At 31.3% G+C, this 60,948-nt stretch overlaps 1 protein-coding gene and 1 long non-coding RNA gene across 2 annotated transcripts; one reads left to right on the forward strand and one right to left on the reverse strand.

Annotated features, from left to right (window-relative positions):
* The first annotated feature begins 36,237 nt into the window (after window positions 1-36,237).
* Window positions 36,238-37,167, forward strand: LOC107925401 (uncharacterized). The gene is made up of 2 exons (XR_001691964.2): window positions 36,238-36,579; window positions 36,851-37,167. It is a non-coding gene; the product is annotated as an uncharacterized lncRNA (long non-coding RNA).
* Window positions 37,168-47,125: 9,958 nt separating this feature from the next.
* Window positions 47,126-50,854, reverse strand: LOC107925357 (protein ROOT HAIR SPECIFIC 17). The gene is made up of 10 exons (XM_016856017.2): window positions 50,576-50,854; window positions 50,358-50,414; window positions 50,176-50,266; window positions 49,947-50,023; window positions 49,515-49,603; window positions 49,236-49,419; window positions 48,640-48,821; window positions 48,393-48,495; window positions 47,971-48,302; window positions 47,126-47,900 (listed from the first exon to the last, which is right to left on the reverse strand). Exons 1-10 carry the CDS (start codon window positions 50,837-50,839, stop codon window positions 47,492-47,494), a joined length of 1,788 nt encoding a protein of 595 aa, XP_016711506.2. The 5' UTR covers window positions 50,840-50,854; the 3' UTR covers window positions 47,126-47,491.
* Between the last annotated feature and the right edge of the window lie 10,094 nt (window positions 50,855-60,948).

Below are 60,948 nucleotides of genomic sequence, written 5' to 3' on the forward strand. Positions count from 1 at the left end.
TTCTGATTATCCTTAGTTTGATTCAATTCCTAATCAATTGAAGGACTAAAATTTTGAAACTTTGAAACCTTTTCTTTCTTTTTGTTTGGGCTGAAGAAGAAGAAGAAGATAGACAAATGTTTTATTTTCTTTTTCTTTTAACTTATATACTTATAATTAAATTAATTAATCAAAATTAATTAATTTAAAATTTAATTAACTTACCTTAATCAAGATTAATAAAATTGGTGAATTCCAATTGTCATTATAAAATTGGTGAATTCCAATTGTCATTCACCACCATTTCGCCATTTAACAATAGTCTAGTTGTTCATTTGGTCATTCGACTATTTAAAAATCTATAGCGATAATTTTTTACAATTTAGTCTTTATACATTAATTAACTACTAATTTGAAAAAATTAATCGACTAAACTTTGATAAACTTTAATATTAACATCTTAAATATTAAATAATAATATTGATGAACTCGAACATCAAAAATGTGGTTTCAAAACTGCTATTTTCGATACCACTGAAAAATAGGCTATTATATAGAATGTGTATGTACGTCTCCAAAATTCGATCTTCCACCGGATTATATAAACATAAAAAAATATCAATTTAATAATGTTAACAAGTTAGTAATGAACTTAATTAGAATTAAAAATATTTTTTCTTATCATTTGCAATTGGATGCCAAAAATGTGGTTCTCATTAAAACGAATAAGAGAAATTGTCATTATAAAAATTAATTAAAACAAATAAATTACGAAACAAATAATTAAAACAACAAGAATTTGAGAAAGAATTTGAGAGAAATTTAATGAAAAATTTAGAACTAAAAACTTGAGAGAATTGAGAGAAAGGGATTTGAATTTAAAAAGGAGAAAATGGCTTGGGTTTCTATAGCAAATAAACTAGCCATTCGAAATTTTACTATTGCCTAAAAAAGCATCCTGCCTAGTCAAAATAAAGCGTGTCCTTTTGAACTCATTTTCAGCTGAACCGGCAGGAAAGCATATCCTACAAGACGTGTTTTTAACCACATAACCAAAAAACGCATCCAGCAGGACGTGTTTTCTTTCTCTCTCTCTCTAAAATCAACTTATTTCCTTAAATATCTCAGAAATCAATCCAAAACCCTAATTTTCTTTAAAACTGATATACTTATCAAATTTAATCTAAAATAAAATTAATTATGATTTATTTTAATATAATATAATATAACAAATTCGATTAATTTGATAAATCCAAAATCATATTTATAACAAAACCATTAAACTCTAACTCTTGCATTTAAAAAAATTAGCATGTAAATTTATTAAATAAATAAAAATATACAATTGAGTTGTTGGCCTTCTCAACCTACACTTACAATCTTAAACAAAAAATTAAAACCATTTAATAATGACAAATTGCATTGGTTGAAAACTAAGCCGAAAATTAAATCTAAATTTACATAAATAAAAAAACCTAAAACTTATAATGGAACCAACTATATTTCTTATTCTCTATAAAGGCCTATTTTCAAACTCACCGTTCATTTGAAACTCTTAAATAGAATTCATTCATTGAGCTTCTCTTATCTTTCTCGATATGATATGTGTTAAAACAAAAATAAATTATAAAATGTTATAACATAAAAAACAAAGAATAAAAAATAAAGAGAATAGGAGAGCAAAAAGATAACGTATTTGATTGATCAATTGGAATCCTCTACAATACTTTTCCAAAGTTTATATTTATAGACATAAGAAGTATAAATGAAATAGAACTCTACTTCAAATAACTATTAGAATTTAAAATATATCAAAACTTATCTAGATCTTGATAGACATCTAGTTAATAAAATATTCATAACACAGTAGATAATGTGTATCGTTAAAACCTTACTAAGATAAAAGCCTGTGGGAAGATAATCCTAGTGAAGGAAAAAGAGTACACATATCTATAATACACATAATATGATGTCTCATTAAAAGCCTTACTAGGAAAAGCTAATGGGACAAAACTTCGGTTAAGGGAAAAAGAGTATAGCGCGTATTTACTCCCCCTCATGAAAACATCACACACTTTCTCATATTCTACATATTCAATCTTGAATACTAGTTTTTCAAATGACTATTTGGATGTATTTGTTAAGCATTTATAGCACTATTCTTTTGAAAGTCATGAGTGAGGAAAAATTTGGGGGAAATATATTTTAATTTCTTCAAGAGTTTCAACAATAATCATAGCAAACTTTAATCATGATTCTTCTATAAAAACACAAATAGATATTTTAGATCATTTTATTATCCTCCTTCAATTACTATTCACTAAGTTAAATTTAACATATATGTTCAAATTATTTCAAGTCATATAAATGAACAATTTTTCAAAAATTTTAATATGCTTCTAGCATTCTAAATCCTTCAAGGATTTTAATATAAACTTTACTATATAGTGATTTATAAAATGTTGTAACAACAACCATTAGATGCAAGTTAAATCTCTTATGAACTATCAGTTTAATAATATATCTAAAGGTTATTGTATCCACCACAAAAGAATATTATATATTTTTATAATCAATGCTAGGACTTAGCAAAAATTTCATATTTTGTTCCGTTTTTGCATAACTACTTCATTTGTACCCTCACTGACTTTATACATTTAGATATTTTACTACTGGTCCAAAAATTCCACGAATTTGATTGTACTTGAGTTGCATCTTTCTATTTTGACCAATTTATTCAATATCTATATTTCTCAATATATTTATTCAAGATCCTCCTTTTATTTCATTATTTCAAGAATAATATTGTATGCAAAACTATTTTTGACCAGTTTTATTATTGATTCTACTTTTTCTCGAATTGACATAACTTATCGAGATATTTTATTTTCACTATTTTAATCTTCAGTTTTAGGTACCTACATCTCTTCTAGAGTTTTAGTTATCAGTTATGTCTTGGGTCTCTTCTAAAGTACTAGGCTCCACTATATGATTGTCCAGAAGAATTTTCATATTTGGAATAGATCAATCTATTATTTATTCTAACTAATTATCCTACTAGACTTTGATTCAAAATATTAGATTGTATATAACACTTGGTCATTCTCATTAAGTTTATAAATACATCTAAAAGTTAACTTGTAATAAAGTGAGTTATCATTTTTGAACTTCTAATTCAAATTACTCTTTATAAGGATCTAAATAATGATAACTCATTACAAGCAGTGATTTCATTTAGCTATTATTTCTCTCCCCCTAATATCGGGAAAACTATCAAATCAAAATAGTAATCACAAAACATGTCATAATTGAATTTCCAATACATTCAAAACATCTAATAATACAAGGAGACTTGTAAATATTCCCAACTTTCTTTGAGGATTCACTCATCTTTGTGCGTTGTGGTAGAGCAATTGGAATATATACGCACATACAAAAATTCAAAGATGAAAAATATTTAGCTATTGACTAAAAACAAATTATAATGGGGAGTATTTATAACTTATGGGCTTGATGCTTACAACATGTAAATCAACATAATCTCATGTTGAAATTGGAAGTTTAGTTCTCATAAGTAATGGTTTAGATATTAATCAGATGCGTTCAATCAATAATTTCTCTAAACCATTATGTACATAAATAGCAAGCTTTTACGAAAGTTTTTCAAACTTAATCAATAAAAGAATAAGATATAAACACATTTGCTTTAGCAATATGAATTGTCTTAATTGCATAATCTAAAATTAATTATTTAAACAAGCAATCTTACAAACGACAGGTTGCAAGTTGATAACACATATGTGATTATTTTTTAGATGCATCTACCAAGAATCATGTAATATCATAAAATTTCTAATAAGCAATTTTCACTGAGAACAAGCAACAAATGAGAATACATTAAATTAAAGAATCTTTTGGTTCGTTAATGAATGTCCATATGAATTATCAAATAATTTTCGCATCATATATGATTTAGGATGGTCTAACTGGTCACGGTAAGTAGTAAATACATTTGTATCAGTAAGCTTTTGGTTTACTTTAACATGCATTTCAACTGTACTAATAATGTCAACATAAATTGTGGCAAACTGATAATTTTATTGTCATTCCTTTTACTTTGTATTCACTTATAAATACTATTGTGACATTTACTACTGGAAATGTCTAAATCAATATGTAGTTTATAATACCACTAAATCAACAAAATAAATATAAGTTCTAAACAATTGTATGCAACAATCGCTTCAGGGAATATGCCAAAATCTTCAAATATCTAAAAATAATAATTATTATAAAATTTATTATATTTATTGCAGTCATTTCTTTCAAGGAATGTGCAAAAAGTAATTCAGACAATAATGTAAGCATATATCATATTTCTTACCAATAAGATTATATAGATATCATCTGCTTTAAGGAATGATAAACTAATATAAATCATTGTGTAACACCTCAAACTTGGTCTAAATGTTATGGCCAAATCTGGAGATATTACGTAAAACGATTGTATAAATGAATTGGAATCTTCTACAATGTTTCTCCAAAGTCTATATTTATAGACATAAGAATTTTAAATGAAATAGAACTCCACTTTTAATAACTATTAGAATTTAAAATATATCAAAACTTATCTAAATCTTAGTGAGTATCTATTTAATAAAATATTCATAACACAAAATATGGTCACTCTAAATCTTTTATAAAAAAACATTAGATTATTGATATTAGATAAATTATATATATATTTGGAAAAGTCAGCACCTTAATTTCATTTAAAAAATGAACATAGTACACGAAACTACAGAAGTAATTCACGAACAAAGCCTAACACAAGCAAAACTACTATTTGTTAACAAATATTTAAAAAATATATGTACATTATATTACATTAATGTAATTTAAATTATTTCATAGTATTAACAATATTAAAGAAATTAACTTATAAATATATTAGGATAAAATTACTTATTTATTAGTACTTATAAATTATAAAGTAATACATGTCAGTAATTTAATCATAATTTATGATTAATACAGTAGATTAAAACATAAAATGCAAAATATTAAATGAGAAAATGTGGGATTTGTAATTTTGTCTTTTGGAAAAACCTCAAGGAGTGAATTTAACCTTTAAAGGGTACAGTTTTCATTTTCAGCTTTTTTTTTTAAGTTAAATTTGTATACTTAATTATAACCCTTATAATGAGTTCAAATTGGAATCATTATTCCTTACAACAGTATTTAATTTCTGCAAATTAAGAAGACAAACTTTATACTAAATTGAAACAATTTAAAACAAACTAGGGTTAAATTATAAGCTTAAAAAGTATTTCAACAAAATTTTCATTGTTAAGGGATCATATCAAAGGAGCCAATCTTCTCTCAACAAATTTCATAATAAAATATTAATCTATACATCATATGTATGTACTAACTAGTATAATATATAATAATTTCAACTATTATCCTACATAATATATCAACATTATACCACTTAGTGCGATCAAATATTATGCTCATACCATACATAAAATGGAGGGAGGGAGTTATTCTTGGGGTAGACCCAAATTAAGCAACGAATAAGAGCGAAAAAGAGAAAAGAAAAATTGGGCACATAAATATTTTACGTGAAAAAATCTCTCCAAAGAGGATAAAAAAATTATGAATAAAGAAAACTTCAGTAAAACTAAAAATAACCAAAGAGGAGTACAATATGGAGAAACAAAAACAAATCCGAACCCAAAATACAAAGTTCTCCCGAAATTCTCACAAAACTCTCTCTTAATTGTGTTGTTGAATCAAACTTTCTAGGGTTGATAAAAGCCCTATTTAAAGGCTGAAATTTATGTAAATATATGACTAAAATATCGCTAGAATAATCAAAGTTAGACTAAAAAAAATAGCATAGCTTAACTAGGAGAAGATACCTGGTTTAGTAGGGAACACGTTGTGACGTTGTTTATCGACTCGCCGAGACGTCAGCTCTTCCTCATCACAATGTTAACTTTATTTTAATCAAAATACGAAACACACTCCATAAGAAAATAGTACTAATAAGTGCAAACAACCTCTCTTCATTTAAATCTAGTGTGTTTAAAAAGAAAAAGGAAAATCCATAGACAACGAAAATTGGGCAAGTAATATGAATATCTATCAAACTTTTTTATTATCATTCTTTTTGGTTGAAAGACTTTCTATGAAACAACATGGGAAATTTAGTGAGATAAAATAAAATAGGAAGCAAAAGGTCCAACATTCAAATATAAATAATTTAGACCTCCCATTGCAATGATGATGTGAAATTATTTCCTGTTCAACATATAATACGTACGTATAATAACATAAGATATTGTTTATCTAAGTTGGGTCCATTTGGCTCAAAAATTAATATTTAAAGATGAACAAAGATCCAGAGTATGCAGTATGCAGCACGTGGGGAGAGGAATCGCAGTCCCAACTACAAATTTATTTTTATTTCTTCTTTCTTCTCTAAGTGTGGCTATAATCAAGTTTAGATAGTAAAATTCAAGTTTTTACTTGATTTCAGACCATAACTATATGTATGATTTCAATCTTTTCATATAATCAAAGAAGGGCCTGGGATTAGAATTATGATGGAAACAAAGATAAAATTTCCCAATTACACCACACCCCTATACGCATTTATCAACCTACTGTGGATCCCTTCGCCTATGTGAAGAGCAACTTCACTATTTTGCTTTTGTTCTTTATCTCATTTAATTCAAAATTTTAGTTTATTTGTGATCTATTAATCTAATGTTTATTTTTTTCTAAAAATAATTTTGGTTTAAATAAAAATATTTTGATTTAATAGTTAATATAATAAGTATATTTTCATCTGATGAAACCAAGCATGTAACAACGTTCATTTTTTATTAAAAATTAAATTTCGAATTTTAAAGTTTTGTATAAAATCTTTGAAAAATACTTGCCCCTTAAGTTTTAAAAATGAAATCACAAAATTCCCTTTGAAATCTATATATTAAGTAATTTTTAAATAAAAAATTATCTGTCTATTGTCTATTTATTTTATTTAGTTTCTTTCCTTTTTAATTACAAAATAAAAAAATTTAATTACTTTTAAATTATTTTGATGTACAATAGATTTAAATTCTAATTAAATTATATTTGATTTCAACTAAAGTTAAATATTTTAAGCTTATAATAAATTTGAGATGAATTCACTAAATCATTTTAATTTAAAATTACCATTATTCAAAAGATTTTAATGAAAAATAAATTAATTAAAAGATAAAAAAAGAAATTCATCTCAAAGTTAATATATATAATTAATTTAATTTAATTTTTAAAAAACATTTAATATTTATTCACATAAAATTTTATTATTTTAATTAAAAATTATACAATAAAAATATTGAAAATAACAAATAATTTATTTAAGCGCAAACACAGTCGCCATATTTTGATATATATATATATATATATATATTAGTTGTTTATAAAGTTAGTGTATCTTTTTGGGATCTGGATCCTAATTATTAAGAAGATAAATGTGGGCAACGACATTGCTTTTCGCAGGTCGAGTTGAGCAATGAGCAGCTTCAATGTTTTAGGTGGCATTGCCATTGATGCATGCCCCCCCCCCCCACATTAAACAACAATGGACCACAATGCTAATACATAAATAATACCTTCTTTGCTACAACACAAAATTCTTAACCATTTCTTTGTTTTCTTCTTCCAGTTGGGAGGAGAATTATTGCTAAAGTTTGAATCTCCATTTTTAAGGTTTCTTTCTAACTAAACCATTATTTGATTTTATATATATATTTTTTCAACTATTACTTGGTACACAAGTGGGGTGTAAAAATTTCAAAAATTAATGTTTGTCTCTCCATGCTTTTAAAATTAAAAAAAAAAAGTAAATTAATGACTTACATGTCATCATCTTAACTTTTATAGTAAAATTTTTTTCTTTCCGTCAACACTTTATTTAATAATACTTTTTTAATTCCATAAAAATAATAAAAAAATTATCACCATTTATTCTTTTCTATTTTCAAAAAAAAAATGTTAAATTCCAAATCCCCAATGTCCATATTCCATTTCATCTCTTCCTATCAAGGAATGGAAGAGAAACCAAACAAAGATTAAATGAATGTATGTGGTAACAAGAAAATAATGAATGGATGATATAAAAAGAGATCCAATATCATGATAGCGGTAGCATAATTATTGGTCCATCAACATTGACATATGAACAATATTTAAGATAAAAAAGTTGGGTGCATATAGTAATTAAATAGATTCTCTCTATCCATAATCGTTTATTATTGTTTTTATATATTCATCATCGATAGTAGTTTTTCTCAATGCAAATATTTTTCGAAAAAGCAAATGATTAGTTATGAAATATGCTTCATTTTCATAGACGGAAATAGAACTCCTCTCTCATAGTTAAGACATATTAATTAATTCCTGCCAATATTATTAAATTGCTTTCATTCATTAAAAGTAAAATTATTTTTTTGATTTTACATTGTTTTGCTTAGTTTATTTGATTGAAATATAACCTTTTGTTATTTGGGTGATAGAATATAATATTATCTAAAAATATATTCTATTTGATTATTTTTATTATAAAATTTATTTTTAAATATTTATAAGTTAACATTTTATTATTTGGGTGACAGAATGTAATATTATCTAACAAATATATTTTACTTGATTATTTTTATTATAAATTTTATTTTTAAATATTTATAAGTAAAGAAATTGAAACAATTTTAAGCATGATTTGTATGCAAATTAATTTAAACCTATTTCAATTTTTCTAAATTTTATCATAATATTTCATTTATTATCCTCACAACATGTTTAGAGATGCCAAATTATAAGAAATTTAACATAAAAATGATAAATTTGTTATAAAATCAATAACCTTTTACTTTTAAAATCTGAAATTAAGGAATAAATGATATTAAAATTACCTTATGTTATCAATTTTTAACATTAAAAAAATGTAAGATTATTTTCGAAATTCAAATAAAAAATATGTAGAAGACCACCTCGGTTGAATCCTACTTAAAGAATTTATTGCAAATTGCAAATTTAAATTTATTAATTCATAAATCAGTAAATTATAATTAAGGTTGTTAAACTATTAGCAAGTTTACATTTTGATCACTCAACTTAAACAGGTTATAAAATGGTCACTTAACTATTCAAAAGTTTTCATTTAAGTCACTAGGTTATTAAAATTGCTCTTGTATAGCCTTATTTGTTTGCACCACCTACGTCAATCGAAAACTTCCATTCCTCTTCTCTCCTACAATTTCAATTTTTTTATGAAACAACTTTGAATATCACGAATCTATGAAGTGAAATTCAAACAGTTTTCTTTTTCGATCTTTGACACTGATCACTAGATCGACTTAGATCTAAGGTATGTTCTTCTAGTTATTGATGGGTATTGATCCACCGTACCACTCGTCGAATTGTTGCTTGAAGCTCGCTAGTTAAATTTTGTAATAAAAAAACTTTTAACAGTCTAGTGACTTAAATAAAAACTTTCAAATATTTCAGTGACTAAAATGAAAACTTCCAAATAGTTCAGTGACTATTTTGTAACTTTTTAAAATTGAGTGAACAAAATGTAAATTTACTAATAGTCTAGTAACTTTGGCCGTAGTTTACTTTTTGTATATTTAGTTTTTTAATAACATAACTAGAACTATCCATAACTTCTTCTCACCTTTAAATAAAAAGATAAATATATTTTAATATACTTAAACTCACATTCTCTTACTCTAATAATAGTACCGATATCGTCATGGTTGGTATATTTATTATGTTTAGATGGATGTAAGCAATGTCTCCTCATTGAAACTTGTGCATCTTATGTCAAAAAAGGGTTTGAACTAAAACAAGTGGTTTTCAACAAATAATGGTACTATCATATATATATATATATGCATATGTACTTGTGCAAGTATGGTAGTGCAGGATATCCATTATCCAAGTAAAAACTCCAATTGTAATGAATCTCTTTAATTAACATCGTTGGCCACCAAATTTCCGTCATAACTTCCACTTCTTCACTACCACTACTACTATTAGTTGTCAAAATGCTTCATTATTTCCTGAATAATAACAATCATTATATTTTATCTCATTATAATTTCTGATCATATTTGTTTTTTTTAACATAATGTCTAAAATTACTTGTAACATTTTCTCAACCCATAAATAAGAGGACAATACACCTTAGTGAACTCAAACTCATGTTCTCATGCATTGACAATAATACTCATACCAGTCAAACTAAAACTCAATCGTCAACTTTTATATTCTTTTGTCAAAAAGAATTTACCGACCCACCTTAATTTTCACCATCCTATAATTAAAAATCTATAATTCATAGCAAACTTGTGATTGACATCAATTCTATCAATAATAATCTTTCTGTAATGCCTCAAACTTCTGAAATTTCAGCTTTTGTGATGGTTGAGCATTGAAATATCGAAACCTTTCTTTTGATTCTTTTTGGTATATATATATGTGGTTTAAAATGTTATGTGTTTTGGGGTGTGTTTAGGAGGTCCCAAGTTCAAGCTTTAACTTGGGCTAAATTTTGGTTTTTATTTGGGTAAAGCCTGACTTTAGGTCATTGGGCTTATAAGGAATTGATGGTAAAAACCTAACAGAATGGGCCTGCTGGTCTAGTGGTTAAGATGTGTGTTGGTATATTGGAGGTCTAGAGTTCGATTCCCTGCAATAGCGATGGGATCATTTTTGCTGCAAGTTTTGGCTAAGAGTTAGGTTTTAGCAGAATCTTGAGTTGGCGGTTTTTAGGGGAAATTAGGGCTTATTTCCTTCTTTTAACAAAAAGCTTTTCTCTCTTGTCTTCTCTTTTTCCTTAAATCCCTCTTGCTGCTGAAAATTCTCTTCTTTTTTCCCTCTCTCCTTCGTTTTTCTTCATTTTCGATAAGCTTAGGTGTATTACTAGCGGTTCTGTCGATTCGGGAATATTTAAGGTTCTATAAGTCATTAATCGGGGTTCTAAACAGTGAGGAATCACCGTATTCATTGAAGGGTTTGAAGTGCTCCCGGTTGGATTAGCAGCAAAAACGAACCAAGTGTGTACTCCAATTGAACTGAAATCACATTTCGACGAAAACTAAAAATGCTACTGTCGACTCCACATGGGCGTGTAAACCGCCTGTATGGAGGCCTTGTGGTGATACACAACCGTATGTTTGACGATCTAGACTGTACATGCCATGCAGTCGTGACGGACACGGGCGTGTGATGACTTGTAGGCCGTGTGCGAGGTACTGGCTCAGGCAAATGGGCCGTGTGGGTCACACGGGTGAGTAGGCCCACACGAGTGAACCACACGAGCATGTGGGAATCTGGGCCAGGCCGTGTAATCTACACGAGCAAGGCCAATTTAGGCCGTGTGACCCACACGAGCATGTGGGCCTACACGGGCAAGGCACACGGGAATTTGAGCCCCTTTAATCTGAAATGTTCTTTAAGGTTGCACGGGTCGCCCAAGTCGACTGTGACCTGTAGTAGGGTCGGTAAGCCTTAACTAGACTCTTAATTCTGCGATGTAGGTGTTCGCATGATATACTTAGTATGATTATCTGATCTGTTCTCTAAATAAATGTATGATCTTTTTGTCAGCATTACAGCATGCCATACTTGTATGATGCATTGCATCGGGGCGGGTTTGATAAAGTGAAGGGAGTGTCTAAAGGGCTTCATAAGCCCGCTATCTGGCAGCTAAGCTGCATACTTATGATATGTGCTGCGATGCGGTACTTTATGGTGTGTAGGGTTGGATAGGTCAATTATATCCCCATATACAGTGTACAATGATAGGTGGGTCGATTTTATCTCCACGTGGTGTGTTGGATTAGACGGAGATGGTGTGCAAGGTTGGTGGGCATGGTATTTCTAATATCTGATATTTTATGCATGCGATATTTGTATGGCTGAAGCCGAATAACTATATTATGTTATCTGTTTGTATGCATGATGTTTGTGGGGATGTACACACTGAGTTGTGAAAACTCACCCCTTTATTTATTTATCTGTTCAGGTAATCCTCAGTAGTAGATGGATCGGTGTGACGGAGGGCTCGATGGTGACCACTGGTAGACATTTACGGATTTTTGAGTAACATTTTATTTTGTCTGCTTTATTTAAATATTTATTTTAAGTTTATTTTGGGGATTTTAAATTGTTAAATAATTGATTTATGAATTAATGATGTTTTAGCTTCCGCGTTAATAAAATATTTTCACTTAATATTTGGAATAGAGATTTCACGACTTAAGTAAAGATAATAAACTGAATGATTTTTCTCTTAATAAGGTTTCCTTAAAAGGTTTCCTAAAAGTACTCTCATGTGACGCCACCAGATTCGACCATAACGTCTAGGCCAGGTTTTGGGTGTTACATTTAGTGGTATCAGAGCCAGGTTCAAAAATCAACTGTGAATTTTGGGTTCCAAAATTGGTTTTAGAGAAACACTTTTGAATATTTTCAAATACTCTGATTAAGTATGTGGTGCACCGAGTCTCTGGCACCGATCTTGTAAGCTTCTGAAACATTGTATGAAATTATTTGAAAGCATGCTTAGAATATACTGAATTCCTGTTTGAAAATACTAATGTTTGCTGTGAAACTACTGTAGGTAATATGCTTATTGAAACACTCTAAGTAGTGTAAATTGAAAACCATAGTAAACTATGATTTGCGATAATAGACTCTGAGTACTTTGATGGCTCTTCTGCATAAAATACCCGATAACAACTATTGAAACTGTAAACTGACTTGCATAAATTTTTTAATATAGATTAATTTGAAATTACGATGACTACACGTGGTACTCGTGGACGGGGTACTAGAGGCCGAGAAAGAGGCCGTAGAGGGATTCGAGCTGAGTCATTTGTATCTGATATGATCTCTAATCTAGACACTAGCAAGACGTCGGTGTCACCTGTTACTGAGACTGGTGTTGAGTGTCAGGCTCGTGCAGCTGGGGACGACGCATTGTCCTAGGCCATGCTACGAATCCTAGAGAGGGTCGCTGGGGCTAATGCTAGATCTGGAAGCCATGGGTCGGTTACAGAATGACTCCGGTCCAATGGGCTGAGGTATTCAGGGGCATCGCTGGAGTTGCTCCTAATGTGGCTGAGTACGGAATGGAGGCCACGGAGCGTATTATGGATGATCTGAATTTTACTACCGAGCAGAAGCTCAATGGGGCTGTATCGTTGCTTCGCGATTAAGCATATTAGTGGTGGCTGACAGTTAGGAATGGTACTCAGCGTGACAATCTGACGTGGGATTTGTTTAAGACGGCTTTCCAGAGCAAGTACGTAAGGGCCAGTTACATCGACGCTAGGAGGCGTGAGTTTCTAAATCTTACTCAGAGAGATCGTTCAGTGACCGAGTATGAGGCCGACTTTCTGAGGCTGAGCCGTTACGCACGAGGCATGGTGGCGACTGAGTATGAGCACTGTGTTCATTTTGAGGACGACCTTAGGAATAACTTGAGGGTCCTGATAGCTCCGCAAAGGGAGCATGAGTTTGTCGTGTTCGTTGAGAATGCTAAGATTGTAGAGGAAGTTAAGCGCGCTGAGTGCTAGAACCGTGACAGAGGGAAGGCTAAGAGGGATCTAGAGTCTTCGAATGTTGGGGTGAGGCCTAGGAAAAAGGCCAGATCTGATGGGCCCCTGAGAGTTAGGCCTACTGTTGCACCTACTGGGGTGGCAATGTGTCAGCTTTGTAATAGACGTCATCCGGGCGAGTGTTGGAGGTCTACTGGAGCTTGTCTTAGATGTGGATTACCTGAGCATCGTGTTAAGAACTGACCATTGAGGACTAATCAGATGTAAGCTCCGGTTATTGAGACTACACAGCCCCTGATGGGAGTTCAGCAGCCACCTAGGGGCCAAGGTCAGGCTGGGGGTAGTAACGGTATGGGCCGAGGGCAGAGAGCACCGGGTCGAGGTGCTGGGCCGACTGAGGCGAGGCAGCCTGCACTTGTCTATGCTGCACATCGTCGTGAAGATGGAGATGTTCTGGACGTCATCACGGGTACGTTCTTAATCCTTAACATACCTTATGTTGCACTGATAGACATAGGCTCTATACATTCCTACGTTGCATATTCTGTGTCTGAGACTTTGAGAATATTGTATGAGAGCACTTCTAGTGAGATTTTAGTGGTGAGTCCGTTGAGGCAATCTATTAGGGTTAGTAAACTGTTTAGAGACGTTTTGTTGGAAGTCTAAGGAATGATATTTCTGGCTGATCTGATAGAACATCCATTTGGGGAGGTCGACATAATTCTGGGTATGGATTGGCTGGTGAAGCATCGTGTAAGTCTGGATTGTACTGAAAAGAGGGTAGTTCTGCGGACCGAGAAGGATAATGAGATAGTCGTGGTTGGAGAATGACAGAATTATTTGAGTAATGTGATATCTGCATTAGTGGCAGAGAAGCTGGTAAAGAAATGATGTGAGGCATTTTTGGCCTACATCAGTGTCTCAGATTCTGTGGACTTATCGGTTAAGGACATCCGTACTGTGAAGAACTTCCCAGATGTTTTTCTAGAGGAATAACTAGGATTGCCTCCGAGCCGTGAGGTAAAATTTGGGATTGAGTTGATTCCTAGTACAGCTCTAGTGTCTATCGCCCCTTACCAAATGGCACCGAAGGAACTAGCCTAACTGAAGGCTCAAATTCAAGAGCTGTTGGATCGTGGGTTTATTCATCCCAGTGTGTCTCCGTGGGGAGCACCTGTTCTGTTCGTAAAGAAGAAGAACAGTACAATAAGGATGTGTATCGACTACCGTCAATTGAACAAGTTGACGATTAAGAATAAGTACTCATTTTCAAGGATTGATGACCTATTCGATCAGTTCAGAAGGGCTTCAGTGTTTTCTAAAATCGACCTACGGTCAGGTTATCATCAGTTGAGGGTAAATGAGGCCGATATGCATAAGACGACATTTAGGATTTGTTATGGGCATTATGAGTTTCTAGTTATGCCTTTTGGGTTGACTAATGCACCAGCGGCATTCATGGACTTGATAAACTGTGTTTCAGCCCTACTTGGACCAATTTCTGGTGGTGTTCATTGACGACATTTTGGTGTATTTTAAATCTGAGAACGAGCACGACGAGCACTTAAAAGTGGTTCTGCAGATCCTTCGTGAGAAATAGTTGTATGCAAAGTTCAGCAAGTGTGAGTTCTAGCTTCGGGAAGTGACACTTCTAGGTCATGTAGTTTTTGCGGAGGGGATTCGAGTGGATCCTCGTAAGATTGAGGCGGTGTTGGAGTGGAAACAGCCGAAGAGTGTGTTAGAAATATGTAGTTTTCTGGGACTGGCAAGGTATTGCCGACGTTTTATAGAGGGGTTCTCGTTGATTGCAGCACTGTTGACTAAGTTGTTGCGTAAAGGAGTTCCTTTTGTTTGGACTGACGCGTAGCAGGAGAACTTTGTGAAGCTCACGACAGTTTTAACTCAGGCTCCAGTTTTGATACAGCCTGAGCCTGGTAGGGACTTTGTGGTTTACAGTGATGCGTCACATGTGGGTTTGGGTTGCGTCTTGGTACAAGACGATAAGATAGTTGCCTATGTGCCTCGATAGCTTAAGACTCACGAGGCTAATTATTCGACGCATGATTTAGAGTTAGCTGCAGTGGTCTTTGCATTAAATATTTAGAGGCATTATCTGTATGGAGAGAAGTGTATCATCTATACTGATCATAAAATCCTTAAGTATCTCCTCACTCAGAAGGAGTTAAATCTTAGGCAGCGTCGATGAGTTGAGCTGCTCAAGTACTACGATTGCAGTATTTAGTATCCCCCTAGAAAGGTCAATGTGGTGGCTGATACACTAAGCTGTAAGGCTGTGACTGATCTGAGAGCAATGTTCGTTTGATTGAGTCTTTATGATGATGGAAGACTTCTGGCAGAGCTACAAGTGAAGCCGACATGGATTTAACAGATTAGAGCTAAGCAGTTAGAGGATAAGACTCTTGAGATGCGATTTCGTCAGGTTGAGACTGTGACTACTATAGATTTTGGGCTGAACAATGATGGGGTATTGTACTTCTAAGGTAGGATCTATGTACTTAATAATGAGGATTTGAGGCTGTCGATTTTGAGGGAAGCGCATAGTAGTCATTACGCTATGTATCCTGGTGGAAACAAAATGTATAAAGATCTTCGAGAGTTGTACTGGTGGCCAGGGTTAAAACATGAGGTTACTGACTTTGTTGCTCACAGTTTGACGTGTCAGTAGGTTAAGGCTGAGCAACAGTTACCGTCGGGTTTGCTACAGCCAGTTAAAATACCAATGTGGAAATAGGAGCAAGTAACGATGGACTTCGTTAGTGGGTTGCCCCTAACACCCACTAAGAAGGACTCTATTTGGGTCATTGTGGACCGATTAACCAAGACCGCACATTTCATTCCTATTAGAACAGACTTCTCTCTACAGAAATTGGCCAAGCTGTACATTTCCAAGATAGTGAGGTTGCATGGGGTACCTGTCTCGATCATTTCTAATAGGGATCCTCGTTTTACGTCTCGGTTCTGGGGAAAACTTCATTGAGATTTGGGTTTGAGGCTAGACTTCAGTACTGCTTTCCATCCTCAAATAGACGGTCAGTCAGAGAGGGTGATCCAGATACTAGAGAACATGTTAAGGGGCTGCATTATTGATTTTCGAGGCAGTTGGGAGGAGTACTTGCCTCTAGCAGAGTTTGCTTACAACAACAGTTATTAGTCTAGTATATAGATGACACCGTGTGAGGCATTTTATGGTTGTAAGTGTCGCATACCTTTGTGCTGGACTGAGTTGGGTGAGCGACGTGTTCCGAGTCCGGAATTAGTATCAGAAATTGAGGATAAAGTCCGTTTGATTCGAGAACGTCAGAAAGCGGCTTTTGATAGACAAAAGTCTTATGCTGATCTAAAGAGGAAGGACATCGAGTATTCGGTGGAGGACATGGGGTCTCGCCATGGAAAAATGTTCTGAGGTTCGATCGCAAGGGTAAGCTGAGCCCTCAGTTTATTGGGCTGTACCAGATTCTGAAGCGAGTAGGGCCAGTCGCATATCAATTAGAGCTACCCCTAGAGTTAGACCACATACATGATATGTGCTCCATGTCTCGATATTGAGATGCTACCGCTCTGATCCTACGCACGTTGTGCCCGTGGAGGAGATTGAGATTAGACCGGATCTGACGTTCAAGAAGGAGCCTGTTTAGATTCTAGATCGCGACATTAAGGTCTTACGTAAGAAGTCTATCCTCTTGGTGAAAGTGCTGTGGTGGAATCATAGCAAGAGAAGGCTACTTGGGAGCTAGAGGATTCAATGTGACAATAGTATCCTCACATTTTCTGATCAGGTAAAATTTGAGGACGAATTTTCTTTTAGGGGGTAGAGTTGTAACGCCCCAAATTTCTGTAATTTCGGTTTTTGTGATTGTTGAGCATAGAAATATTGAAACTTTTATTTTGATTCTTTTTGGTGTATATATATGTGGTTTAAAAGGTTATGTGCTTTGGGGTGTGTTTAGGAGGTCCCAAGTTCAAGATTTAACTTAGGCTAAATTTTGGTTTTTATTTGGGTAAAGCTTGACTTTAAGTCAGTGGGCTTATAAGGAATTGATGGTAAAAACCTAACAGAATGGGCTTGCTGGTCTAGTGGTTAAGATGTGTGTTGGTGTGTTGGAGGTCTGGAGTTCAATTCCCTGCAATAGCGATGGGATTATTTTTGCTGCAAGTTTTGGCTAAGAGTTGGGTTTTATCAGAATCCTAAGTTGGGGGTTTTTAGGGGAAATTAGGGCCTATTTCCTTCTTTTAACAAAAATCTTTTCTCAGTCGTCTTCTCTTTTTCCCTAAATCCCCCTCGCTGTCGAGAATTCTCTTATCTTTTTCCCTTTCTCTTTCATTTTTCTTCTTTTTTGATAAGCTTAGGCGTATTGCTAATAGTTCTATCGATTCGGGGATATTCAAGGTTCTGTAGGTCATTAATCGAGGTTCTAAACAACGAGAAATCACCGTATTCATTGAAGGCTTTGGAGTGCTCGTGGTTGGATTAGCAGCGAAAACGAACCAGGTGTGTACTCCAATCAATCTGAAATCACGTTTTGGCGAAAGCCGAAAATGCTACTGTCGACGCCACACGGGCATGTGGACCGCCCGTGTGGCTATACACGATCGTGTGTTCGACGAGTCAGACCGTGCACATGCCACGCGGGCGCAACGGACACGGGTGTGTGATGGCTTGTAGGCCTGGGTGCGAGGCATGGGCACAGAAAAATGGGTCCTGTGTGCCACACGGGTGTGTGGGAATCTGAGCCAGGCTGTATGATCCACACGGGCAAGGCTAATTTGGGCCGTGTGACCCACACAGGTAAGGCACACGGGCGTGTGAACCCCTTTAATCTAAAATATTCTGTAAGGTTGCACGGGTCGTCCAAGTCGACTGTGACCTATAGTGTGGGTCGGTAAGCCTTAATTAAACTCTTAATTCTGCGATGTATGTGTTCGCATGATGTACTTAGCATGATTATCTGATCTGTTCTGGAAATAAATGTATGATCTGTTTGTCAGCATTACAACATGCCATACTTGTATGATGCATTGCATCGGGGCGGGTTTGATGAAGTGAAGGAAGTGTCTGAAAGGCTTCATAAGCCCGTTATCTGGCAGCTAAGCTACATACTTATGATATGTACTGCGATGCGGTACTTTATGGTATGTAGGGTTAGATGAGTCGATTATATCCCCATATACGGTGTGCAGGGATAGATGGATCGATTTTATCCCCACATGGTGTGTTGGGTTGGACGAAGATGGTGTGCAGGGTTGGTAGGCATGATATTTCTGATATCTGATATGTTATGCATGTGATATCTGTATGGATGAGGTCGAATAACTGTATTCTGTTATCTGTTAGTATGCATGATGTTTGTGGGGATGTACACACTGAGTTGCGAAAACTCACCTTTTTATTTATTTATCTGTTCAGGTAATCCCCAGCAGTAGATGGATCGGTGTGACGGAGAGCTCGATAGTGACCACTGGTAGAAATTTACGGATTTTTGAGTAACATTTTATTTTGTCTGCTTTATTTAAATATTTATTTTGGGTTTATTTTAGAGATTTTAAATTGTTAAATTATTGATTTATGAATTAATGATGTTTTAGCTTCCGCGTTAATGAAATGTTTTCACTTAATATTTGGGATAGAGATTTCACGACTTAAGTAAAGATAATAAACTGAATGATTTTTCTCTTGATAAGGTTTTCTAAAAAGGTTTCCTAAAAGTACTCTCATGTGACGTCACCAAATTCGGCCATAACGTCTAGGCCAGGTTTGGGGTGTTACACTTTCATTTTTTTAGCTCTAGATTATTTTTGTAGTTAATTATTCTACTTTTAGGAGTTTGAAATTTGAATAATAATTTTGGGTAATGATAAAATATAAAAATTATTAAAAAAATCGAAGCCTAATGATCCAAGTGAAGTTTTTAAGCCGAAATTAAATATTTAATATGAAAATTAGCTAACGTGACCTGAAAGTTAAATGTGATTTATATTTTATAAATTTAAAAAACTTGTAATTTTCATTAACAATATAACAAAATAATAGTCCTATAAATAAATAGGAAAATTATTAATTTTTGGTTGAAGGATACCACATGTCTTATTTAAGTTATATTAAAATATAAAGATATAAGAATTAAAAAAAACATGTGAAAATTATTTAATCACATTTTAAAATTAAAATATTTGAAGCACTATTATTTATAAGAAAAATAATAGAAGTATAATTTATATGTGATTAAATTAGTGAAAGGAGATAGTTGAAAGTGAGGGAATATGAACATGCAGCCCCCCATCTGCTTCACTTTCCTTTTTCTTAAAAAGAGAGATCCCCTTTTCCTTGGTATCAAAAGGTGAGAGAATTTAATCATAATGTTGTTGTTATAGGAATATAGGAATATGGGAAAGTTGATCCAATATCACTTTCCTGATTTTCTTCATGGAAATGGTAAGAAGATGCTAAGGAATGATCATTTTTACACAAATTCCCTCACTTCTTTTTCATTATAGATAAATATATTAACTTAAATACAATAAAAATGGGATACTAATGCGTGTAAGTTATTTGAGTTTGATTCAAGAAACTTTAAATATATTTAGTAATTATTGAGTTAAAGTTAAATTTAATAATACTTGACTCAAATGATTTGTAAGTCTTATAAAATTTTTTATATTATTAAATTACATTATTATCATTAATATATATGATTAACCTTATGTTTAATTATTGAGTAGATGTTCGAACTTGAATACAAAAATTAATAATGAATTTTGAATTAAAATGGAAGTGGAATGAATATTGGAAGGAGAAAATGAAGAGGGGTAGAGCTTAGGTGGAGATCACATGTAAGTAAGAAGAGGGTGGATATTGGCATTTTAATAATCTATATACGTAGTTCAAGGAGAATGGGGGATTGGGTTAGAAGTTTAGAGTAAGAAAGTAACTGTTGGTATGCTTTTTGCATGTGAATGATATAGAGAGAGATAGGGGGCGCCAAATATCCACAAAGTGAATCCAAGTTGTGCAGTCTGTCAGTGAGGGAGAGAAGGGTTTATCATGATTTGTTTGTGTGGAGTTTCTCCATTGACCTAATTAAAGTCAATCCCAACTAATTTTACACTCCATCCTTTTTTGCAGAACTAATTTTAATGCAATTCAAACATAGGGTACAAAAAAAATCATCAAATACATGATATTAATAGAGGTCAAAATATGGAGGGATGGTATTTTGGTTCATAAAATAGAAAAGAAGTCCCTTTAAATGAAATGTATCAAGTTATTTAAATTATGGCTATTTTGGGTCAGATAATTGAGTCAGATTTCAAGTTGAATTCTTATATATTTTTATAATTGTATAACATTATTAAAAAACAAGAGTAGAGAAATGAAAAAACTTTGGTGTTCTCATCAATTCATCATTTTTTTGGTTTATCTTTTATCTTTAATTTTAAATTTTTAAGTAGTTAAATTCCATCCAAGTTTTACCACACCAAAGCGAATGCTCTAAACATCCAACAACATGAACATTCAGAAGAGATTCTCTCAAGACTTTAGGCCCATTTCACATTGTGGTTGAGGCTGAAATAGTGATTTTCAACTCCAAGAACAATATCAAACACTTGGGCTTTTAAGGTTGAAAGTGCAATCAAAAAATGTTTTTTCATAAAAGTTGTTATTTATGTTGTGAAATAATAAAGAAAGAATAAACTAAAATGTGATAGAAGAAAGAGTGTAAAGAGAATGTAGAAGAGAAAGTGTATCTTCTTTTTTTTTATATATATTTTTCATGAGTACATGAGCCTCATATATATAGGGGTTAAAAGTAACTCTCTAATTATTATAGGGCATGTAAAGGGTCATGACCTTTTATCTCCCATATTAATGGGGTATAGAAAAAGTCTCATAACTTACGGGGTATAGGAAGGGTTTTATAACTTATGGGGTTAATAATGACATCCACATAAATATTTCATAACATTACCCCTTGGATGTTCATTATCTAATTATGCCTCGTTAAAACCTTACTAAGAAAAACCCAGTAGGACAAAAACTTATTGAAGGAAAAAGAGTACATAATTATACGCTTGATATGCTGCCTCATTAAAAACCTTACCTGGAAAACCTAGTGGGATAAAACTAAGGTTAAGGGGAAAAGAGTATAGCGTGTATTAACTCCCCCTAATGGCTACATCACTTGAGATCTCGAAGGTGACGCATTCCAATGTAGTAAACAAGCTTCTGAAACACTGATGTAGGAAGCGCCTTAGTGAATAAATCTGCTAAATTCTCACTTGAACATCTGCTTAACTTTTATCTCCTTAATCTTCTGGAGGTCATGAGTGAAGAAGAATTTTGGTGCAATGCGTTTTGTTCTGTCACCTTTGATGTATCCACTATCGACCTGATCAATGCATGCTGTGTTGTCTTCAAACAAGACAATTGTAGCTTCCTTTCCAGATGATAAACTACAATTATTCCTTATATGCTGGATCATAGATCTTAGCCATACACATTCACGACTTGCTTCATGGATTGCTACGATTTCTGCATGATTAGACGAGGTTGCTGCAATTGTTTGCTTCATTGAGCGCCAAGAGATTGCAGTACCTCCATATGTAAAAACATATCCAGTTTGTGATTTTTCATTATAAGGATCTGACATAAATCCTGCATCTGCAAAACCAATCAACTCTGTCTTGGATTTATTAGGGAAAAATAGACCCATATTCTTTGTGCCTTGGAGATAACGAAATATCTGTTTTACTCCCGTCCAATGTCTTCGAGTTAGGCATAAGCTAAATCTTGCTAGCAAATTTACAGAAAAAGATATATCAGGTCGGGTATGGCTAGCAAGATACATTAATGCCCCAATTGCACTGAGGTATGACACTTCAGGACCAAGAAAATCTTTACTATCTTTCCGAGGACGGAAAGGGTCTTTACTTGGATCAAGTGATCTTACAACCATCGGGGTAGTTATTGGATGTGCCTTATCCATATAAAATCTCTTTAGCACCTTTTGAATATACGTTGATTGATGCATAAGGATTCCTTCTTTTAGGTGCTCAATTTGTAACCCCAAACAAAATTTCTTTCTTCCAAGGTCTTTTATTTCAAATTCTTTCTTCAAGCACTCAACAGTCTTTTGGATTTCTTCAAGAGTTTCAATGATATTCAAATCATCAACATATACTGCAATAATTACATATCCAGATCCAAACTTCTTAATGAAAATGTATGGGCAAATTGGATCATTCTTGTATCCTTCTTTCAACAAATACTCGCTTAGGCGATTATACCACATGCGTCCGAATTGTTTCAATCCATAAAGGGATTTGTGCAATTTGATCGAATAATGTTCTCTAGAACCTGAACTCACTGCTTCAGGCAGTTTAAATCCTTCAAGGAGTTTCATATAAATGTTAGTATCTAGTGAGCCATACAAATAAGCTGTTACTACATCCATTAGGCGTAAATCAAGCCCTTCTCTTATAGCCAGACTTATCAAAAATCTAAATGTAGTTGCATCCACCACAGGAGAATATGTCTCATCATAATCAATTCCAGGTCTTTGTGAGAATTCTTGTGCAACTAAACGTGCTTTATACCTTATAATTTCACTCTTTTCATTTCTTTTACGCACAAAAACCCATTTATATCCTACTGGTTTCACACCTGTAGGTATACGGACTACAGGTCCAAACACTTCTCTTTTCGCTAGCGATTTCAATTCATTTTCAATTACTTCTTTCCATTTTGGCCAATCATCTCTTTGTTTACATTCCTCAATCGATTTTGGTTCATAATCCTCTTTATTATTTATAACATCTAGTGCTACATTGCATGTAAAAATATCATCGACGTCGATTTGATTTCAGTTCCATTTTATACCGGACATGACATAATCAATAGAGATCTCTTCATTGTCAGGTACCTGATTTTCTTCTGAAACTATTCTTCCAGTCATGTCTATAGTCTCTTCAGGAGATCCCGGTATAATCATTTTTTCTTTGATTTCTCCATCATTAATCTTTGCTCCTTTCTTTTTTCGAGGATTCTTATCTTTGGAACCAATTGGTCTACCATACTTCAGGCGTGTATTTGACTCAGTAGCAACTAGATTTTATCCTTCTGGGACATCAAGTTTTATTGGAGCATTCACAGCTGGTATATATGACTTAGTCACTTTCTTTGGGTCAGAAAATGCGTTTGGCAATTCATTAGCTAAACTTTGTAAATGAATAATCTTTTGAACTTCTAAATCACATTGCTTAGTTCGAGGATCAAGATGAGCTAATGACAACTCTTTCCAACTAATTTTCTTATCCAGCTGTTTGATTTTTCCCCTTAATGTTGGAAAAATTGACTCGTCAAAATGACAATCTGCAAAATGAGCCGTAAATAGATTCCCTGTAGATGGTTCTAGATATTTAATTATGGATAGGGATTTAAATCCAACATATATACCCAACCTTCTTTGAGGTCCCATCTTAGTTCTATGTGGTGGAGCAATTGGAACATATACGGCACATCTAAATGTTCTTAGATGGAAAATATTTGGTTCCTGACCATGAACTATTTGTAAGGGGGAGACTTTATGATAACTTGTTAGCCTGATGCGAATTAATACAGCTGCATGTAAAATTGCATGCCCCTAAGCAATGATTGGGAGTTTTGACTTCATAAGTAATGGCCTTGCTATCAATTGAAGTTGTTTTATTAAAGATTCTGCTAGACCATTTTGTGTGTGAACATGAGCTACAGGATGTTCAACACTTATTCCAATGGACATGCAATAGTTATTAAAAGACTGAGAAGTAAATTCACTAACATTATCAAGACGGATGGTCTTAATAGGAAAATCTGGGAAATGAGCTTGTAATCGAATCAATTGACCAAGCAATCTCGCAAACGCCAGGTTGCGAGTTGATAACAAAGATACATGAGACCATCTACTTGATGCATCGATTAAAACCATAAAGTACCTAAATGGTCCACATGGGGGATGTATAGGCCCACATATATCCCCTTGAATTCGCTCAAGAAAAGTAAGTGGTTCGTTATTTATCTTAGCTGGTGATGGTCGGATTATTAATTTCCCTAGTGAACATGCAGTACATGTAATGTTTTGAAGAATCTGCTGGCTCTTCAATGAATGTCCACATGAATTTTCAATTATTTTTCGCATCATTATTGAACCGGGATGGCCTAACCGGTCATGCCAAAGAACAAAGTCATTAGTAAACTTCTAGTTTACTATAGCATGTGTTTCTATAGAATTGATCTTTGTGTAGTACAAACCAGTAAAGAATGCAGACAATTTCTCAACAATTTGTTTATTGCCTTGAGCAATACTCGTAATTTGAAGGAATTCACAATTTCCTTCGTTTAAAGTCTCAATATGATATCCATTTTCGCGAATATCTTTAAAACTCAATAAATTTCTTTGAGACTTAGGGGAGTATAATGCATTAATAATTTCAATTTTTGTTCCCCTTGGTAATAAAATAATTGCTCTTCCGGAGCCTTCTATAATAGTTGTACTACCAGATATAGTGCTCACACTTTCTTCTTTCATTATTAAATGAGAAAAATATCTCTTGTCTTTCAATATGGTGTGGGTAGTTGCACTGTCTACTAGACATAAATTTTCACCATTCATAGCTGATTGCCTTTGCGAGATTATGTTCTTCAAAGAAACAAAATAACCACAAAATGTCACACATAATGGTGAAAACAGGTATTCAAAGTTCAAATTACTAAAAGGTCTATAAAACAAAATTATCACATAAAACATAGCACTAGTAAAGGTCATAACATCATTATTAAAGTTGCTAAATGAAACATAGAGTAGTAGAGGTTTATTTTATTATTTATCGAAATTTGTGGCCTTAATAATTTCCTTCAGGGGTAGAAAGAAAATCAGCCACTTCTAAGTGGGTTGCATTGCCATCATCAAAATCACCTTCGCCATCTTTATACACAAGATTGGTTTCTACTTTCTTTCCCTTCTGTTTTATGGATTGCTGATAAAGATCAACTAGATGCTTTTGTGTGCGACACACACGAGACCAATGCCCTTTTCCTCCACAACAATAGCATACATTAGTCACATTTTCACCTTTTTCTTTCTCTTCCCTGTTACCATTTTTCCGATCCCATTTCTGGTAGGAATGTGAATTTTTAAAACGATCACCTCGACCATATCCATATCTATGTCCGCAGCCACTCCCTCGGCCACAACCACGGCCATGCACACTACTATTTTCATGGTGTGTTTCTTTTAATTCTTGCCAATTGTGTAAACTCACATTCGCTTCAAGGAATGGAGCAGAGCCAGTTGGGCGTAATTCATGGTTTTTCATTAGCAGCTCGTTGTTTTGCTCCGCCACTAGGAGACAAGAAATTAATTCAGAATATTTCTAGAATCCTTTTTCACGATATTGTGTCTGCAGGACAACATTATTTGCATTGAAAGTTGAGTATGTTTTTTCTAACATTTCTGCATCAGTAATCTTCTCTCCACATAAATTCAATTGTGAAGTGATTCTGAACATGGCCGAGTTATAATCACTAACAGACTTAAAGTCTTGCAATCTTAAATTCAGCCACTCATAACGAGCTTTAGGCAAAATCACAGTTTTCTAGTGGCCATATCTTTCCTTTAGATTGGCCCAAAGAATTTGAGGGTCCTTAACAGTCAAATATTCAGTCTTTAGACCTTCATGGAGTGATGGCGAAGGAAAATCATAGCCTTGGCCTTATCTTGTGTACTTTCTTCATTTCCCTCTTTAATAGTCTCACCAAAACCCTTTGCATCTAAATGAATTTCAGCATCTAGTACCCATGATAAATAGTTATTTCCAGTGATGTCCAGAGCCACAAATTCGAGTTTTGTAAGATTTGACATTATAAAACTATAAGACAAAATATACAAGTCAATAATGTAAAATAAAGCATGTTAATATGCAAATGAAATAACACATATGCAAATGAAATAGATCAACTTGTTATCCTTACTTCACCTAAGCGTCCTTCGGCAATCTTTAAGGAAAAATTTGTTGGCCTTGATTTCTTGTATTAGAGACTCGTGCTGATAACGTGTTGTGAAATAATAAAGAAAGAATAAACTAAAATGTGATAGAAGAAAGAGTGTAAAGAGAATGTAGAAGAGAAAGTGTATCTTCTTTTTTTTTATATATTTTTCATGAGTACATGAGCCTCATATATATAGGGGTTAAAAGTAACTCTTTAATTATTATAGGGCATATAAAGGGTCATGACCTTTTATCTCACATATTAATGGGGTATAAGAAAAGTCTCATAACTTATGGGGTATAATAAGGGTTTTATAACTTATGGGGTTGACAATGACATCCACATAAATATTTCATAACAATTTAGGTGTTTTTCACTTTTGTGTTTTAAAGAAAACTTATAAAAAATATATTTATTTATATTAATTATTAAAATGTATTTAAAAGATTATTTTATATTTCATGTATAATTATATTAAATTATTTAAATATTATCTCAATTAATTAATTTTTTAATTCCAACATTATGTTTGAAATTAACATTTTAACTTTCTATTGTAATTTTTTATATCCATGTCAAACACTTAAAATTAACAAACTATATTTTTTTCTTAATAATTTTTCATAGCATTTTTTAAAAGTATTTTTCTCTAAATTAATTTTTTAAAGTAATTCTCAACCACAATTACTATGCTAAATTGAAAAGTCAAGTGAATGTATCCATTACTAAATTTATTTTACGAATTTGAATAATGGGTATTTATAAATATCCATAAGAATTAATAAAGATATTAATTTAAAAAACATTAACAATAATTTAGTAAATTGGGATTGGCCTGATAATTAAGAGGTGTTCACTTTTAGATTCACTTGGATTTAAATTTCAAGATAAAAAAAATCATTTAATTGGTTAAATATTTGGTACATGAAATAAAGCAATGAAATCCGTCCCATTAATTTGACCACCCTATACAGATTAAAAAGTAGGGTTTTCAAAAAGACAAAAAAACTAATTTTATTAAAATTTCCTTCAAAATTCACATCTAACCATTTTTCTGGATACCCTCGTGATAACAGTAGCCACTGCATATTCCAATTAAAATTCCATTAAATTTACATCAAATTTCTAGTTTCTTGAGAATATATCATTCTTGACATTTCAAAGCCAGAAAAGGCTGACATCATCATCGTCATCATAAAGCAAAGAACTCAACTCAACCCTCTCAAAATTCCAAGAGGAAGAAGAGGAAGCCATTGATAAGACAGGCAAAAAAGAAGAAGAGGACCCAATTCTACATTTTGTTTGTTGTTTGCCAATACACATCAATTAATTAAAATCTTCTTCCTAGAAAATGAAATGAAGATCTTTAACTAAACTACCATCTTTTAAATTCAGTGAAACTATTTGTTAATAAAATTAAGTTTAACTATAGTTTTCATGTTTAAATACTATATTTGAGCAGTCCTGAGGGAAAAATTTTCAATCAAATTTTCATAATGTTGGGAGAATATATATATTTTTGAGAAAGGAGTATAATAATGTTGATTGTGATAGATGTTGTATTGATTATGATTAGAGATGTTCATTGGTCGAGTTGGATTGGTTATAATCAAAATTTTAAGTTCATTTGTTAGGCCCAAGTCTAGCCCGGCCCAAAAAATTGATTTAAAATTTTGTCCAAATTCGATCTATATAAAAATGCTAAAATCTAAGTCCAGTTCAGCTCACTTGTTTAATTTTTTTAAAAAATATAATACATCAAAAATACTAAAAACATTAAAATAAATATTTCCTAATAAATTAAAAATAAATTAAAAACAATATGTATACTTAAATAACACTAAGATATGTGCAACTTAACAAGCAAATACCTCTAAAATAGTAACAAAAATAATAATAAAACAAGAGTTATATAATATCCAAACAATAACAACAAAATAGTAACAACATAATAGTAAAAAAACAATAAGAAAATATTTACAAAACAATAAAAAATAACAAGAAAATCGTAATAAAAAACAATTTTTTTTTGCATATTTGGGCCAGGCCGAGCTTGGGCCAAAAAAGCCTTACCCGAGGCCCGACCTATTTCTAAACGGGCCTTATTTTTTTATCTAACCCCATTTTTTAGACCTATATTTTTATCAAAATCCTCTCACTTTTTGAGCGGGCCAGGTGGCCCGATCCATAGGTAGATCTAATTATGACTCTTTTATTTTCTACCATATTCCATTCACTTTGAATTAGTGGCCCTTCAATACAACTTCAGCAATAAGTTGTTTGCACTAAAACCTTTTCTCTCCTTTCTTTAACTCGTATATATTTTTTTTGTTTTATCTAACAATGATATTTGTTTTCGAATTGGTTCATGTCCGTCATATTTTTGTCACTTCTCGTAATATAAAGGGTTAATTGAAATAATTAACTAAATAATTATCTAGGATTGATGGTGAAGTAGATAATGAATATCCTAGAGGTTTTAATTTCTATCCACTCCTCTCCAATTTCTTTTCCTTTTTATTTTCAGTAAACTAGGGTAAAAACTAAGCTAAAATAAATATTAATTGGAGTGAAAACTTGACAAGATTGAGCAACAACCTAAATGGTTAACATGCAACTTTCCACCCTTATAGACCAAGATTAAGCCACCTCTTACCCAAATCCCATTTCCTTTTTTCGACCACTAGGGTAAATTATCAAATAGCCCCCCAAAGTTTGAAAAATTCAGCTATTTAGTCCATTTTCCCCTAATTACACTAGGATTATGTTTCTTTTTCCATTCCAATTAGAAATTCTCTTTTGTCTCCCTATTTCTCATCATATTTCTTTTCCACCCTTTTCTTTGAATCAAAATTTCTCTTCATTGCTGAAATTATTTTTGCTTTCAATATTGATGTCTATGTAGGCAAGCGCACCTATCAATTAATAATATAGTTATAGTGAGCAAAGATATCGTTCCCATAAGGACTAAAGTACTAGAAATTACTTTATTTCTATTATTTAACTAATAAATTCGAGTGATTGATTAAAAACTAAAATTAACTAAATTAATTCACTATTGAACATGTCAAAGAACAAAGCAAGAAAATAAACGATTAACGACCAAGAAGCAAAATAATACCCAGTAAAGAATTCACCTAGACTTTATTTGTCACTATCAATCTAAATTACACAATTTCTTTACTTAGTATCTTGATCTGTAGAAATCCCTAAATTATGCTAATATTTCTTTCGAGAGTAGGAGCAACTGACTCTAAGTTGATTAATTAAAATTTCTTTCTAATTAAAACTCCTATTATCTCATTAACTCGTGCTATAGATTTCGCTATTAGATTTGACTCTAATTCTGTAGATTTATGTCGTCCTATTTCTAGAATTGCATGCAACTCCACTCAATTACACTAAATCCACTCTTAAACAGGGTTTATTCCTCCTCTGATTTAAACACATCAAACATGGATCAATAATCTAGAAATATCAAACCAAGAATTAAGCACACATAATTGAGAACAAGATCTAAGAATTTATTGTCTAAAATAAAGATCAAATGAAAGAATCCATCATAGGTTTCATCTCCCTAAGTATTTAGAAAATTAGTTCATGCTTGCAAATAAAAACATCCCAGAGACAGTATAACCGAAAGAAATAAAAAAAACTCATGATAATCTCTAAAGAAATCAACTGGAAGTCTTAAATCTTAACGAAAATCTGCTTCAGAATCAGTTTCAAAGGTGTTTTTTGAGTTGTTTTCTTGAATATTCTATGACGATTGACTCTTATCTTCTTATTTTTGTCATATATCTGTCTTAGAATGCCTGAAAAACTTAAAAATTCCGTTTTCCCACATTTAAGAGTGCATTGCTACATGGTCGTGTGGCAACCCATGTGACTCACACGACCGGGTGGAAAGGGTCAGCCCGTGTGGCTCATGTAACTTGCTTTAATTTTTCAGTTTTGGCTCATTTTGCTCCCAAATGCTCTCTTAATTATAAAAACATAAATTTAAAGGATTATGAGCATAAATTTTATCATGAACATCGAATAATCACCCAAAAGTGTATTAAGAATGAGATTAAAACATGTTACTTTTAACACTTATCAGATATCAAATCAATTCCTGATAAATCGATTATCTACCAATTGTTGAATTCATTGTTGATAGTCTTCATAATTCCATCAAGTTTAGTAAGTACATCTCATTCTAAAATCTAGACTCCAAATTTCGTAAAATTTCTATCTGATATTAATCTTTCAAATTAATTAGACAGTCTTTCATGTTTCTTAACAAATCTTTCGTTAAAATTAACAAATATTGATAAATCTTGGAAATCAAACATTAACCCATATGAAATTATCATTTGAAGGACTCATTTTAGGTGCATCGGACCATATTTGAGCGCGAGGAACATCATTCGAGATCTCAGTGACAGGTGTGTGTTATTTGAAAAATAAATTGAGGCAATTTGTATCTCGAAATAGGGCCACATAGTCTCTCACAGGGGTGTGTGGATCACACGACCCCAACACGACAATGTGCCCTGAAAACCCTAGGCTAGTTCTTGAACCACACAACCAAGACCCTTCCACACAGCTTGCCACACGATCGTGTCCCTCTTGTAGGTTAATTTTGCATTTACCACACGACCATAGCCCGTTACACGTTAATTTTGCATTTACCACACGACCATAGCCTGTTACACGGCCCAACCACACCACTGTGTAACCATTCCAAACAGCCTATAGCATTCCACACGGCCATGTGCCCCCTATTTTAGAGTTTTGCCTAGAAATTTATGTTATGTTCACTTTAATCATTACTTGATCCTTGAATTGTTCTTAAAAGTTTTATTGTAATTAATTGATCTTTGCATTAGTGGTTATATAGAAATCCACAATGTATATGCCTGAATTACTACTATTATAATGTGTTTATTGATATTGATTAACTGAATCGCTACGGTGCTATGAATAAATATGTGATATTAATCATGCCTACTTCTGAGTGTTTTTGTTAAATTGTGAGTGTTAACACTATTATCGCCCCACTGAATACATAATGAACATGTCTATTTCTAGTATTGAACGGAATAAGTGTTAAGCATGCCTACAGATTTTTGCATTATTATGTCATAAGGTATTCCATATTGCATTGGATGGGGTGAGATGATTTGTATGGAAGAAGAGTGACAATTTAATTTGCAAACAAGTGGTGGCTTGTCCCCAAACCTAGAGAATATTTAATTTGCAAATATGTTGTGCACTCACAACAAGTGGCAGTAACTACAAATTGTGATTCAATCTCGAACCAAGTGGCAACTTAGCTGTAAATGTTTTTATCTAAAAATACTGGTGGTTTACCCACAATTTTTACAAACCCAGTGGTAGCTATTATCTACAATTACGTTGTGTATCCATGATAAGTGGCAGTTATCTGCAAATCAACGGTGGTTCATCCACAACCTAGAATGATATGGTAGATGAGTTCCAGGGAACTCATAAGGGAGGTGTGTAGCAGAGTTGGGTAGGACATTTCTGATTAATTAAACTTGCATTACCATATATATTAGCATGTGCATTTGAAAATGTGTTTTCTGAAATAGTGTAATAAAGTGATGATATAATAAACCGTTAATCTAAAGTGCTTTATGATTGTGATTATTATCAGAATTGCTAACCCATGTGCTTTGCCTACAGTTTTGTTTTGGTATTCTTGTGAATGAACTTACATTGAGCTTCATAGCTCACTCCTCTTTACTTTATATCTTTACAGATAACCCACCAAGTTAAGGAAACAGAATCGAAAATCAGAAGGTTTAACTCAGATTAAAGTTTTATTAATATTTTTATTTTTACCCATTATTATTTATAGTTCCTATTATTTAAAAATTGTAATGTCTTATTTAAATTGTTGTACGAGACTTAGTTTTAGGTTATTTAAGGGCATGCATGGTATATTTCGACTATTAATGCTTGAGTTTTATTTTATTTTATAATGCATGAAATATGGTTTTCATTAAATCTACGCTAGTATCACTTTTTCTGCTACATTAATGAAAAATGAGTTTTTAAAGGAGTAGATAATTTATAAATTAAACGGTTTTGAATTAGTTATATTATTTCGTAAGAAGGGTGGTAAAACGCTAAGTTTTTCCGAAAATAGACTAAGTTTTCCTCTAAAATAAATAAATGTTTTAATATGGTCGTTTTAAAAACTCTGATAGCTTACTGGGCCATTTCAGTGGCTAATGTAATCTTTTGAATTCGGGTCTAACGTCTAGGTCGGGTTGTGGAGGTTACAGTTTTTCTTTCCCATCAATTCTTTTTCTTCTTCTCCTCATTCACTTCATGTGCCTTCCTTTTTTTCAATTTATAGATCTATTTTGTGGGTGTATTTGTTGTCTTCGTAAGTTGTAAAGGACAGGTAATGGTGTCTATCATCATTGAAACTCCACCGGTCACCAATAATGTTTTTATGGATAGTAGGTATCTCTTCATTGACTTCTTAATTTGTTTTTTTAGAGTATTTCAAAAAAAAAATGATTTCACAAATCAGTTTGGGCTCGTGTTGTATTAAGTTATATATATTTATCATTATTTAATAAGTCTTCACTTTTAGAAGTTTTTGTCTACTCTTATAGCACAGTATTTAGTTTTTCTTTTGTAAGTGATTTTAAGGATGATTTTGTCGTCGTCATTTCCATTTTGGTAGATGCTCAGTTCTTTTTTCGATTTTTTCCTGATGCCTTGGATTATACAAGGCTGATTTCCTTATCATATAAGTAATTGCAATCACTCTAAATATATCATGCTTAAGTTTCGACACAACCAATTATCAACGTGCCATAATATTCTATTGATATTGAAGCTAAAACCTTTTTTGGGTTGATGGAGTTTATCTTTTACTGCTTATGACAAGTTTTTATTTTTTTCAAATTCTGTCGTATGAAATGATTTAATTAAATTTTTTTTAAAAAAAACTCAATTATACCGGTCATATTTTGCGTCAAACTTGTTAATCACTTTAAAGGAATTATACCTCGTGTCAAAAAAATTATCCAACACTCACTATTATTTTTCTTAAAGTTCACAAATGAATTTACGTTATGCCAAATATATCATTAAAGTATATTTAAAAAACTATATATCAGTCTTTTAACTCATTTATGAAAGAAAATGTTTTCAATCCTCTTACAAGTAAAAGAACAATTTTATATAATAAAAATTATCAAATTTTTAAGTTGTAAATTTACTTCTTTTACTTTAATTTGGTTGTTTTAGCTTTTGGAGTTTTCAAATTTCAAATTTTCACTTTTGTTTAAATGATTATTATTAATTTTATTAAGTTAAATGATGTTGTTTTTAAAATTTTATGTGATAAATATATTATTATATAGAGTGGTGGTTAAAGCTCTTATCAGACACTCGTTTGACCTGAATTTGAATCGTGTTATCTTTATCCCCATTCATATTATTATATAAAAAAACATTTATTACATGTATAATACTGTGTCAACTTGCTATTTCCACATGTCACTCATTAAAAAGTTAGGTTATTTTAGCTAATGGATTTAATGGTTATTGTTTGAATTAGGATTAAAATTTCAAAATCGAAAAAGCAAAGAGACTAAAAAATGATCAAATTAAAGAATATGAACAAAATCCAGAACTTATGAGATGATCAATAACAAAATCTGACCTAACAAATTAATTACTATCATTTAATTGAAGACTGAAAATTCAAAATTCAATCGGACATTTTAAGAATATTAAATCTCTCAACTTAACCACTCATTCATTTTTTAAATTTCTTTTTAGAAGGATAGTTTAACCTATTTAATTTAAAAAAATTATACAATTATTGAAATCATAAATATTCTTATAATAAATTTCTTGATTTCAAAAAAATTATTTAATTTTAATATTTTATATTAATATTTAATTAACTTGTAACACTAATGGAATTTGACATAAAAGTAATAAAAACAAATGAAGTGTCATGGTTTTACCCTCTTATCTTATAGCTTACCTTTTTGATTTATATATATAATCGTAACTTTGAATCCGGTTTATCTTTGAGTATTGTAGTTGTCGAAACTATTTTAATTTTTTTTTTGGAAAAATGAGAATCGACTTTGAAAAACGAATTATGGAGTCGCCACCGATATTTTTCGAGGTGTAATCGAATTACCTTGAGATTGATCATTTTAATAAAACATTTGATTTATTAAAACAATAATTTTAGGTCTGTGAAAATCGAGAAAAAGGGTTCGGAAGTCGGTTACACACGAGGAAGGGTTAGCACCCTCATAACGCCCAAAATTGGTACCAATTAATTGTTTAACATCCTATTGGTGAATTGAAGGAAAAAAAAAGGCTAAAATACGATTTCTTTAAAAATATGTGAACAACTCGAATTGGATTTTAAGATTAACTCATTCCAAAGTAATAAAATACCATATCCTGCACGTTAGGACACGACATTTTAAGCCTCCAAAAACTGAGATCACCTCACGACTTCCAAAATGCAACGAAAAGGGTATTCAATTATTTGGTCCGACGAAAAAACGAAACCCAGCACGTTAGGGCACGATTTCTCGAATTTTCAAACATAGAACATTGCCTTGTTTTAAAATTTAGAAAACATGAATGAAATTTTAAAGGAATATTTGACTATTTTGGGCAAGCAGAAAATCGAAACCCAGCACGTTAGGGCACGATTTCTCAAATTTCCAAACGCCAAACATTACCTTTGTTTTGGAAGTTTTTTAAATAAACAATTGCAAAACCGGCTCAAGGTATATTCATTCGGTTCACTTTAGAGTTGAAGCAGTAATATGACATGGATAAATAATGAGAAAATACAAAGGATTAGGATACATGCAAAAGCGACATACCATATATTATAAAAAATACCAATATTCACATTTGAAGGCTAATGAATTAAAAGCAAATTTAATGAAGTTCCAAGAAAATTAACATAGACAACATGTGGCAAGTTTTAAAACTAACAAACAAATAAATGATATAGAAGAAATGCAATTTGGAATTATCAATATGTAAACAAACAAACATATATAAAAATCTTAAAGTAGCATATATGAAAGTTCGAAATAGATAAAAAATAATAAAATAAAAATCATATATGAAATAATAATATTTAAATAAAATTTCAAAATACATAATGTATATATAAAGAAAAGTAAGTAACATATAACATAGTATTTGTCAATCTAAATAAATAATATACATGAAATGAAAATTTTATATATAAAACCAAAGATACTAGTATATGAAAGTATTTAAAATAAATAAAATATACCATTTAAAATAGGGTCCTTAGAAGAAGATATACATACAAAAAATAATATAAAATCAATAATATATATACATATAAAAAAATAAAAAATTAAAGGAAATATTTACATAAAATAATAGGAAATCAGTAATGTATACTTAGAGTAAAAATAATTTAGTATAAGTTACGTATATACATGTATAATGGTATTGAATTGAACATCTATAGATCTTTAAATATAGGAATATATGAAAGAAAATTTAAAACGAATAAATCACAAAATACAACAAATAAAAAAAAAAGAAATAATAATGAGAACAATGCAAAATTAATGATCGAAATGAACATTAGCACGAAAGTGGGGGACTAAATGCGCAGATCCCCCACTCATAGCCAAAACATGCGGACAAACTTCCCCTTCCCCCCAAAAATGCTGTTCCATTTTATTAAAACCTGTTTTAAAATTTTTACTTTGAAAAAAAACAAATAAACATTCTGACTTTTATTTTTTGTTTAAAAAAACTTAAATGCTTTATGCTTGCCCTCTCCCTCACTCTCCCTTTACTCTTCAGCCGAAAGGCTAATGCCCAAGCTCTCCGTTCGCGACCAGCGAAGGTCCTCCTACGTTGACTCCAGTGAGCTGCCTCCCCTTTCTCTTATTGCTTATATACAGTAAATAATAAAAAAATCAAAGAAAATGGAAATAAAATTGAAAGAAAAATGAAACTTTAAATCACCTCAAATAAATATGGTTGCTATATCTTTCTGTATGTGTTTGATATTATCTCTATCTTCAATTTTTTCTGAAAAAAAAAGTCCAAAAAACCAGCCCCTTACAATGAAAAATTTGGAGGCTTTATAGCCGAATACAAGTAGTTTTCCTACTGTTTTCTTGCTAAATCACAGGTCGTGGAGACGTGAACGGACGTGGGCGAGCAATGAACGAGTTGAGGGTCGTGCCTGGTGTGCCGACGTGTGTGGTGGAGAGGCGCTGATTGCGGCGTAGGTAACCTAGGGATTCCTAGGTTAGCTGATTGTTTAATGTAATTGGGCTGACAATCAGGCCTGGAATTTTGGGTCAATATATTGAGCCTGTTTAATTTGGGCCAAAGCTGTATTTTGGGCCGGCATTTAAACTTGGGCTTCAAAATTTATATTGCACTGTTATTTTTATTTTGGTTTTTACAGAAGTTTAAAAGCCCGGGCGAAATGGGCCTTCTACATTAGTATCTTAGATAGTATTTGAAAAGTCACATAATAATTAAATTTTGGCATAATTTCTTGTAAATTACACATGTAATTACACTCAAATCTAATTTTAAAAAATTATATTATAAACATAAGCTCGTATGAATGTTTGAGATGGTTATGAATAAAATATTTTTATATTTTAAATCCTAAAAAATTATATTATAAAAATAATTTGTGTATTTTATGAAGTTATAAAAAAAATTATATTGTTTAAATCCTAAAAATATTCTAAAATTATGGCCAAAAAATTATTTTTATAAAAATGCTATAATATATTTATTTATAAAAAAAGTTAATATTACGTTTTCCATTCTATTGCATATTAATTGGGTTGATAATTGACATTTTTCATTCTATTGTATATTATAAATAATAATTTATATGTTATAAAAGTGTTATAATATATTTATTTATAAAAAGTTATAACTAAATATGGACACAACTTATTTATGTATCCATGTTATATATTATAAAAATAATATACTTTTGGACAATTTATAAAACTTTTTTATAAAGGTTATATATTATAATTTATGTTATTTTTATTTAATTTATGTATTATAAAATGAGATATAACCTAGTAAAAGTCTTTTTTCCAAATTAAGTTTATATAAATTTTTATAATTAAAGCTACAAACTATTCGAACTGTGAACGCAAATATTATAAGGTTGGTGCTAATTATCCAAATAAAAAATGTTTTCTTACACCATATGGTGGGGTATGATACCATTTGAAAAAATGGTGTCAAACACAAGTACTGTAGATAACTCGCGAACATTTTAATTAGTTTAAGACATTCAAGGCTTCAAACTATAGTTGAGAAGGCACTTTTTTGTTCTAAAAAAGAAATTCAGATATTAACAACATCACCTTAGTATAGCATAAGAAAACGTTAGACTATATTAGCATATTCATATTTCATAACTTTAATTATAGGTGGAATTGAGATGATCCATATTTCGTAGAGTACATGGAAGGAGAAAATCTTAATAATCTTAATGATGTAAATTCAAATTCGGATGATGAGGACCTCGATCAAGGACCAACAGCTGATGATAATGAGCATGTGTTAAATATTACAAAAGGAACAACCCAACAAATAATAGTAGAATAAATAGATAAAATTGCACATAATATATATTTATCTTACTAATTTTATTAGTAATCGTATTATCCACTACTTTTTTTAGGTTAACAGAATACATATGATGAGTTAATTTAATTTTTATTACTTGCTTAAAAATTATTTTTATTATAATAATATTTCTTATAATAATGAATATTTTTAAAAAATATAAATTATATAACTATATAATTACAATTTGTATTACTAAATATGACGTAAAAAATTACGATATAATAATACTTTATCAACTAAACATGTATAAAGAATTATAATTTTTTATAATTATATTTTTATTCAATTGCACTGTACTATCCAAACATACTCTTAGAAGTGAATTTGGTGGAAAGAAGGAAATTTTAAAAATGTGAGAAATGGGGCTCAACCCAAAGGGTTGGATGAGAAGGCCAATTGAAGATAAGGTAGACGATATTGAGGATATTTGGAAAAGAAAAGGCCCACCATTTCAATCAATCATTACTCCTCTTCTATAAGCCCCCATAGGCCATAGCTAATAAAAGAGGATGATTTTCTTCAGGCACTGACTGTGATTGACTGAACAACCTGCTAACTTTCTTTTAATTGTAATGAAAAGCCAAAAAATCTAAGCATGAAATCAACATGGGTCTAAAATATTGAAACAAAAAGTATAAATTATTTCAAAATTATTAATTATAAATTATATTCCAAATTTTAAATACATATAAGATCTCTTTAAAATTTACACCCATCATAAATCAATGACCAAAAAAATAAAGGTAATATCCTTAACTATTAATATAATTTACTCAAATTAATTTAAATTTTAAGCATCATAAATAACTAAAATGAAATAAAATATCTACCTAAATTTAAAATAAAATATTAAGGGTTTTATATGTGCTGTATTATTCTTTAAAGATAGATAAAGGTATTTGGAATGAAGTATATGTATAAATCCATCTACTTATTGGTATACAGTTTCAATCTCCCCACCAAAGTAGTGGATTGCTTTTTGTTCCAATATATTGAAAATCATATATGTTAGAAATTTATAAATATAAATTTGAAAAAAATAAAAAAATAAACATAAATATAATAATATTTAAAAAATAAAATAAAATTAAAAAAAAGGTTTTAGTTGTGCCTCCATGTTATTTTGATTTTTTTTACCAAATTTACAAAGGTTTTTTTTTATATTATAATTTTGATATAATTAATAAATTTATAAAGAAGTAATCAAAATGCACAATTTTAATTGTTATAATAATATTTAATTAATTGAATTTTAAATATATAATTTTTATTAAAAATAATAATATTATTATAGAAAATAAAGCCGAATTCAAGCAAGGTAAATAGAGAAACTTATGTGTATAATTGGGCATTTACTCAATGTATATATCATATCATTAATTGAAATGATTATTGGAGAATTAGAGCAGCAATTAAAAGATTGCTGTATGTTTGGAAAAAAATTATATGTTTAACCTCATTTCAACTAATTACTTGTGGCACTTGATAAATTGACAACTCAAAATTTCGAAATGTATATTTTGTCAAATCTCTCATGCCCATTTGATATAGCCTCTTTCACTCACTTAGACAAACTGTTGATTCAATTCATTTGTACAAGAATTTTCCCTTTGCTCAAATCTAAAACTGTCGATCCTTTTTGTGCCATTTTGTTAAATGTCATTTTGCAGGAAAAGCGTGTTTGTGTAAGAATATGGATTTATAGATATATAATGCGTTGTGTGGTACAAAACAAAGCTGATATATTCTTCTCACATTTAATCACCGATTTATGCTAACTTGTTGGAGTTACTATGGTGTAAAATGAACAAGTTAATTGTCCAACTACAATTTTAAGGGGCGACCCCTTGTATGGGAAAATACAAGAACTTTAGCAAGAGTAGCATAACGAGAGAACCTGAAAGCATAAAAGCAAAGAAGAGTTAGCGCATTCTTCATCTAAAGAATCACAAATAGAGAAAATGTTACAAAACCTTGTAACAAAGATGGATGACCTAATAGAATGGAGGAAATATGATTCCAGTATGATTGAAGATATGAAACCATATGTCGAATGCTAAGTAGGTAGTTACAAGTTAGATGCTTCAGTCTATTAAAGATACCACAACCATGTAGTGTTCAAAAAAGGTGTGGAAAGAAGTATCGAACGAATAAAGAGAAGGAGACTAACCAACAAATGAAAAAGATTGATTCTACCTCAGAGAAAGACGAAATGGAGATTATGTTCGCGTTGGCGCGACCTTCATGAGGAAGGATAATCTTAAACGATGGGAGAAAGTGGCCAAAACGAGCGCTAAGACGTGCGGCGGTGAAAAGTAAAGGAAAACAATCGATGATAGAGGAGTCTATTTCAGACTCCGATTAGTTACTTGTCTTGGCATTTTATTTATTTTTAATTTTTATGTGGCATGTAAATTATTAAACACGTTTGGATTTGTTTCTTGTTATTTTTATTTTTAGTATTATATGGTTGTTTTTTTTCTTTATTTGTCTTATGTGCAACGAGTTACCTTGAAACACTGCACAACCATTCGAGCTTTAACAAGAAAGTGGACCCCCAAGCTAGTCTAATTCTCCATCTGAGGGAAGTCTGGTAACCTCCTATATTTTTTTTTAAACACATTGGGGATAATGAGTAGTTTAAGTGTTGGGGGGGAGGATGCACATAAGTTTTGTGTGTGTTATTTTTCTTGCTTTCATGTTTATTTGTGTGTTTATTTTAATCTATTTTTTCCTTTTTCAAAAAAAAAATTCAAAAAACTCCAAAAATATTTTTCCGTTTTTGTTTTAAATTATTCAAAAAATCCCAAAAATATTTTTCATTTTTTTTTTTGTAAATGTATGGTGCTTGAACATGAATTGATTGACATTAGTGAATGGTAGTATGATATTGTGGATTGAGTTCTTTGAATGTATAAATTTTAATTGATGCTTGATGAATTCTTTACTTTGCGAATAAATTGTTTAGTTCAATTAATTACATTGTATAATAGGATAAAGGTAGTCAAAATATTCTTTGTTTTATCCAAATGATCAATAAGAATGAAGATAGGTGTAGACATGCATGTTTTAGAAATTTCCATTATTCATTAAAATAAGTAGAAGCATGTTTTGGTTTTGTATTTGTTGAAATGCTAATGGATGACCTAAGGCATTGTTTGTGTAGCCTAGAGCCTGAATGACTAACCTTAAATGCTACATTATCCCTAGCTCCTGAATTTGAGCTATAAATTGTCTTTGCTTGATGACCCTTTATGTTTGAAACCTTGAGCTGAAATTGAGTTTGAAACTCAACCCTTCACAAGATCTAAACTTTGTATTGCATTATCGAATGAATATCAAGCTATGGACATCGAGGGTTAGGTAGGAACATTGCGGAGGTTTCTTACAAACTTTACTTGAGTGACTAATGAAGAGAGTTTGATTTAGCTTGTGAGTTATTCTTACTTAAATTTGTGCATAAAAAGAAAGAAAAGTGAGGATCAAAAGTATTGTGAGAGAAAAGAATAAACAAATGAAAAATATGCTTAAAATAAGAAAAAGAAAAGAGCATAACATTAATGCCTCAAAATCATAGTGCATAAAAATGAGCTAATATCAAGTCATCTCTTCCACATTGTTGGAGAGGTAAAGAAGTTGATAGAAGGAGAAATAAGGCGGTGAGATAAAACGATCACAATTGGGGGGAATTGGAAACAATGTCGTGAGTTATGTTTTTCATAGTGCTTGAACCATTTTGAGATGACATTTCTTTGAATCCATACCAACCTAAGCTTCAAAACGTTACAGGCCACTAAGTCTTATGTGACCTTAGTGTCTCCTTTTACAAATCGAAACTTGTAGAAACATATTGTAAATGAATAAGTCGATTTTTTTCATACGTAGATACATTATATCTTTATGTCTTATTGTGATGAAATAATGTGTAAGATTTCATTTTCATAAATTACCTCTACTTTTGTTTGCTGTGTAACTTCTTGAACTAAGACGATTTGCTCTCGAAGCTATGAGTTTACAATGCATCAATTTTGAGTTGTACAATAAAAAGAACTTAGTATATAATGCATGCATGTTCATTAAATGTCAAATAAATTCAATTTTCAAGGGTCGTCTTTTATTTTTGCATGTTTTGTGTGTTTACTTGAGGATAAACAAAAAGTTAAGTGTGGGGGAGTTGATCTGCCACAAATTGATGTGGCAAATTAACCCTTTTTTTTATATACTTAAAGAGCTTTTCCTCGAGCAAAATAACGTCTTTTATATAAATTTTTTTATTTTTAGATTTTTAGTTAAAAAGTGAAAATGTCTTCTTTTTGCCCATTTTGTGACCCAATTTGCCAATGGCACCATTAGGAGGCCTAACATGTGATTAAGTGGTGTAGGAACGTGTTGGAGGTTGAAAACGAATGAGAATGACACCAAGGAAAAGGGTATCATGATATCCACACCTTGGAATTGCGATACCTCCAATAGTATTGAAGAATGGAGATACATTTCAGTCGTATCACGATATCCTCTTTGGGTATCATGATATCCACCTTTTAAAGAAAACCCCAAGGCTCGGCACTGCCCGAGATATTGCAATATCCTCTACTGTGTATCGCAACACCGCCTTCATTAACGGGACTAATTTGGACAAAAAGGGTAGTCTTTGTCCACCCGGTCCACCAATCACCTAAGGCCAATGTAGGGGCATTTTTTGCAATGAAAAATCATTGGATAACAACTTAAAATAACTAAAATTGACCGAGGAAGAGGGAGATACATATTAGCTTAATCTGAGGTTTAGTTTTCTCTAGATTTTCATTTAGTTTTTTTGCAGTTTTTCTAAGGTTTTCATTTTCTCTTCTTCTTCATTAGTTTAGAGTTTTTTTTTTTTGCATTTACTTCTTGTTCTTAATGTTCTTAGTGTTAGCTAAGTTAGTTATCATTGTAGCTTATGTTTATTTGCACTTTCAGTTATTATACATTAGTTGTGAGACACTTTAAGCTTTAGTTTAATATATTTCAGTTTTTTCTACTTTAAATCTGTTAAAGCTTGTTCTTTTAATGTTTATTGCTTTATATTTTCTTGATAAATTCTTTTATTTTCATATTATTTAAGTTTACTTGAATAAAAATCTCAATTTTCATATCTTTCTTAAATTTTACTTTAGTGGTTATTTTGTTGTCCATTTTAATGTTCATCTCCATTATTTTTAGGACGAATAACTAAACCTCATAGGGGGCTGGTTGATGGAAATGTAGGTAACCTGATTTTTTTAGACTAGGGATTAAATCGAGGTTATCGACAAATTACATCTCTTTCAATATGAAATTGATGCAGTCCGCTAGATTTGTTGTCTGTGTTCATATCATAAACCCCCATCATATGATTGAATCTACTGGTTAAAGGGTATGTTAGCGAAGTACGCTGCACCGCGCTCGTTAATAGCCCACAAGTTTTCTAACATTTCATGAAAATGATGTTAGACGCTGACTATCAGACTTGTGTTGTTTATAGTAGTTAGTAGCTGCATGTCTTAGACAATACCTATGGTGAGTGTGGTTCCAAAGGCTTCCCTGCCATTCAATTACGCCTAGTATTTCGGGCCCTCTATCAAAGATGATGCATATATCGGGTTGAGGGACAACATGTCTCAATTTAGATAGGAAGAATTCTCAATCATCTATTGCTCTCTCGGTGTTATTACAAAAGCTATTGGTAGGATTTTTTTATTACCATCTAACAAGTGATGCCCATATCTTTCGTACAAGAAGTTACCATCGATTTGTATCAATGGCTTACAATATCAAAAAGCTTGTCAACATTGGTCGAAAGTCCAAAAGAAATGATGAAAAACTCGGTGGCCTTGGACTAAATGATTTAGATAGTACACAGGCTGGGTTTACAATTCAGTTATGGAACTTGGTACCCACTGACGTAGTACCTGACACCATCGCCACAAATCATTTAAACAATGCGTCACATCCGTTATGCATATTCTTCATGGTCTTTTGTTTTGTGATCTATGCCTTGTGATATGATGATGTGTAATTGTACTGGCTACGATTATTAGAAATTATAATCGACACAAGAATCTTGGGGCTCAATTTCACCATAGGTAATAATATGTTCTAAATCATCTCCAAATCCAACTTCGAATGATCCTGTCTAATACCTACAACAACATGAGTATTTCAAAATTAGGAATTCAATACCACAAATATCAAACAGTCTTGACACAGTACCTATGACAACAAACGTATGCGGAACGGTATATTTCTTGATGGTCCGCAACCCCATCTTTTTCTTCACAGAAGCCATGATTTTCTATGGACATCTACTGTCTCGCATGGCGTATTTTGCCTTGAGTTTCTTTGATCAGGATTTAACAACGTAGAAGTTTATCTCATTCTTTATGCTGTATAGCTTCACTGCTGCGACAAAAGCATCTTTAGAGGAAAACTCATTTATCGCTTTTAAATCACCAACATCTAACAAAAAACTCACATGGCTCGATCTTTTGTGTAAGAGTTCTGGAAATTCTAACCCATCTTCTATTGAGGAGTTCAGATTATGCATGTGGGTTAAAAACAAGTATGCCCTGAATCATGGATCTTCTTCGGCAGCTTCTTCTGGACCTGCACTGTCTGAACCTACATATTTTTGTTTAGTTGGAACCGACTCTAGTTCAGAAAATAATGTAATTTCCAAACTATCCAGCCCAAACTCTCAGATTAGATCGTCATCGGATATAGTACCCTCTTCAATCTTAACCCCCTAATATGTCCAAGGTTAAATGCCCCCTAGCCGATGGAGGTTGTAGGGAGTACATCATCTCTTCTTATATAGTTGTCAGTACAGCCAAAATCACCTACAGATTTCCAACCGATAAAACTTGATTTCATACCCCTGTAAGTGCTCCCGGCGTAGAATATCAGACTTCCGAAGTCGAAACTAAAACTACTAACAGAGTGTCGTGTCAAGGCATCAAAGTCTTGGTTACTGCCATACCCCGGCTGTTGGATGTTCTGTCTGTCTTGGTTAAAATCTAGGGATGAAACCGATGATTGTCTTCTCCTTGATGATTTCGAGATAGCACAATGAGAGCTTTCTAATAAAGTCATAAACCCATTGTACAACCGTGTTGTTAGACTCTCAATTTCCTCTTCCGTTCCAACATTTCCAACTGGAACAGATGTCGACCTCCAATTTCTTTCATCTGTGTTGGCAAACTCCATATATAACTCAAGTATCGGTAATCCACTAGCAAAATGCATCCGGACCATCGACTTGATAACCATTGAGCCTTTGACATAAAAAACCTCAAATTTTATAGTGTCCGTCGACGCTAAATAGCTATATTTAAAGGATGATACTCTCATCTGGATAGATCCGATGACTTTTTCGCCTAATTCTTCCACGAAGTTTCGGCGATTGTATGTTTGGGTTGAAAGCCAATTGTGCTGTGTACGTTGATGAAAAATGGCCACAACATCAGTGTCACAAATTTCACCATTGTAATAAACATAAACATTAACTCGTCCACTTATTTTGAACCAAATAATCTATTCGACGTGTTTAAAACAAAACATTATACAAAAAATATAGAGTAGTAATTATCCATTAACAAAAATAATTGAAACTTACTTGATATAATCACATTTTTTTATCGAAATTTTGTCTTATGGAACGTCTTGCGAAATTCACCCTTGCGCTTCAGTATGCTCAAAATTTTCTTACGGCCTCTCTAGCTGAACTACCAATCCATTTATATAACTTGTGCCTTAGAAGCATTGCTTGCAAAGAAAATATCCTGGGAATACAGGGATATCTGAAGGATTCTTGCATGAGGAAAACTTTTCAGTCTGGGAGCATTTTCACTCTCCCATTGTCAACCCTATGAAGTTTTCCTAACATTTTTGCAGGCCATGCTTCTGCAAAGAAAATATCTCGGGATTCCCGGGTAATATTTTTAGGGTACACGGGTAGCTTTTGCATATTTACTTGTTCCCATTGTCAATCCTCCTTTTACAATGTCTACCTCAAACACAAATACAATTAACAATTCAATCGAATATGATTTTAATTAGAGAATGTGTACATAAAAGTAAAATTTTAATATTGATACATAGATTGATTTATATGATCCTATTTTACGTGAATTTTTAAACAAAATACTATTCTAACAAAAAAAAAACTTTTGCATGATTTGTTGGAATATTTTTTTTAAATTCCACATTAGCTATCAAAATTATCTAATAAATTTACATTCATTGGAATGTTTTCTTCTTACATGATCACCATATATTTAACAGAAAAAAATAAAAAATCACTCCAGCCAATTTAATAAAAAAAAATTTGGTGTTAGGAATTGGAGTTGAATTGGTAAATTCAAAAACTCAAAGGTTTTAAACCTCATACTCTAAACCCATTAAAACTCGAGGGTTTTCTTGCAACGTTTACTGAAAACGTGTCCAGCTCAAAGCTTTTTCCTGTAATGTAATCCAAAAACACTTCGAACTCAAAGCGTTTTCAAAAATTGGCCTAATCTCACAAATATTAAAAAAAAAGGTCTAATTTGATAAATTAAAAAAAAACAGCATTTTCTATTAATCCAGTCGGTTTTTCTTTTTCTGTTTGTTATATAAATAAAAATGATTAAATATATTAAAATTTTAAATATAAATAAAATACATACATTAAATCTATATTATTTGTTTATACTTTTACATGAGATCTTTATATTATATACATCCAGCAGCATAAAAACAATTTTTAAATTAATGAAAATATGTAAAAATAAAATAAAACAGAACTATTTCATCATTTCTTTTGCTGTACTTCAACCTTTGTCTCTTAAGTAAAAATAGTTGAGACAAGAGCCAGACAAGTATTTTTCATTTTTTTCTTTTTCTTTTAAATTATTCTTTAAGTAACAGGGAAAAGAATACCCTAACCACTAATCATCAACACATCATTTCCTTACGTAAAAAAAGATGGACCAACAGAAGAATAATTATGAGAAACAGGAAATTATGTGTCGACTGCACGCCCCGGCCTCCTCTTTTCTTTTTATGTACACAGTGCTCTTTGCCGTATGTGTCAAGATTAGAGTATGATCCTAAAAGAACCCAAAAAATTAGAGGAAAAAACAACCTGTTGGCCTTCATTTTAGTCTGAAAACAACCCTTCCACTTCAGGATGTTCTTGTTTGGTTATCACATCAGGCAACTCCTTATCTAAATAAAAAATGTCGGTCCAATCTGGATCCTCCTCAAGGGGCTGTTGTTGTTGTTGTTGTTGTTCGTCACTCACTTCTGCACCCTCCTTCCTCTCCTTACTACTTTCATCGTCTTCTTGAGGAGTTTTAAGTCCGTTTGCCTGACATATGCAGCTATCTGGGTTTTCATGAAACTCACCCTTGCCAGGTTTCACTTCTTTTGGTTCCCCCATGAACCCAATCTGATATGTTCGAACCTTAGAGGCAAACTCGTCCCATGTCATGTTATTTCGGTCCAAGAACAGTTTATACAGTTTCTTGGCGTTTGGTCGGATTGTTGGTTTGTGCCCAAAGTATCTCCTGCAATGTACAAATATGCTTTTAGCAAAACCGGATGCAAACATCACTAAAATGCAAAAGTGTTGCACACCTTCGACCAGCTAAAATCCGAGCCATGTTTCCATTATTGTTTGCGACAAAAACATCACTTTCATCACAAACAATGTAATCCAGCGCTGCCATGCGACCCGAAAATGATGAAAATGGTGCCAATTCCTCCTTGGTGGCTATAGTCTCTTTTGAATGGAAATTAGGGAAGAGTGCTTTTAGTGGTGCCAGTGTCTCTTCCCCTCTATATACTTCACCTGACGCCACATAAATGTGAACATCACTGCCAAAGCCCAATGCTCTTAGCATTAGACCAACTTCCTCTGGTGTCAGCGGGCATCTTCCATGCCTTCTCACCTTTTCAGGGTTGCTCACCTGCAGTTCATTCCAAAGCAAACATGTTTTAATGCTTCATAAGCTCTCTTTGGACTAAAGACGTGTATTCAATAATTGGCATGGTCTTACATGTAAAGTTTTCCATCTCTTCCGGAGTGCACCCAGTTCTCCCCTTTCTTTTTCTCCACCACCATAATAACATCCAGAAAATGCAAGCATATCAGGTTCAAACCTATGGCAAATGATATATCAACCTGCATTAATAAAGTCCTTCGTTTCTGACAGTAAAGATATTAAGACAAATTGGTTTTAACATCCAAGAAAAAAAATGACTGCAATATCTAAAGACAATATGATTTAGAGAAGCGCCCTTTACCTCAAGTGCAAGGCAATAAACTGCTTAGCTTTCATCCTCATCCTTTCAACCAAGATTTTTCCCAGTTCAAGAATTGAATCTGTGAATCTTAGAGCTTGGTAGTTCACCCTACATCTGAGCTTTTGTAAATCTGTCTCCAACCTATTTGAAAGTCTATAATCAAACTTGGTAAGCTCAACAGCCTGCAACAGGAAAAATATTTCAGTGAAAAGAATTCATTTTCTGTAAAACATAATTGTGTCAAGCTCAAGAAAACAATCAAGAGATGGATGAGCACAATAAGATTAAAATATGAAACGATGGATTAAGGATCATCTTTCTTGGTGAATGAGATGATGTTTCACATCAACATGTGACATAGTAATTCAGTATTACAATTATTATGATACAGTTTTTTGTTTTTGCTCTGCTTTTAGCCAAAATATAGGATATGAAATGTGTGGGGGTATTTTAGAACTATTACTTACATGCTTTTTATTTAGAATAGGTAGAACACGAGTCTGATAGCATTTTGAATAGCATTTTTTTTTTTGCTCTGCTTTTAGCCAAAATATAGGGCATGAAATGTGTGGAGGTAATTTAGAGCTACTACTTACATGTTTTTTATTTAGAACAGGTAGAACACGAATTTGATAGCATTTTGAATTGCATTTCCTTGGAACACGCATGCTACGAGGAATCCAAGCTTTACCTTCATTTCGTGGTAACTCTTTGATGATTTCAACATCTCGAGAGAGAGATGAAATGAACCAGTCAACATTGAATATTTCAGCAAACCCACTGCATCAAATGCCTCCATCACACATAAATGTAAAGAACATAAAAGTATAAACAATCCCCTGCATTTTGCATTAAACGTGAATATAACACTGGACCTGGTATCTTTCCAGTAAGAATGCTGATCCAGCTTGGGTATGACCAGAGTTGCATTCAAAATATATGCTACAACAACAGCGTCTATTATCTGTTTCCATAAAAGTCACAATATTATCAGGACCAAATATATTAATTTATCGCTTTTCACTGTATGCTTTATGACTGTTAACCAGATTTGAGGTGAGCGTCCTATATGATTACATATATGTTCAATACATGTATGTTCAATTTTTTAAAGTTTTTGCATGTATCAGGAGGATTCTAATCTCATTCTCATGTACGAATGTGTGATTATTTTACGGCAATAAAATAAGTCCAGGAAACATAGATAACCATTAGCACCCAAAAAATCTAACGCTAGCTCTGAATGCAAATAAACAAAAGCAGCAGCGCAGAAGCTGCTCTGTAAATGTCTGTTTCAGAAAACTTACCCCTGTTCTCTGTTGATTTAACCCTCCACTGGTGGCGATCATCAAGTATCGGTTGGGATGTGTTTTCATATCAGCAGCTGAAACATAGACAGCATAGCTAACCATCAAATTTGCAGCGTAAGTATATCAAATTTGAAGCCAATTCTATATAGGGAAGATTCCGTTTCAAAACCAAAAAATATATATCATTAAACAAGAAAATAAGGATTCAAAATTAGGAATACTTTACATTGAAAGCTCTTAGAGGCATTGCTGCATCCATAGTAGAACTTTGATTGGCTCGAACTCCATAAATCACGACCTAAAGTTCCTCCACTTGCCTTAACATCAGATAAAAAAAATTAAATCAAAACTGGTTTTAAGATCCAAACAAGTCATCAAACTCAACAAGAATTGCCACAAAGCTCGTACCGGAACTTGAAACACCATATCAAAATTAGACTCCACAACCTCTGTTTTCTTCACCGCCTAAGCAAAATAACAAACACAAATAAAAGACAGAACGAATCAAAGTCGGAGAATATTAAATATTCTTCTTCAAATTTCGAGAAAACCAAACACATGAAAAACAACAGTAACGAAAAGAAAACCAGAAAACGAGAGGAGGTATAATGAATAATGTGACGTACGGAGAGGTGGTGAGAAAGGAAGTGTTCGGTGGCGGTAGGAGGAGGAGTGAAAACGGAGAAGGCAAAGAGTAAGAGAAGCAAACAACCGGAGACGGCGGAGATGATGGAGAAGAGACGGTGGCGTTTACGCCATAGAATGACGTTAAGTCCGATGAACAACTCATAGGAGGCTTGAAGAAGGATGCTGTTATTGTTACGTTCCCCCTTCTTTTTCTTCATTTCCACGGAAAAAATAAGCTGTTTCAGATTCTTCAGCATCAGCATCTGACTTAGCAAACTGTTTCATGTAACTTTTGTATACACCAACTTTCCTTTATATAAAAACCTTTTTACTGGGTATCACCGAAAAACAAAATACTCTATTTCTACGGACAGTCCCTGTATTTTGTATTTTTAGTCAATTTAATACTGATTTTAAAAAATCATGTATTATTTCATGAAATTATCCTAAAAGGTTGACTTTGTGGAGGACTAAAAATAATTAAATTATAATAAAAGAGTTAAATCTGAAAAGGAAAAGCATACTACAAATAGGTTTTTATAAATTTTATCAAAAGAAATCCAAATAAGATGTTTCAGACAAAAAAACAAAAAAATTTTAAAGATATATTATCGAGTAAAAAAGATTTAAAAGCTGTTTTGTTTATGTTGAATGATTACGTGTAATAAATGTTAACAAAATTATCTATATTTTTCATTTTTTAAATATTTGAATTTTTGATAAAATATATCTTTATATTTAAAGCATTGAATTTAAAATCATTTGTATATAAATATTCGAATTAATGATAAATGCATATATTTTGTATTCAAAACAATCGAATATGGATAATTTTTTTATTTTGAATATTTATTTTCATTAAAAAAATTCAACAAATGGTGATTTTATTATCCGAAGAAGCAGAATTTTAAATAAATTCGAATATAAATATTATAAGTAACTGTATATATTAATTTAAATGATTTAGACTTCACATTATCCTTTTATGTTTTCCTTTGAAGCAATGCTGTCAAGATTAAATTGGTCCAGAGCTTTAATTAGTGACATATAATCTTCTACCATTTCAAATCAATAAAAAATTAGAAATATTTGCCCTAAATTTAGATTCGGTCAAATAATTTAGTCTTTTTTTAATACTATTAATAATTTACTCTTCTTTTTTTTTTAAATACCATTAAGAGATAATGACGTAAAATTAGAGAGAGTGTAATATAATTTTTTTAAAAAATATTTAAAAATTATAGAAAATATAGAAATTTATAAAAAAATACATAAAAGTTTATAAAATTTATAAAAATTTCTTTGAAATTATTTTTAAAAAATACTGAAAAATGCACCTCCCCGACTAATTCTAAAAATATGGACATCCAAGTTTATCTAAATTTGGACATATTAAATTTGTTCCGGTTTGTGTGGTTATTTATAATAATAATTTCAAAATAAATTCTCTATTTTTAGATTTTTTTTTAAATTTTGATTGGGAGAGTTTAAATTTACATTTGTCCAGATTCATTTAAAATAATATATTTTTTATATTTTTTAATTTCAAAAGAATTATTTAAAATATCAATTCTAATAGTTTTCTATAATTTTTAAAACATATTTATAATTTTCTAAATCTTTGTTTTTTAAATCTTGAAATCTTCATATTTTCTTATAAATTAATTTTTTTAAAATTTCAATAATTTTTATATTTTTCTTTTTTTTAGCTTTTAAAAACAAATTTTTAAAAATGCAGTTAAGTGCCACACCTTCACTCTTCTTCTTTTTTTTTTTTTTTTACAAATAAAAAATTTTGAACTTCTTGAATAGACCTTGAAAGCTTCTAAAACTCAATTGTTTTCAAAACAACCTTAAAGAATGAACTTCTTTCATCTATTTTCTTTTAAAGGATTGGGTAGAATTTTCTCAAGTCTTTTTCTTACCTTTCTTCAACTCTAGAGTTAGGAATCTTTGCAACCATGTTTTTATTGTTTCTATTGTGCTATCTAACATTTCCTTTCTTTTAGTGTTGGCGAATTTAAAAGGTAAAAACAATTCCTTCATTTGTGTCGCTTCTATTATAAATTGTCTCGTTATAAATTGTCTTGTTAGATTATTAGCCTTTTAAAATCATAGTATTTCATTGCCTCTTTGAAGTATCAACTCACCGATTTTACTTTGATTAGTAATTTACTCCAAATTTTTTAGAAGGCTGAATCATTATAAGAATTGTTCTTCTTGTGAGAGCTAACAAGTGAGGTTTTTTTGGTTTCTTTTCTTCCAACACCTAGTATGTTTTCAAGTAATAATTTGGAAAGATTGAGTCAACTTTTGGCCCTTGAGGAGCAGTTGCTAGACTCTAGTTATTGATATTGCGGTGAAAAAGACCATGTAGGGTATTGTTGTCTAAACAAGGCAGATCACTAAGAGAGATTTTTGTGTGTTTTAATCCAATTTATATTATTATTCTAGATATGATGAGTTGCATGTTTTATCATCTATAGAAGAGATTCATGGAAATTGTGTAGATAGTTGCGGAATATTAGACGCACCGTTATCTCTTATAGAATTGTACCTTGAGTCGAAAATGAAGAATTGTAAGAAGGATTTGGGTAGTGTGATTGCCTCACGTAAAAAGGTTGAATGTAAAGAGGTGAGAGAGATAAAAGCTAAATTTAAAGTCGCATTTGATGAGAAAAGACACATATGAAGTAAAATTCAAGAGTTGTGCTCAAACAGAAAAAGCAAAGCATGAAAAGAAGCAAATAAGCCATAACAAAGAGAGTAGAGGTTGATGCTTTCACTTCACTAACCATAACTTGAATTTGTTTAGTAGTGTTTCTTTGTTTTAGGTTTTTAAACATCCAATAGGAAGAGTACGTTCATACTATTCCACGCATAATGCTCGAATTTGAGGATGAATCTTTTTTTTGAAGAGAAACGAAATGATACGAACTCAGGCGATGTATACTCATTTGAGCTCAAGATTGATATATACACGAATGGGATGAAAACTATTAAATTAAACTCACCACAATTGATGTTTTTCACATTTGTACATTAGCTAACTTGTGACACATTTTTAGATGGGCTTTAGGCATTTTGGGTTGAGTTATCTACTTATGGATCGAAGGCTTGTCTCCTAGCTTCACAACGCACTTCAAAACATGACAATTCGAGTTCAGGAACTCAAGTTATACTTATTTTATTAAGAAACGTGCAAACAAAATTTGATTAGAGGAGTTCAATACGAAGAATTTTAAGTTAAAGGCTTTGGAAGTCTCTTTAGCCACCCATTGGTATTCTCTATTCCTAGATTTTAGAGTTTTATGTTACTTAGAAATTTATTTAAGAGATTAAATATTTATTTAGTCGTTTTATTAGAGTTCCAGTTATATAATACTTGTAAAACCAAATATTTAATTAGTTTTTTCTTTTTTTAATTTGTTAAATAGAGTTTGAGTACTATGGATCAATTTATTAGTGTGGAATTTTAAATTGTTTTCTTAAAAATTTATATTTCATTTAAACTTTATCATGTAAGTGTATACATAAAAGAGGGGTCAGTCATACTTGAACTTTTCTTTTTTACTTTGTGCAAAACAAGTTTTTTTTTTTTAAAGAGTTGAATGATTCTTCTCTTGATGGTAATTTCCTTTGTTTGTTTGAAGTTTTTTTTCTTCTTCAAATGGAAGCATTGTTGACACATAAGAAGCCACTGGTGGTTAAGCCTTAATCAAGACAAGCCTAAGTTTGGATCCTTGTTTGCCTAGTTCTGCATTATTGTTGGCTATGGTTCTTGCATTGATTCATATGATTTTTTGTTGTTTTACATTTTATTTCTCCGAGTACAACTGTTTTCTGTTCTAAAAATAATAAGTCAACTCCCTTTACAGTAACAAATTTTTTTATTTTAAAACGGTTAAAAACAGGAAGTCAAAAGCAGAAGTAGAAGCAACACTCAACTAAAGCGAAAGCTCAGAAATTTTTTTTTTTGGTGCATTTTTTAAAACTGTTAATGCATGATATTTATATTCGTTCATCACTTAATCTATGCCAAAAAAAAAAAAAGCCTACAATTTCCTGCTGTTTTTTTTTTACATGTGGACCAAGAAAAATGAAGGGTAGGAGTGTTTGCATAAAAAAACCGTTTGCACATCTCCATTGCCCTCTGTTTCCACGTGCGCGGCACTTGTTTCTGGGGTTCTATTTCTGTCATCTGGCGCCTACGTCACAAATTTTTTATTAATGACTGGGTTTATATACTTTTTGATACTTGAATTTAATTTTAATATTTAAATTAATATCTAAATTTTTGCTTTAGTTTAGTAGTGGAGTTTATCTTCAAAATTTAAGTTGGTATATAAATTAAATAAAAATATATAACTTAATAAATATTTGACATATATATTCTATTAAAAGATACATAGGTAATTAATTGATAAAAAATATTATTTATCAAATTAAATATTAAAATTAAATTTAAATAATTAATTGAGACAAAAAATAAATTTAAATATAAAATAAAAAAAATCAAATACTAAATTAAATATTAAAACTAAAATTATATGCTAAATAAGTTGATATACCAAATAAATTTTTAACCTTATTGAAAACGAAGCCACTTATTGATTGACTATTGCAAACATGTACATTTACGCGCGTGGTTTGAAACATTTACTTTTCTCTAAAATGTTGTTGTTTTGAAGTCCCTAATAATAACGTTTTGAATTAAGTTGTCGTCTTGTAGTCCAAAATTCTTTTGATTTTAAACGCACTTTCAAACCAATAATAATGAAATTATTTCACTAATAATATTAAGCCAACAATTAATCTTCTTTTTCTTACACTAGTTAAACAATGTCCTAATTTTATGTCTAATCTAATCAATGATAAAGACAAAATGTAATAATGTGAAAATACAATTAAATTATAAAATTAAAAAAATAAAAATAAGAATAATTAGGTAGTTCATTTAACTTTTTAAAAAATAATAGTAAATCAATTTTTAATTAAACTACTACTATTATTTACAAACTTGTCATCAAAAAAAAAATCTACCTTTTTTTTATTTCATTAAAAAATTAATTACTTTTAAATAATAATAAAAAATGAAATTTATTTATTTATTTTTCACAACAAATTCTAGTTTTAATTAAGTGAATAATTAAGATGGTCGAGTTGATTAAAATATTGGGTAGTTGAGCTTTGAATCTAAAGATGATTTAGCTGAGAAATTGTCAAAAGGGTTTTTATCTTCTTCTTTTTTACTTTGAAAACGAAAGATAGCTGAAGATAATTAATTAAGGAAAAGCGTATACACAATAAGAAAATTTAAGTAATTATAGCTAATTTGAAACTATCAGAGATAATTAACTAAAGTTTTGTTTGCTTAATGAAGCAAAGCATCTAAGCAAGATAGATACCAACAAGGCTTCTCCTAAAACATTAATGTTGGGGTTTGGATGGTCGGCGTGGTGCGTTTAGCTTACTTTTTGTCTCAAGTTACAATATTATTACAATATTTAATCTCATCGTCATTACTGTTTTTATACTAATTACAGACGCACCGCCCATCCAAACTCACATTTACTGTAAATTTTCTTTCATATTAGTTTTGAACTTAGAGTTTCTTCATATATAAAATTTTAATACAAAAGAAATTATAAACAGAAGATAAAAAAAAAAGAAAGAGAAAAGGATTGTATAAGTTTCATAATTCAAGCATATAATTGTTGGTTTTTATATTTTACTAGATTGAGTCTGAAAATAAAATTTTCTAATTTAAGTCAATCTCATCGAAATTGTTATTTATTAAGATAATTAAATAATTATAAAATGTATAAGTATTAATATAAATTTAATTACAATTTTTAATATTTGTTAAATAATAATACACACTCTTGCACCAACCAAAACTTGAATAAAAATATGTAAAACGAAGTAGGCAGTCAGTTGACCAAACCTACACTGACGATACAAGTTAAAAGAAAAAAATTATTATCTTAAAAAAATTATTTAATAATTAATTTATAGGTGAAATATACCGTATTAATGAATGAATTTTTAGCAGTTTTGGATTTTTTTTTTAGTTTTGATTTTTAATTGTTTTATTTAATATTAAATATTAAAATATTAAAAGATGAAAGATATTTATATTTTCTAAAAATATGATTTTTAAGTAATTTTATTGTCAACAATTTTTTGATTTAGGTGATAAGCAGTATTATATTGAAGATATAAGAATTTAAATATAATCTCAAAAAAATTTATTCTTCATCTTTAATTATAAAAAAATAATTTTCTTAAATGAATTAATATCGAGTTAAATCGAAATCATAAATAAAATATTAATTTGGTTGATGAAGGCATTGAAACATACATGTTTATATATTCCACGTGGAACAACTTTGATAGTGAGATGCTAAATATGGTATTAGTTATATGATAATAACCAACTGATGGTTAGGGTTGCAATATAGGCAAAACTCAGAGTGCTGACTCCTATTCTCAATAATTGTGTGGTGGTTACTTGATTATGACATGCATAGCTTTTCAGCTAATATATATTGAGAAAGTCTCACGATTTTTATTTTAAGTTGCTTGCGTTTTCAGGATAGCACCACAAAAATAGTCTGCGACCTGCTATATATAAAAACTAGTTTGTATATTTGTGAAATGTAATTGTTTTTAAGGGTAAATTGTAATATTAATTATTAAATTATGGGTAAGTTTTCGTTTAGTCACTCAATTAAAAAAAGTTACAATTTGGTTATTGAACTATTTAAAAGTTTTTGTTTAAGTCATTGGGTTGTTAAAATCATGTTATATGGCTTTATTTGTTCATATAGCATGCACCAATTGAAAACTCTCTTTTCTCTTATCTTTTACAGTTTAATTTTTTCGCGAAACAATTTTAGACGTCACGAATTTGCGAACCAAAATTCGAACAGCTTTTTTCTTCAATCTCTGATACTGATCGCCAAATCGACTTGGATCTAAGGTATGTTCTTTTACTCGTCGATAGGTACTAATCCATCATATCAATCGTTGAATCATCACTTGAAACTCGCTAGTGGAACTTAAAAAAAAAAAACTTAATAGCCTAATGACTTAAATAAAAACTTTTGAATAGTTCAGTAGCTTAATGAAAACTTTCGAATGGTTCAATGGTCAAAGTGTAACTTTCTTTAGTTAAGTGATCAAAATGAAAACTTACCCATAATTTAGTGGCTAATGGTGATGTAACCTTCCTGACTCGGCCTAGATGTTACGACCAGATTTTGAAGGCTACATTAGCCACCGAAATGGCCTAGTAAAATTATCGGAGTTTTTAAAACAACCTTTTAAAAACATTTACTACCTTAGAAGAAAACCTTAGCATTTTATCCCTTTTTCTCTCAGAGATACAATTTTCCAAAATGATTGATTTTAAGACTTATTTCGCAACTGTTGTTTTCCAATTTATTTATTACTCAAAACTCTTCTATAATTTTGTAGTGGAAAAAGTGATAATAGTAAGGGTTTTAAAATCCAGATTTCATGCATCATTAATTCAATTCCAAATTTCAAAAGTCTAAACAACTTAAATGTCAAGCATGTCAATATTAGCTCAAAATTTAAGTCTCATGTCACAATTCAAATAAAATCATATAGTTCCCAAATAATAAAAATTATAAATAATATGTCTAAAATACTTTTAGCGAGAAAAACTATTTGAGACAAGCCTTTTGAATGCCGAGTTCATGCCCTAACCTTGTAGGTTATTTGTAAAGAATGAAATTAATGGGAGTGAGCTTAAGAAGCTCAGTATGAGTCTAAACACAAGAAAATCAATGCAAATCAATAGGCATGGCATAATATAACAATTTTTAAAACAGTCACAATCATATGGCAAAGCAGAGTTTGACAGTTACTTGTGCATGTTTATGAATGTCGATGCAATTTATGTTATCAGGAAAAAAAAACTCTTACACATTCTATGCTACACATCACAGTAAGAGTTTCTTAGAACTCATCCATCCTTACACACCATATTATGGATAAACCACCAGTAATTTGCAGATAAACTGCTAGTGAAAATTGTGGGTAAACCACCGATATTTTCAAATAAAAGTTTGCATATAAACTGCCAATAAGTTGTGGATGAACCATCAGTGTATATAGATTATTAAACTTGCATTACTTCCTCCCGTCATATCGTTTTAATCCCTATGCTATGCAACATGACATGTTAGTAACAGTACAATATAAAACAATAGTCATGATTATTGTGCAATTAGTAATACAAAAGTAATGGCAACAATAACAGATCATCAAATATATAATGACTATAGGCATGTATTATGTAACACCCCCTAACCCTAAATTGTCGCCAGAACAGGGTTACAGAGCATTACCGAACCTTCCAAACAAATTACGAACATCATACAAATAAATAGCATACATATTATAAAATATTAATAGTGTCCATTTAATGGACCATCGAGGCCCAAAATACGTGTTAAAAGTGAATCGGGACTAATTTGAGTGCTCGAGAAATTTTCCATGAAATTCTAAATTTTTTTTAACAAATACAGGGCTCACACCGTATAAATCGGACTGTGTGGGCTCAATATAACCCCTTTATAATCATCTAACCAACCCTGCAAACTTTAAACATACCCAATTCAAACCAATATCACGACCATTACAATTTTATATACAATTACATTTAAAACATATCAAGACACCAACATGATAGTCTATTCACTAAACATTCACAAGCAACATTAAGATTGGTTTAGAAATTTCATTCTATTTCCATTTCAAAGTTTAATATCATATGTGCCATTTTATCTTCTTATTCTTTCATATGTCTATTCAAATAACATATGTCATCTATTACAACCACAATCCACCATGACACATATACATAACCTAAGTACATGCCATATTTACCAAAAAGAAATATACATCACCAAAGTTTTCTGAGATCGGGATTACCTTTAGATGCTGGACCGGAACATTTGACTTCAACTAATCTGCGTACGGAAAACAACCGTATGCTGAGTATGGATATACTCAGTGGTAATACTATAATTCAAATTACTTGATAAAACATACAAATCATGCTTATTAAAATTTACAAATCAACAAAATATACTTATTTATTACATAACAACTATAGCCGTTCTAAATAGCTTTTCTTTACTCATTTCATTCATCAATACACTATTGTCTATTAGTGAACAATGATTCATACTATGCATTTTCATAATCTTATTTCATTGATTCATCAATTATTCCCTGAACCTTTGGTTCATTCATTCATTCTCATTTCTCAATTTCAATTTTTTATTTCATTTCTCAATCAAAATCATTTACTTTCATTCAATATTACCATTTCATTCGTCACCCCTACTAACAAGACTCGGACTTTAGCGGATACACGGATCTAACCAAACATTCCAATATGGCACCCAATGCCTCATCGGATAGTTCGAAGCAAATAATTGACATCCAGTGTCTCATTGGCCAAGCCGAAGTAAGTTGGTACCCAGTACCTCATCGAATCTATCCGAAGTAATATAGTGACACCCAATGTCTTATCGACTCAAGGTCGAAGTAGCCCTGAACACTTCCAATCCTATGGCATGCCAACTATATTCGACTCAGCCCGACTGGTTAATAGGGTATTTAAATCACATATAACCTCAATTCAATCACAATTTCTCACATTTTCAATTCAATCATTTTTCCACTTTTCAATCAACATTCAATCCATATATTCACACATTTTCACAATTCAATACATTTTCATTCAATTCAATATCAATACTCACCTTAATTTCTCTTACCAAGCATATTAATCATATTCACAATTAATAATAAATAAATTCGAATTATAGTAATGCAAACCAAAATTTTTCCTGAGTTACTCTCCGACAATCTTTTCCTTTCCCTTCTGAGCCGATGTCTCCTGTTCGATGTTAGCTACGAAAATTAAAATAATTTACAATTATTAATAGAACAATTATTCACATCAAATACTTGAATTTCCTATTTAACTTCTACCTTAATTCCAATTTAATCCCTAACTAAAATCAACTATTTTTCCATCCCAATTCATACCTTATTTATATTCAATTTTCAACCAAACTTACCCAATTCATACCTTATTTATATTCAATTTTCAACCAAACTTAAACTTAACTCTCTAATTTTCATCATAAATACCTAATTTCAAATTTCTTGCAATTTAGTCCCCATTACACAAAATTTATAGCCTATTCTACAATTTATTCCTTCTCACACTTCTAACTTGAAATTCTATTAATTCAATCCTTAATTCACACTTTTACTCAACAAAATTAGTATATAAAAATCTAATAACTTCCAAAATTTCAAC

This window comes from Gossypium hirsutum, chromosome A01, assembly GCF_007990345.1.
Source record: "Gossypium hirsutum isolate 1008001.06 chromosome A01, Gossypium_hirsutum_v2.1, whole genome shotgun sequence".
Classification (NCBI taxonomy): domain Eukaryota; kingdom Viridiplantae; phylum Streptophyta; class Magnoliopsida; order Malvales; family Malvaceae; genus Gossypium; species Gossypium hirsutum.

Coding starts and splice junctions, on each gene's coding strand:
- LOC107925357 (XM_016856017.2), bottom strand. CDS start 50,839: ATGCTGATGCTGAAGAATCTGAAACAGCTTATTTTTTCCGTGGAAATG. Junction 48,822..49,235: donor CTGTTCTAAATAAAAAACAT/GTAAGTAGTAGC, acceptor TTCCTGTTGCAG/GCTGTTGAGCTTACCAAGTT. Junction 48,303..48,392: donor AGAGATGGAAAACTTTACAT/GTAAGACCATGC, acceptor AATGAACTGCAG/GTGAGCAACCCTGAAAAGGT.